Source organism: Scomber scombrus, chromosome 24 (assembly GCF_963691925.1).
Source record: "Scomber scombrus chromosome 24, fScoSco1.1, whole genome shotgun sequence".
Classification (NCBI taxonomy): Eukaryota; Metazoa; Chordata; class Actinopteri; order Scombriformes; family Scombridae; genus Scomber; species Scomber scombrus.
In genome coordinates this window covers 14722057-14794145 of record NC_084993.1, presented here as the reverse complement: position 1 = coordinate 14794145, position 72089 = coordinate 14722057, and the positions used below count along the sequence as shown (strand labels likewise).

Below are 72089 nucleotides of genomic sequence, written 5' to 3'. Positions count from 1 at the left end.
TGCAAACTCTGGCTCATTTTATCTGTTGATTAAAGAGCATTGTCCCTGTAAATTTAAATAAATAACAAAAATAGCTGCTCAAATATTCTGTCAAGAGCAGATGATAATTATGAATACACTGATGATCCACTAATTACATTACTAACTAAACTAAACATCTGCAGTTAAGTAGTTTGCAACATATTGTTTTAATTTTTGAAATGATGCTGTAGCCGATATGGATACTAATTTTGCTTCGTTATCAGGGCACCACCAGAAACTCTCCGGAAATATGTAATTGGTTATTGGTAATTAGTTTGATTAGCCAATTAAATATTAATCATAATATTGAATAAATCAATACATTTCTGAATCAGTCAAATATCTAAAATTGTGAATTCTAGGCGTCAGGGAACCAAGAATGTATTCACACCAGAAATAAAATGCACACGCACACAGTTGTCAATAATACTCACGGGTTATTTATTGACTAAGTAAAGTATAATAAGCAGTCAAAGTAATACTAGGGATTATAAAATGGAAATATTCATAAAGAAATGATAATAACAATATTTTGATTGTCCACTACGTTATGAAAGGACAGAGTTCGTTTGTGGGTGAACACAACGGAATGTGTGTTTTGCCTCAAACAAAGACAGGAAGGATTAACATGTCGTGACAATCTGCCTTGGGAATCTCGCATTGATGCTGTAAAAGTCCTTTCTCCGGGTTGAGAGTTCATATGAGGTGTAAAACCTGAGAATTTACACCTTTTCCTTGTGAAGTTGCATCTCCCAGGGAGAGAGTGTATCTGTTAGAGTGTCATGTTTAATCCCATCTCTGTGGCTCAATTTATGATGGGTCAGTCTTATCAGATCAAAAGGTATGGAAAAAGTGTTATACCAACATTCGTAGAGGCAAATATGTCCCCAATAAAACTAATGAAAACTACTTTTTTATCCCTTTGCCAAAAAATGACTCTTTCATGCATTTTGCATAGTGGGCTGTCATTTTAGAACCCTGAATTGCAGGTTGTACGGCATACATGTACATGGCCTTTACAAGCAGCTGATGATTTTTTCACATGGTTAAATTTAGTTTAGGATAGAATCAAATTGAGTTTTGCTGTGTAATAACTGAATGCTAAAATGTAATGCAGCATTAATGACATTTGATGGAATTTAATTGTACAAGTATATTTTTTAGACTATTTTTTCTATTTGTTTTGTCACTGAGAATCATAGATTACACACCAGGTTTTATATTAACAGTCATTACCAGTGCTTAGACTGCTGTAGCAATAATGGTTATGAGGCCACCACAGTATTCTCACTGTCATTACACTGCTGTCGCTCCTCAGTTTGATATGGAGAATCTAGGACAAAGTCTCCTTGGACACTGCAGCTCTGTGGAAATGGGAAGTTAAAAAAAAAAAGCTGGAGGAAGTCATTACACACATTGTAATTAACAGCTGGAGCTAAATTATGGATTCCATATCTCACAAATTCTCATTTTCATGGAGCATTTAGATACAGAGGCAGTGGAAATATTCCACTTTAAACTGCGCAAGGAACACAGGAAGTCTGTTTATTAATGAATTAGGGAACACAATGGCTCGTAGTCAAATATGGCCTCCTTAGTGTAAAATGTCAACATGAATTCAGTATTATTTTAAAAGAAATGCTTTCCCTAATTCATGATATTTTACTTACGCTCCCAATAGATATGACACTTATTACAGGAATGCAGCAGTTCTTGCTGCATGGACTACAATTTACATATATTACATAAAAGAAAGTGGATTTCTGATAAAAACACACACAGCAAGAGACGGAGGAGAAAGCAGGGCGACTGGGTTTCCTTGGAGAGCCTGCAGAAATATTTAGAAGAGCTCGTGATAAGGATTGACTGGTTTGTACAGTATATCCGGAGTTTGCAGAGGAACAGAAAGGAGAAGATTCTGCCCTCATTCCCTCATTTTCAGCATTTTAACCCTGAGCTGCCAAGTCTGTCTCATGATGAGGAATTAGACAGCCATCATCATCATCAAAGACACTGTCTAATAACAGCGAGTCACAGCGCATCACTCACCTTCATTCCCGTTATCAGAAGTAGCAGTGGGTTGAAACTGATGAGCTGCAGTAATGTTCGTCCTGTTGTTCACCGGACACATGAATCTCATTTATCACAGAGTTATGACAATCAAAATGAATGCAGTCAAACTTATGACTTTCCAAATGAAAGTGTCTCTGCAATACAAATATAGCAGGGTCAAGACTTCCAAGCGTTCTCTATAAACTATAAAACCTTAACGTGTGCAATTTTTTTTATCTTATACTGGTGGAAACTATTTCTTTTGTCGCTATGGACGATGAGAAATGTGGACCTATTGTGCTCAAGCTGAATGCAGCATTAGTGTCACATCTCTGATTCTAATATCTAATGAAGAAACTACTATTGATGTTTAGTATATTGACATATATTTAAGTATAATGAGGAACATTTGATTTAATTTGCTAAAATACTACTGTGATTGAGAATGTCTTCAACTTATCATTATTTGAAATATTAATATTTTTTCTAATTTGCAAGTATTTAACATCATTTTGAAGCTATATATATATATAACTTGTTTAGGCAAAATATTGTAATTGTATATTTTGTAATAATATATCTATCATTTGAACCCCACCTTCAAACAAATAAAAAAAGTAAACATTAACTGAGTGTACATAACAGCTGTGTGACTGATAATAGTAATAACTGGAAATAGAATACGAGGTTAGTGCAAAGAGTCCAAGTCAGAATTGCATTGGGTCATATTGCAGTATTTTCTTTTAAAAAACTTCTCCATACATAACTTACAGTGTGGTCAACACTCAGAGGTCAAGGGTCTCTAAGCTTAATGGACAAAAATACTTGGACAGGCCCCAGATCATATGTTGTATAAGCTACCGTTTTACGTGATGGAAAACAGCATGTCATGGCAGGAATACTATAGAAACTGCACTTTTCTGTTTGTCCGTTGTCATTTACCAGAGCTTGTTTTAAATGAGCATTGAAGACAACTCCTCATTTCATCTCATCGTTGGGTCTTCAGGATCATCACAGAATTAGCATTATCAAGTATATAATGAGAGAAAGCCTAGATCAATTAAAGTTGGTTTTAAGTATCTATTAAGGAAAATGAGAATGCTATTGACAAATACTGGACATGATAACTCATGGTGTATATGTGTATGTGTGTATTTGATTTATTTTGGCACATCTGTATCATGAAAAATCATGCACTTTGGCTGCCAGCAGTTCCTGTCCACACTGTACAGACAACAATCACCTGAAAAGTCTGAATCTGATAATTATGATTAAGGAGATCTGATGAAGTTTAAGGAGCTGATTTTGTGATTGTCTTATGACTGTTTCTTGTTTGATTTGATTACATCTTTTAAACACAGACTGATGCTATTGTTTTTCTGATGAACTCCAATGAACTTCCAAACTTAGACACATACAAGCAGAGCAGGTTGAATTCAAGTCACTTAAACAGTTCAGCAACTTGAAGTGAGACAAGCCAAAAGGGAAAACACATCTGTCAGGGTAAGGCAGGGGCAGGTCAGAGTCAGGCTGAACATAAGAACCGATTGCAGGAACAGTCTGTGCGGCTGAACAGGCAGATACAGAGTACAGGTTGTATAAGCTCTGATATTATATAGTATGTTGCTGACTGGTTAAAAGCTTAAACTCAAAACCCACTGAATAAATCTTGATGTGATAATTGTTTTAGATGGGTGGTTGCTGAGCCATTATAATCACACTGTGAGACGTGATGAATCGTACAAATGATGATAACAGCGCACACTCTCAGCCTCTCTTTAAAGGCATTAACGGTGTTGCACTCAGTTTGCTCACATAGTAAAAAGTGACAGAAGTAGTCGTGGGAAGAATGAAAAAAGGAGAACATTTCAATTTCTGTCTAGCCTCTCACCTCCACTAACATCGGCATTCACTGCGTAAAGTGGACCTGCTTGACAGATTGTCGGGTTTTTTTGAATACTGCCCAGTAAGAACTTTGTATGAAGCAGCCTAATATCATTTAAACAGTTTATGGCTGTGTGCTGAAATGATAGAAACAGCAACTGACAGAATTTAAAAGCATAATTTTTATATCACAGTGTAATCAATAGTGATGTAATGGTGTACTGATGTATAGGTCGATGTAATTTCGTAGCTTAAGGGGGAAGAAAAGATTAAAAAGCTACATAGATTGAATGTGAAAATATCACTCATGACCTTGTGAAGAGTAGTCTGACCTGAGGGTCCACTAATCAGCTTTTTCCTCACCTTTTATAGAATGGAGTTTGCTTAGTGAGGTGGGTTAAAAGTGATTAAGCTAAGGTGTCCATATGAATAGTGAAATAGGTTTTCCTCTTGGTAGTCATTCCTCCTGTTCATACTGACTATTAAAATATCTCCTTCAAATGTGCTTTCAATGGAAGTGATGGAAGTGATGGAAGTCTTCTGTGTTTCCGTTGAAACACAGAAGACTTTATATTCATACCGTACCAACTACCATGGATGATGATGTGATAGCAGTGCTGAGACTGTCAACATAATCCTGTAATGCATAAAACCCAAAATCCATTGAATTTAGTCTGAAATCAGTCAGTTTTCTCTTCAATTATACAGATAGAAATCTATCAGAAGGGGCAAACAGCAACAGCCTCAATTAACTAGGATACAATGAGGTTAGATTAATGCCGAAATCATTCATAAAAACAACAGCGGTAGACAGGACAAGTTGGGTAATGACATCGCGTCATCTCAAAGCAGCCTACATTGATGTTATGGAACAGAGAAAAGTATCTGAAGGCTATTTTTTTGTTCAAATCTTATGTTCCAAGGTCTTTCACTGTGTCTGACATGTTCGTGTGTGATGTGTCCCATCAGAGAATTTAAAAAGCCTTTCAGTGCTTTGTCTTTACGCTCAGTGACACAAGAGATCCCTGCCACCGCTGTAACCATGGAATCTAAAGGAGGCACCGTGTGTCAGAGCACAGCAGGATATCGTGAGATCAGGTGATACAGCTGTCTCGGAAAGTGAGGGGGTAAATTTAAAGCTGGTCGCTTCATCAAGGGGTGGATGAAGGTTGGGTACGGAGGGATTGAAGGAGGATCAACGACAGGGTGGAAATCATAGGTGAAATCAAGAATGAGAAAGAAGACGCTTATAGTAACTGGTGGTATGGGATATGGTGACATCATAAACCTGCTTAGAGAAAGTTGTAACTGTGACTGAACCTGGCGAATAAAAACCTGCTGCTCATGTCTGTGTATGATTATATTGTATTTTAATAACTGTACAGCACTTTGGTTCAACTGAGGTTGTTTTTAAATGTGCTTTATAAATAAAATAAAGCTTGACATGTCTAGTTGGAGTAGCATTATAGGTATGACCCTAACCCACCTAGATGGGGGACAAAGGGGAAGGAGAAGGGAAATTAGGAAAAAGGGAAAAAAGAGAGAGTTATGGGAGGAGGCAAAAATCCATTGGAAGTGTGGTACAATGTGTTTAGCCTGCGGTCGTTGAAGGCCTTTGAAACCTGTGGTATGAACAAGGGTAAGGGGAAAATAAAACTAAAAAGGGGGAAAAGTGTCGAGTGTGGTGACTGATTGTAACCCACCGGACGATTACATACAAGGAAATAAATGGTCTTGATGTGTGTTCGGAGCTAAAGGGAATGGAGTGGATTGGAAGGTGGAAGCTCTGGGGATTGCTGATGGCATGAACTAGTGATGGGGGAAACAAAGCACTGAATCATGTGAAAATAGTTCAGTGCTGAAGCATCTGATTTGGTCATGGGCATTTCAATGATACCACAAGATTTAAACAGAGGTTGAATGGATGAAAAAGAAGCAGACAGAGTTGAGTGAGCTATATCAGCTGCTGCTGGAGGAAGCAAAAAACAACCTGAGTGGCAACCAGCATTAAGAGTGTGAACCATATTTATCCACCCTCGCAAACAAACACAGTGCTATCTTCACCCTAAACTTTCAGTGGTCGGAAGCTCCACATGTGATGCCTGGGTTAGATCTGGGTGTGACACCAGTACTTTTGCGACCAATGAGAATTTGGTCGGACAAGATCTTATTGACCAACCAATCGACCAATCGACCGGGAGACTACAGCCCCAGTTACCATATCAATACTACCAAGCTGCACAGTCTCACTAGAAGAAAGACTGAATTTGTTGCTTGTCCAGATGCCTGACACAATATAAGTTTATATTTGGTATTTGACAATATCCTCTAGTATGTAAGAGTTCAACATAGTGTTTTCCTAAGATATGGGAGACCACTGTTTGGATGTCAAACTGTCTGGTAGAGCAATGTAAAAATATTCCATTACAAGTAGGCAAGAAAAATATATATTGTAAATTATAAATCCTATGTAAAAAAGTACAAAAGTACAAGTATTAGCAGCAAAATGCACTGTATGTAATTACTTAAAACAAGCTAAGCTATCTTTGGGCCGGGCCACTCCAAGCAGTCACCAGATACATTTGAGGGGTCGTTACTTTTTCATCACCGTGCATTAGGAATGTTGTGATGCCTGGTACTTCCGTGCACCAATCAGGATTTAGCAATATTTGATGGCAGTGGCTTTGGTCACTGTCAGTCATTAGTTTTTGACTGACTAAAAATACCTAAAGATGTTTTTAGAAATTGATCATGAAGGGAGTTTTTCCTTATTTAGATTGAAGGTCTAAATATAGAAGATGTATTGCTGTACAGATTGTAATGCCCCCTGAGGTAAATTTGGGATATACAAATAAACCAACTTTTCTTGACTTGACTGACTTTTTGAAGAAGTACTCGACAGGAAAAAGACACCACTACAGGTGTGTTTATCCTCATGTTCTTGAATCATTGTAAGCAAGTGTTTGAGGTTCACCTGAGCACAGGTGCAGTCACGATGAAGACTCTTGAGTTAGACAGAAGTGATGGAGTCAGCTTGTGTTGTACAAAATGTGCTATGCCCCGTGTCTGTGAGCTGACTTGCTGCCAGCCCAGTGGCATCTGATCCTTGTGACAAGTTAACTCTGCCTGCTCTGTTTCACCTTGTTTACTGCAGAAAAACGCACTCTATCTGCCAAGCCCAGAGACTGATGCCATCATATTTACACAAACAATCTCTGTTTTTCTATTTCAGCACAGCATGTCACATGGCAGGTCTGGCTTTCATTGTCAATAAAGCAATATGGGAGGGAACAGAGTGCGAGTGGTTACACAGTTTCCACTGAGGAGAAGACAGCAAGTGTTGCGAATGAGACAAATAAGGCCAATCCAGAGCCATTTTGTCCTTAAAAGATAATGGCTATGATTTGTGTTTTTATCTCTGTGAAATATAAAAGAACATGACACAAAGGGGCAAATGGTGCTGTTGCAGCATGCTGATGCCCCGAAAAAGAAAACCCATTGTACATAACAATGGCATTGAGGATGGGACTATAGATTGGTATGAGTCTGTCCTTCTGTTACAAATAAAATCTCAAACACTGCTGCACTTCAACTTCATGTATTGATGTGTGTATCTGACTGCTCAGTTCTGCTATTTCAAAAGTGATTTATCTCTTTTTATACTGTCTGATAAAAGTGTGACATTACTGACTTGTTCACAGAGTACAAGTTAGACAGTATTAAGGTGTAAAAATAGAAACAGTGATATTTACACATTGTTGCAGGTGTCAAACATATGCAGACATAATTATCAGTGCATATTTTCCTCTGAATGCATACATTTTTAGGCAATTTTCTTCAAGTGCTTTCCAATCCTGCGATCCACCACTGGGCCACAGGCTCCTCTAACATCTCTAGAGCCAGTCACAGTCCCTGGGCATTGACCCAATCACCAGCTCCCCCTGCAGTTTGTTCACAGTGCTGTAAAAAAGGTTTAGTTGAAGTAACTAAAGAAATCTAGATCACAATCATAACTAGCTAATAGTGCAATGCTAGAATTGTATGATTCAGCATGAAGTATAATAATTTAGTGGAATCCACTAATATTTTGTCATTTCAACCTAAAATTTCTAGTTCTTATTTCAAGACCATTTTTGACTTTGACTTAATAAGAACTGAATTGAATGAATGTACTCCTGTGAGTTGAATCAATTTGGATTTTGATGAACTCGAGTGTAAACTTAAAAAGGATATATTCTGCACATTTCCAAATCTATATTTTTTAATTTAAGGGAAGTGGCTCCGAACATGTCGAATTTCTAAATAGACGTTATTTGGATACATTTACCACACATTGGTATTCTAAATGGTAACTTATTAAAACTTTATTGACATCTTAATAGTCTCACAGTCCATCTTGGTCTGCACTTGGCTGGATGTGAACTTAGAATTAGAATAAAACTTGGGCTGCAACTGATTTTGTTTCACTAGTACAAACAAAAATGGAGAAAATTACAACAGCTTAGGCCTGGCTAAAGATCTCTGCCAATGCTGCTGGCTGGTGTGAAATGCATTCTGGGATACTTGGCTGTCCCAAGTCTACCGAAGTCACCCCCCAGTGTATGCCTGATAAATCTGGCGGAGCGAGTACACATCTGGGCATTTTGGTGTGTACTTGGCTGGATCTGGAGTTTGAATTGGAACACTACTGATGACATTTCACCAGAACACAAGAACACAAGTACAGACAAGATTAAGTAAACTATAGCAGCAGGGTTTCACTATATTTTTCTGTCAGCAAAGGTTGCAAATGAAGCTTTTGGAGCAGGTTGACGCTCTGGATTTTGACTTACGGGAGCATTTCTACATATGTTCACCTCACGTTTTTTAGTAAAGTTTGCTTATACTTCTAACATTTTGACTGCAGGACTAACTGACCATTTTTACACTGTAGTACAGCTAGAATTCTTCTTCGACCACTGAATGTCACTCAATAAAAATAGAAAAACACATAGACAAAGAGAGAGATATCAATCGGTAAAATGTAGAGAAAAGTTAAGGTTAGGTATACTTCCTTTCCTCGATAATCCTGCATGTACCATACATGAAAATCATTGGCCTTCAAGTTTTTTGTTTCATTTTATCAGTCTGTAATGTGAGTCAGCTTTTGTCAAATTGCCAGCAAAGAGAGAGAAACATAGCGGATTGTAAACCCAGGCCTCCCACAAGAAAACCTGAGGCTTTGTGCGAGGCCTGCTGAGGGCACCATCTGAATGAATCCCCCTGAGATGGAGCCCAAACATGTGAGAGCTGCTGCTCATCCCTCATTATTGATATGTAGAAGGCCCCGCAGGCCTTCTATTCACACGCCCTGTGATTCCTCACTGTCAGTTTTTCTTTATGTCTGCTATTTGCATGATACACTGGGGATACAAGCCCTGAAGGGGAAAACACGAGCGTCACACTCATTTCTGCTGCTGGAATATCACGTTCTCTCTCTCTCTCTCTCCGTACACAAGCGAGTTGGTGTAACAATGAGCAAAAAAATGATAACAAGGTGAATAGAAGTTCGCTGACTGTTGAAATTGCGGTAATTAATGGAGGCCATTGGCATAGTTTACATAAATTAGCACTTCGATCATCGCTCACCGGGATTTGTTCGTGTTCAATGGGAGTGAAGAAAAAACTTCCTCGGCAGCGTTTTTTGACAAGGCCCAAAATCAAAGCACAGCAACGATTACTAAAACATCAATAGTAGTTTAAAGTGCGCATTCCCCCCCTCACTAATTAGCATGCCGGTGTCACCTTTTCTCCAACTCAATAATGTGACTGTGTGCATACTGAGCATGTGTAGGTGTGAGCTTCTCTCTGCTAATGAGAGCGTTAGACACATCACCATTAAAAAGTCCAGAACTGTTCAGAAGTCCAGTCCATACGTAATTGTATATTATCATAGCCCAGGGCTAATTAACACTGTGATCATGTTAGTCAATTTGTCATCATGAAGGGACCAGTTGAACCATATGCTGCTCTTGTCCACTCAGGCAGCATATGAAGTTAGTGTGAAGTTACCTGAATAAGATAAATGGATAAATGTATGTTCAGGCACTTGGCCAAAGCTTTGAGAGACTTTCTGTCTGAAGACAGAAGCCAAAAGCCAAAAATCTGTCACATGGGAATTCTTTGGTTCAGGAGGTAGAGCAGTTGTCCACCAATCAGAAGATCGGAGGTTCAATTCCCAGCTGTGTCTTTTACATATATATATATAGATATTTAACCCCAAATTGTCCCCAGTGGTTGTGCCAACAGTGTGTGAATGGTTAGTCTCCCTCCTGATGAGCAGGTTGGCACCCTGTATGGTAGCTCCTGTCATCAGTGTATGAATGTGTGAAAAATACTAGGAAAGTGTTATATGAGTACAGTCCATTTACTATTTCACTGGTTATTCACAGAAAACCACTTCTGAGGGATTTCAAAAAAATCCCCCAGAATTGAATTAAACAATAAAAAAATTCAAATATGTAAATATCAGCAGCAGGACAAACAGAAGTATTTTGCAAAGAAAGAAGTGGTAAGGGGTAAGAGGTACATACGTTTAAAAGTAACTTTAAAAGGAACACAAACTTAAAAAGTACACAAAAAATTTAGTTTTTACCAGGAAATGAGGATGAGGAACTAAACCATTAGTTAGCAGTTCCTGAGTAGCTCCTAGCTAATGATTAGTTAATTGAGGAACTACTTCATGCATAGTTCTTGATTACTTCTCACTGATGTGTTAAACGGCACTTAACTAATAAATCATGTGAGGATGAGGAAAAACCAAGTGAAGCTTCTCTCCGACGACCTTTGGAGAGTAGGAATGTAATGTTGTTGTGAATTCCTTCAAGTTTCTGGAAAACACGGACTTTTTCTTCTTTTGTATCCTCTGGAAGATGTCTTGGGGAACATCATCAAGTCCCTCAAGAAGAGAAACACATTCAGTCTGCTGGATTTTCAACTTCGATTTTTTTGTGAGCTGTGCAAATGTTTTTCCTCAACTGTAGAAGATTTCCTTTTAAGTGTTCTTGGAGAGCCTGAAACAGTGTAGCAGTGATCACTCAGAGAGCATCTAGGCACCTGTGACAACATGGTGGAAACATGTTTGTTAAAGGCTGCTCCCCCAGAACAGAAGAAAAACACCATATTAAAAAGGATGGGTAATGTTTTAAATGTTTATTTCTCAAAAACATCTGTAGTAAAATTATGGAACTATTAACATTTTGAGAATAATCTGTTTTGAGCAGTGTTGTCAGGCAGGCATGGCGCAATATTAGTTACATAAAAGGAGAATTATTTTATAAATATTAATGATCTTGTTATATTTAATCGGCACGTCCCTCTCAATGCGCAACAGCAGAAGATCTGAGAGTAGATCTTGATCAGCTTCAGTTTGGAGGATTAGCACTCGACTGATGCAGTTGTCACTTGCAATGTAGCAAGGACTTTTATCAGCTTTGTCCACATCATTTTCTTTAAGGCATGTTAAGACAAAGCTTGGACATTGCTGATAGGGAGAGCAGAAAAAGAGTTCAAATTAAGTTCAGTGACAATACTGTTTTCCTCTGGGTCATACAATTGGCAAACATCCTTAAAAGATTGAGCAGCAGTCATCTGTCAATGCTTGCAGTTCCTTGGGGTGATAAGACACAGACATACAGCACTAGAAAATGCACTAGTAGACTTTTACTCCTGTTTCTTTTGTCTGTTAGAATGGTTATTCATACGGTCCCCTTCCAGATGTCATGACAGGGGGTCAGCTCTATGTTCCCACAGCTCTATGTTCCCACATTACTTAGACTTTTACTCTTTTTTTTTCAAAATTAGGCCCTATGTTCCCACAACCCAATGTTCCCACATTTCTAACTTTTTTTTCTAAATTAGGCCCTATGTTCCCACAGCCCAATGTTCCCACATTTCTAACTTTTTTTTCAAAATTAGACCCTATGCTCCCACAGGGTTAGGGTTATATTTTACAACTATTTTACAAAAAGACGGCCCAATCAGGACAGCGTTGTGCCCACCCCAATGCTTAATTTATAAATTATTGCTCATGAGGGACTTTCACTCGTAGCCTTACAGAGGTACCAGGACACCCCACATGTCTGTGGCTGTGGGACAATAGGGTCTACATTTTAATAATCTCTTAGAAATGTGGGAACATAGAGCTGTGGGAACATAGGGCCTACATTTGAATAATTTCTTAGAAACGTGGGAACATAGGGCTGTGGGAACCTAGGTGCTGTGGGAACATAGGGCTGTGGGAACATAGAGCTGTGGGAACATAGGGCTGTGGGAACATAGAGCTGTGGGAACATAGGTGCTGTGGGAACATAGGTGCTGTGGGAACATAGGGCTGTGGGAACATAGAGCTGTGGGAACATAGAGTTGTGGGAACATAGAGCTGTGGGAACATAGAGCTGTGGGAACATAGAGCTGTGGGAACATAGGTGCTGTGGGAACAGGGCTGTGGGAACATAGAGCTGTGGGAACATAGGTGCTGTGGGAACATAGGGCTGTGGGAACATAGGGCTGTGGGAACATAGGTGCTGTGGGAACATAGGGCTGTGGGAACATAGGTGCTGTGGGAACATAGGGCTGTGGGAACATAGATTAGTTTTTAAAAACTTTCAACATGCCTAGGCAGAGGTTTAAGATCCAGCCATCTTTCTAATAGCTAGTGGACAATGCAAATGTACCTTTGTCTCTCTCATCTCCTGCCTTGCTGCCTCTAGCTGCATTTTGCAGATCCATTGTAAAGTCTTCAGTTTTCTGTCTCCTCTTGGTATTCGGTAACCTGAGGTAACTCATTGCTAATCTCCCTCTCTACAAATGCAACTTAATCCAAGCTAAAGGCTGTACATTTATTTTTAGAAAATAATACTTTAATGATATCTTTTTAAGGTTGTACTACACCACATGATTGATTTCCAGTGTGTTCCATTTATCTAGGAAGTTTGAAGTCAGAGCTAGGAATGATGTCACACCCAATTTTGAAGTGTTTCAGTTCAAGAAGTCAGAAACCAGTTCGAGTCAGGTTACCCATTGATAGCAATACCAGTGGATAAAAACACATTATGCTGTATTTTTATGCTTATAAACACCATAGCAACCTGCCCACAGATAGAAGCTGGACAGTGCTGTGTGTATGACTGATTTCATGACACACAAATAAGACAAAAGTGCTAATAAACAGAATATTACTACAACTTTCACACTGTTGATTTTCTTCTTGGTTCATATGACCTTTCGAGTCAGAAATCTAACTTCAGGGGGCATTCCAGTTGAAATTTCCGACTGGGTACATGGAAATTCCGACTTCCGAGTACAAATGGAATGCACCTTTAGTCTGCACTGACTCAAAGATAAAAGAACATCTTAAAGTAGCGAGACTGAGCAAACTAGTCATAGTGCTGTACAAAAATCAACTGAAAAAAATGTTTCTAACATCCTCCCCCATATGTTACACAGTTCCTACTGCTCAGTGAGTTAGTTGGAGGTGGATTCCAAATTCTACTCTGAAGATTCAGTCAAGACAATTAATAGATTTGTAAGGTGCTCTTTGATATTTCTATTCAATGCTTAATCATGTACCACATTTATTAAATGTTTTTTTAGTTTGCCATATTTTCATTTGGCAGCCTTTCCAAACAAATCTAATTTGTATTGTTTGCAATCAATGTGATTAATTAAAGAGCATGTTATGTAATTAATTTGATTAAAATTGCAAATCAATCAAAAGCCCTAATGTTTTTATTTAATATTCCTTTCTTTTTCTGCTTTCTTACAGTTTGGTAGAGGTAGAGATTTGAAGGGACCTGGAGGAGAAGAAAATGGGTGTATGGGATGATTGGACTAAAAGGCAGAAGAAGAAGATCCATTCTCAGGCTTGAGCAAAAGCGATCATGGTGTCACATAATTGCACTTGTCAGACAACATGTTCACCAAGGGACCACTATCATCACAGACTACAGGAGGCGGAAAATGACTGCACTGACTGATAGTGGATATGTCCTTTTTTCAGTCAATCACAGGCAGTCCTTTGTAAACCTGATCACGGGAGCCCACACACAAATCATCGAGCGGGCCTGGTCAATGGACGAGTCCCAGAGTGGAGACTGCCAGGAGAGAGAAGAGAGGAGAAGAGGAAACAACATCTAGCTTTCATTGTGTGAACACAGTGTCTGGCAAAAGAACACAAGGAGGGTCTGCTTGGATGATTGCTGCATGATATACACCATCATTATAAAGTATAGAAATAGCAAAGCTGTAAGTTCTGTTGTGTGCTCTCCTAACAGTCAGCTAAAGCTTAAATCACACTTTTAAGTAACCTTATAAGACATTTGCAGTTCATATTCATATATCGGATCAGTTTGGGATCAGCTGAGTAACCACGGTGAAGTGTTCCATTCTTAAATCCTAAGATCAAGAGATTTGAATGTACAGCTCTTTTCTCTTTCCTTTAGTCCATCCAGTGTGTGTCAACCAATCCAATAACAAACACCATACTAAAGACTAAGAATCTGATGGCGGGTGATACACACAGAGAGATACACACACACACACGTACGCACACACATTCATCATTCCACATGCAGCAGATTGTACTTCCTAAAAATCTAAATATGTCAAAGAATGATTAAATTACATGCTGATTAAACAAATAGATAATTTCACCTTATAAAGATAAATTCATGAATAATTAATGAGCTGGTAAATTGGAAATAGCCAATCCTTTACAATACCTTGAATAAATGTTGATCCGTCCAGATTTCAGTCATTCAGGTTCCAGAGGGCACAAATCTAAGATAGACTGACAGGGATTCAGGTTCACTCAGAATCAATATTTGGGCAGAGCCACATAAAGTAAACGTGTGTTTATAAGGACAAAGTGGAGAACAGGCTGAATCATATTTTGTCCTGCTGTCAAGTGTTATTTGAAATCTATGCTAGATCTTAAAAGAACCCCTTCAGATATGTTTTAAGACATCAAAAGACACTCTGTTTGAATAATAATATGTGTGTGTGCTCAAAAAAGTACCCACTTAGAAATTCTTCAAATGGCATCTCCACCTTCTACCTCATTGGAAAAATACAGCTTTTATGAAGATGCAAATATTGTTCATTTCAAAAGTTGAACTGCTGGACACAAAGATGTTTTCTTCTTAACTGAGGAGTCCATTCTCAGTGTCACGTTGGTCTTTACATGCGGATGATTGAAGAGGCTCACACAAACTTCAGTTGAACCCTTAGGTGGGGCATTTCTATGACTTCTCAACACTTAGCCCAACATTCTCACATACTCTCCCACTGAGTAATTAGCAAGGGAAGTTTACCAGACACATACATATAAATACATTATTTGGCCAAGCTGGTATTTTCACAGTGCAATCCCCCTCAAAAATCCATAAACAATTACACTACACAATATCTATGTTCTGTGTAGCTTCCAGGAACACAGACAGAAGGCATGCCTGCTTGTCTTACTGGTCCAACTGTTGATTTATGTTTCGTGCTTTGTGTAGGACTCACAATCCTGACTGCCAAGAACTGTAGAACCACAAATCCTCCTATGTAGTACACGCTCAGGCATTAATACACACGATGCGTGAGATGTAGGCATATCACACTTGGTGTATTTGCACTGGAAGCTTCAGATTTCTACATCACACTAGTGTAAGTTGTATGCTGGAACCTGATTGGCTCCAAACTAGTTGTGGTATCATCAATCATACTCATATGTGCATGTGCACTCATATTTGTCCTCAAAAATGTTAAGGCCACAACCACATATGTATATAATTGATGTATGTATGTATTATTATGAATATAAGTAAACCGCTGTAAATAATGAATGGTAGAAGGCTTTTAATTTGAAACAGCGGACACAAGAAGTGGTGACACATGGCGACCAAGCAAACAGGAAGTGTGGCAGTCTTTGGCGCCATATTTTATTTTCCCACCCACATTCAGCAAAGACCTGCCCTCCTTTTCATTGGTTGGGATGGTTGGGTTTAGGCATGAGGAGTGGAATGGCTAGGATTAGAATGTCAGGGTCAGAGCCAATCAGACGCAGAGTAGGGGGCGGGTCTTTGACTAAAGCCAAATTGTAATAGGGCCTTTCTCAATATCAAGTATGCCAAGTTCAGACTCATGTACTTACTAGTTTGGACTTGGCAACTTTGACTTACTCTGAGGATGGAAGAGCACAGTACGGTCATTCTGCAGTTGGAACAGTAGTGTGCTTGTTGGCAGCACTAACTCACAACTCAAAGCTCCACCAACACTTTTTCTCTCATAAAAAAATTACCTCAGTGACAGAAAGATGCAGTAAATCACATTAATCAGTCTGTAATGTAGCTGTAATAAAAATCCAAACTGTTACGTACCTTAATAACATAAAACAAAATGTAATCTATATTGATCTTTTCTTTTTTAACGCATTTATATTGATGAAAATGTGGTGATACCTGTACATATAGAGCCCAGAGGCAGTGAACACAACATGAAGCTTCACTTTACATTCAGATAAACTAATGTGGCAGCTACAACTGTTAGATTTCATCTGTGAGACCAACATTTATCTTCCAAAAGGAATTATATCACATATCAAAATGCTGCAGAGACATTAGAGCCAGGAATTATTTGATTATTTGATATCTTTTTACAATACTCTATTGGTTTGTATATTATAGAGAGGAAGGGTATCAAAACTGGGGGGAAATATAACATAAACTGTACATGAAATAATAATAATAATAATAATAATAATAATAAGTGAATTACCAGTTAACACCCACTGTGCACCTGTGGGCTGCTACCAGAGAATGACGACTAACTCTAACCCTAACCCTAACCCTAACCCTAACCCTAACCCTAACCCTAACCCTAACCCTAACCCTAACCCTAGCTTCCCAACTGTCTATAAAGACTAGTCATTGCAGTCGTTCACCACAATGACTGTCATTCATTTGTGAAAGTTTAAGCTTGTTCGAATCAAAGATATAGCTCAATAGCAACTCACCATGCTTAAAATCTAAGGACAAAAGCATACACACAAAATTTAAAGTTAGCTGTGGGGCGGATCTGACAGGGGCCAATAGACTTTAAGATAGATCTAATTGACAACATACAATGTCAATCTACCCTAAAGACAATCTTACCCTGTTTCACTGTTAACCCTCACATACTGTTATATATTCTGACTCGTCACAGAATTTCCTCACAATTAGTCTCAACAACAAACTTCTGAACCAGAAATCCTTCATAAAGACCTCATCAGTCACAGATAAATGTGAGATTAATCTTTAATGAAGCTTTCCGAGAGCAGAAAGAGTACAATGTTTGAGTTTTTATGAGACAAATATATAAAAGCATATATATATATAATGGTCCAATGTTTAATAAAATAGGAATAATTATTTCAATAAATGATATTAAATGTGAAGAATGAACATTTTTGACATTTTGGATCCATTTGTGTGAATATATTTCCTTCTTTGAATGTTATTTGTATGTTAAGTTCATCAAGTTTCAGGCTAAAAGAAAACTGATCTCAGATGTAAAAATGGGTCAAATTTGACCGTGAAAGGTACAGTATGTAAGGGTTAAAACAGTTTGATGCTGCTGTTTTGCACATTGTCATTTATTTATTCTTTGTTATTGAGTGTGATTTCTAATTTACAACATTCAATATAAATAAATTGTGAAAAACACTTGTAATTTATACTAAACATAATGTAAAATAATGGTAATCTGAAAATGATTAAGTCTAGCATAATAACACTGAATAATTAATGTAATATATGTGCACACATACTAATCATAGATGAAAAACAAAGTTAAATTTGACTGAATTATAAAAGCCAGAAGTAGTCATTAATGAAGAGGAGTTGGGAGTTGAAAGAGCCGACTCTTCTTGCTGAACCGAACCCAATGATCTGGTTGGTAACACATGTGTGGAGTGTGAGGGGTTTCAATGGACTTTAAAAGGTGTACACATTTCAGGAGATGGGCAAGTTTGAACCAACCAATCAAATCAGACTGTGATGCACTTATATAAAAAAGACTCAGTGATTGCTAGATGAACATATCCAGTGACAGGTTGAACTTCCTCAGCTACCCAGTAGAGCTCGACAATAAATCAATATTATATTGATATCATGATATTTTGACGATATTGTCTTAGATTTTGAATTGGTAAAATGGTGATATGGGATAAGTGTCTTTCATGCTTTTAAAGGCTGCATTACAGTAAAAATTGGATTTTCTGAGCTTAATAGACTGTTCTATTATCTGCCTTTATCAACTCAGTAATCCCTACAATATCGTCAAAATATCGATATCGAGGCATTTGGTCAAAAATATTGTGATATTTAATTCTGCCAATATCACCCAGCCCCAGAAAAAACTAAATTCAAGCAGCATGTTCACATCATTATAAGACTAAGCTCCTCCCATGGTCAGCGATTAGAAGTGTGTGTCGCCCTCAAACACACACACACACATACATACACACATACACCTCCCACTTCCCAATCAGAGAGCCTGGGGCTTTATCTCGCATCTGAGATCAGCAGCTCAACACTCCTCCTGGACCTCCTCGAAGAGATAGCAATCTAAAACGCTCCTCCGTCGTCTGCTTTATCTGCAGAGGCTGTTAATGTGGCTCATTACTCCCGCAGACTGGCTTTTAGCTGGAGGTAGAAAGATGGAAGACACCTTCAGATTACTCCCTCCTCCCTCCCCTCCCAGGCTCTCCCCTTCCCACAACCCCACACCACCCAGCAGCACATTTCCACTCCCTCATCTGGAAAGCATCAGCTGAAGCGTGTTTATCGAGAGAGAGCCGCCGTTTTCCACCTCTCACACACTCGTGTCCATCAACACCTGAGCTGCCTTTAAGTGCATCACTCATGGGCTCAAGAATGGGAACTGCTGACGGAGGCAGCGGTGCAACTCATCGCCTCCTCCACCCACTCTAACGCTAATAATGTTGTTTCCCTGGTTGGCGACCAGAAGAGGATTTTCAACCACTGTGGGTTATGCAAAAGCCTACAGCCTATTTATATTATCAGTTATTCTGTTGATTATTTTTCCAATAATTTAATCGTCTGTAAAATGTTGTATCTCACCAGCAATCCAAAGCACAAAGATTTTCACTTTTACTATGAAATAAAACAGAGACAAGCAGTATTATGGATGGTGATTAGATGAAGAGTCCATGTACCATTATGGGTTGTGCCATGCTGGGCTATAAACAGGAATCTTTAAAATAACGAGGTCATGATTCTCCCCAATCCAGAGTCCTGCACGGGTTCAGTGACCAGCAGATTTTGATGAAATGGGTGAAAAATACTCCATTGAGTTTAATTTCGGGTCAAGTTGGATATGGAATGTAATCAGTGATGCTGTTGGATAACAGGTCGAGTGCGCCTTTAAGCACAGTGGGTATGGTTGGGTGCGGATTTAAAAAAATGGGACCTGTGCATGACTCTTCCCCAATCCACTCACCACTCAGAGCATTGTGACCATGCATATGCCTAAAGGAAAGTCTCCAAAATCTGCATTTTCACAGATTCTGTAATTTTCACAGATTAGATTCTGGCTTGAACATGTACAGATAGATATGAAAAGTTGACATCTTAAGTAAAGATTGCTATAGTTTGTTTCATAGCCTCTGAAGTTGTCCGAAAGTCTGCACAGAGGCTTCCAAGAGCTGCTCAATAAGAACAGAATAGGCTCCTCAGGGGGAGGGCTGAACTGAGGGTATAGTAGTAGTAATAGTAATAGTAGCAGTAAGATCAATAAAGAATTTTTTGAACTGTAAATCATGAAAAGACATTCCAGTGGTAGTATTAAAAATATAAATCTGGAAATGTGCAGAATATGTTCCCTTTTAATGAGGAAGACTGGGTTGATGTCACATTGTAATAAGATAATTGAACTTTTTTTGTGCGTAGATAAAAATGATTATTCAAAGTAAAATCTTAAAATGTCTAGAGGGAATCATTGATGATTTTATTTAATGTGCTCACATGTTAATTTTTCTGAAATAATTTGATGTTCCCAGCAAGTCAGCATTAGGGTTCTGTGTGCTTCTACAGACATGATGCCTCTTTAAAAAGGTTTTAATCTTTAACATGCTTATGTAACTAGACCATATTCAAAATGACACCATAGTTTTAACAATCAACCTATTTTAGTCCATTTTTTAAGGTTTGATTATATTATTTTATTAATTTTATGTTTCTATGTTTGGTGGATATAGTGATACAAGCCCCATATGTATTCTGTAACCCAGACCTCCAACCAAAATAATTCAAATCTAAAACCCAGAATTTCAAACACTAAAAGCCTACATGTAACTTATCCATATTCATGTACCAGTTCACGGTAACACACAACAATATATTGGTATTTCATTTCCATAAAGCTGTGGGACTCGATTTGAATGGGCAATAATTGATGCAGCAGAGAAACAGAGTCCACTATTTTAATCCTTAGTTTATGTCAAGCCCCAAAAACAGTGGATCCTACATTTCCCATGATGCAAATTCACAGCATCTTTTTATTAGACGGTGGCTACTTTGTAAACATACACATCTTTAAAACTCCACATCTCTATTTTGTAATACGGGCCTTCTGGTTTTTAATACATTTGTCTCCAAGCAACAGATGAACCTGCTGACACCACTGAGACACCAACAGGGTTATTTAGAAGCTCCTCCAGAGGCACTGATGACTTGATCCAACTGTTTTCAGAGGCTGAGAAGTACTACCATGATGGGTAAACTGATCGTGATGTGCAAAATCCGTGGATTCTAGTATTGATAATATATATTGGTCAGTAACAAATAAGGGCTGGCAAGATGAACAATTCAAAAATATTTTTAAAAAAAGTTTTAAAAGCAGCATCAGGTTTGTTAAAATGTAAATTCTGTATTTTTGTTGGTTTTATATCATTTGAAATGACATTTGCACCATTTTTTTACCAAAAGTAAGACTGAATGCTCCTGAAAATGTCAAATGGTGTAACCACAAAAGAATGATAAATATTACATATTTTATCACCTACAGTGTATTTAAGGGGATTTATACTAATAATGACTTCATTTAAAAAATTTAAATGGTTCCTGATCTCCATGAGTCCCCAGATTAAATGTAATTTTTATAACAATTGTATTCCATTACCTTTATTTAATATAAAAAGTTATAATGTAAGATCATGTCAAACTAGTTGATATGATGTTTTATTGAGAATTTACTGTTTTTAAGCAAGTTGAATTATTTGGTACAAAGTTTTTATGGTTACACCACTTAGACATTTTTGCCATAATCCTCTAATATATTCTCTCAAAATGGATTAAAAGCAGAAATTTGATGCTGGGTCCACAAAAAAAGAATGTGTGCAAGTTATTCATACGTTTATTTTCAGATTTTAACCCTTTAAATTTCAACTAAACCACATGGACACAAATAAACATCACTGACTCGTGTACAATCAAACCTGATATATCGGTCCAATCTGAATAGAGACATCTATTAAGGGTCAAATGTTCTTGACATTCCTTTTGACTTCGATAAAAACCCAAGGGGACTTTTAAAATGGAGAAGGGCATCATTCCTGAAGGTGTAAAAGCTTGTTTCACACAACAGTGCACAACAAATAGGCACTCTGGCGGTGGTGAGTTGCACGCCCAAACTGATTGCTTACCACAACGCTCACCAATTCAGCCCAGCGGCAAATAGGTGGAATTCACACTTTATCACAGCATGCAGTGCTTCCCCACCTTTACACTTTACTGTACATTATGGTTCATAACTCATAATGGAGACCTCTGGGGAATATAAACACCCTAAAAAGAGGAATCGGTTGCTCTGCCCTGGGAGGAAGTGTTATTACTTTTGCTGAGTCATGAATAATGGATCAAGTTGCTGTATAATCCCTGGGCAATTACTACCCCGATCAGCGTTGGAGGGAGGAGGCTGAAAATAGAAGGCAGAAAACAAAAAAGAGGGATGACCTCTTTTACAGGATCATAAACAGGATGCAAAAGCAGCCCCCCCTTCCCTTACTCCGATAACCCCCAACCTCTCCTCCGCCAGCTGTGACTTAACTGGCATTTTACAGCCATCATCCATTTTGTTGTTTGCAAGTCCATCCACCTTGACAAAGTGTGCTCCGGCAGCATGCAGGTGTCTTGCTAGAGATGTGGAGGATCGCTATAGCAACAGCGACTATGGGATGTTTTATGTCAGCTGCAAAATCAGCCCCCTATCCACTGCTTAGATGGATATCGGTAACATCTCTTAGGTAAGTGATTGTATTACAGCGGCTGACGGGACTAAAGCACATCTATTTCAGAGCAAGGTTCTTTGGATTGTGTTAGAGAGCTGAATAACAAGAGGAATCCAGCAGCAGCAGAACAACTGCTCCCCCACATGACAGCAGGCGGTACTGCACCTCTCTCCCACCCCCAAGCTTTCCCCCTAAAGAGCTGCTCGCTGTCTCAGAGGCCACACCTACGCATCAGATGTAATTCAGCGTGTGTGTGTGTGTGTGTGTGTGTGTGTGTGTGTGTGTGTGTGTGCTCACCTCATGCCCTCACAGACGCACACTCAGAGAAACTGCTAACCTGCACACATACACACACACACACACACACACACAAACACTCCCACACAGACAAATGTTTGCATGTTACTCATGTTCACGGCAATTCTAAAAGACATATACAGCAGATAACAAAAGCAGCTATTCTCACCTTGTTCTGTGATTTCTAATGACTATTGTTTTGCCCTCTTTCAAGGCTAAAGTACCAGCCATTGCCAGCAAACTGTGGTAGGCTGAATAGATATGGATACAATGGCCTGCAGCTGTTTTCAAAAGGCTTTTCAAGCAAAAATGTCGAGGCACCAACCATACAGCAGCCACACTGAGAGAAGCCCCAAATAAAGAAGGCACATAGTAACAATCAAATCCCTGTCTGTCATGTGCCCATTTACAATGTATGTGAAAAATGTATTTAAAAGGTTATGTGAAGCTAATATAAAAAGCACATCTTTTAGTAGTCAGTATGAACAAGAGGAATGATTACAGTTCTTTACTGTTCATATGGATACCTGACTGCTGCTTTAAGACAAGCTTGAAAAATTGTGAAGCTGTAATTTAAGTAGTAGAATAAATGAGTTTAATCCTTAAAAAAGTGAAGTCAAGCCTTAAAGCGATTGTCAGTTCAAATATATTCACGTCCTTTCCTCTGGTGGTACATAGCCAATCATATAGCTTTGGTTTTATTTGTCATCAACCTGAAACATCTGGAATCATTCTTTCATTCTGAAATGTGAACAATAAAAGGATTGATGGTTGAAGTCCAATTATCTGCCTCATTTTCTTTATGACATTAACAATAAACACACACAGAAATACACACACTTATTTGTTTTCTTATCTGTCTCTCCTTTGACAAAGACTGTTTGTGAATACCTCCTAAAATGATCCTCATGAAGATTAAAACTATATTCATTTAAGCATTTTTCTCAAGGTGTGGTGAAGTGCCGCAGGGCTGTTTCTGGACATGTTGATGTGAGACATCCACCGGCATCCTTTAGTGAATTTAACAATGCGTGTTCTGTGATGATCCTGACCCAGGGATCTTTCTTCAATGCACGTTTAATACGAGCTCAGGTCATACCAATACATCCATGAGGTAAATGACAACAAAGAAACAAGAAAGTCAAAGCTCCAGCAACACTTGAGCTTTTTATATCTGAGTCTTGGCTTGTCAGCTATTTTCCATAACATATGGGTGCATTACACAAAATACGATCAGGGACCTCTCCATGCATTTTTGTCCTGACTTGTTGGCACCTTCTCCATCAAGCTTAGAGACCTTTGACCTGAACCTCCCCTAGGCGCTGACCATACTGTACCCTATATGTGTGGATGATAGACAGGGAATCAGTCCTTTCATTTGGATATTTTTTCAATGTAACATCCAACTTCAGTTATCTTCACATGTACACTAGAGCCATTAATGTATGATACTGATATACTGACGATAACGATATTAAGATAATAATATCACCTTATGATGAACATTATCCAGGTTTCTGATCACCTGTGAAGGAGTGTCTTTGACTTTGCCACACCTCAGACAGTCTGTCATATCTGTACTGAGGTGTAGCTATCAGCAATTTAGATGGTTTACAGCTAAATACCTCTGCTTTAAGATGATCTTAATCTATGTAACTGTTTTCTATAATATTGTGTAAATTGTCCTATTGTAATTTCTATAATATCCAACAGAGAGAGGATTTAGACAGACAGTAATTCTACGTTAACAAAAAGTTTTCAACCTACAGCAGCTCTTTAGAGGTGTGACTCAGAGCCAATATGTTGTAAAACGACCCTCTGTTGCATCGTTCACTGCTTTATATCACTAACCGAAACGACTCATCGCTGTATAACTCGTATCTCGAGGCTCCACAGATCACTGATTCACCACGCTGCGCCTTCGGTGTTTTAACGACGCGCTGTGGGGCGATTTAGACAGCTGTCAAGGAGAAAACATCTGGATTTATCGTGAATGACTGTCAATCAAAAGGATTTTTTCAGGTTCAGGATGTCAGTTATTTTATTTTCATTTCAGCATGTATCATTAATTATTATTATAGATTTGTTTTTGTTAAACTCGCTGACTCCATACATACAGTAGACATATACAGCACATGTTGTAGCTTATGATTTATCCCACTGTGGATCATATTATGATGTTTGCATGCAGGAGTAATCTGGATATGTGATTCTTACGCAGCAGTGTGAGCAAGTGAACCATGGATTCACAAAATAATGTGCAGCGAGCAGATTACTGCGCGGCAGCGTGTCTTTCAGAGTGTCCTAATGTGTTACACCTGTGTCTCATTGTCTTCCTTCTCCTAGTGTATTTAGTCTGTGTTTTCCCATCCTTCTGTTCCTGATCTTCTTCACCTTCATTTGAGAGCTCCAGCATTTTTGTATTGAGTTTCTAGTTTGTGTCGACCTTTGCTTTTGCCTGTTACTTACCCTTTTGGCCTGCTGATTTAGATACTGTTGCCTGTTGGACTGATTATCTGTGTACCGACCTGTTTCTGAATAAACCCCTTGAACTCTTTCTTAGCCTGACATCTGTACTGTGTTTCCTTTATTAGTTTGTGCCTCCTCATACCTACAGTGTGTTTAGTGCAGGGTGAGCAGTGTTCAAATTCAGATATTTCACTGTTTCGCTGTGACATGCTTGCATAACTACTGCAAGGGACTGTTGTGCATTCCATGTTCATTTGCCCTCATAAAGACAATATGCTGTCAAGATGTTAGCTGTCACATCTCTACATTCTGTATGTGACTGACAGCGTTGATTTGCACTGTGGATTTCTTTTTATGATGTAGCAGTGAAGACTGATGGTTCTAATGGTTATACAATAAACCCCACACTTCCATAAAGTTCTGCTCATTTTCACTTTACATAAAATACATTTACAATATTATTGCTATGTTATATTTTCATGTCTGAGGTAAAATAGGACATGATATTGTGTGTGTATCATGCATACATACATACATACATACATACATACATACATACATACATACATACATACATACACACATACATACATACATACATACACACACACACACACACACACACACACACACACACACACACACACACACACATACATACATACATACATACATACATACATACATACATACATACATACATACATACATACATACACACACACACACACACACACACATACATACATACATACATACATACACACATACATCCAGCCAAGCCCAGATGTTGATGACATCACAGTTTTACAGATGTGCAGAGTGGGCACACTATTTTCCTGCAGGGAACACTAAATGTATCCACCTTCCATTTCCAACATGTATGACCTGTCATAATATTTTTAGTGTTGTCACAGTGTTCCCACATATCAGCTGGTGACTACAGTGTTATCATAACCCTTCACTGGTAAACTTGTTCCATGTCAACAGATTTCATTAGAAGTATTTTTTTTTTAGTGAAGACATGTCTCAGTGGGTTTTAAAGTCCTGACTAAGGTGCTGACAAAAATAAAATGCTGATTCTGTTTGGTGTGAAGCTTGTATTGGAGTATTTTACCTCTAGTAAATAAAACAAAGGTGGAATAAATTACCCCTGAATTTGTTCATTCAGTCCACATTACACAGGACTGTTTTCCACTCTGACACTCGTCTAAGAAACTAAGTTACACTGTGTTGACAGTTTTATTACTGAGTTTAAACACAGTCATCTGACAGCTAATTAGAGAGAAATCTGCCCTCCACACAATGTGTCACAAACTGTTCTGCTGTTGACAACACCTGAAGATTTTCAGGTCAGAATGGCAGAAAAAACTGTGCTTTACATTCATATCAACACACACACACACACACACACACACACACACACACACACACACACACACACACACACACACACACACACACACACACACACACACACATGCTTTTTTCTGCTGTGTAGAAATGGTAGTATACAGACTGCTAGAGTACCAAAAAAAAAAAAATGATGTCAAGCCAAATGTCATTTTTTAAAGAAAACTACAACGCTGAGCTGTGACCTGACTTTTACGGGATTGTGGCCTAACCTTTTCAGGCCAGATCCACAGGGGAGTAGAAATAAATGAAAGAAAGGGCATCTGCATTCTGCTTAGTGTGCCAGAGAGAGAGGCTGTTCTGCCCTGAGAGAGCGATGTCAAAACTCAGTCATGACTCCTGAGCTTCACCTAAAAAATATACTTATTAGTACATTATTAGTACAAAACAAGAGGTTTGTACAGTGCTAACTGACTTTGGAGACAAACATTTCCCCATATTGTTACACTAATTACTGATTTAGTTTCAAAGGAATGGTAAACTGCAACGGCTCATCTAGAGATATGAAGTTTAATAAACTGAAGGTATTAAGTTAAATCAACAGTTGTTCAGTAATACTGGCAAACATTACACTCAAAGTAGATCTCAATTTACTTCTTTTTTTTTAGTTAGAACTTGCTGCAATGGGAGCAAAAGGACTGTTTTTACTATTATTATTAAAAGAGACGTCATGTCCTAGCATTAAAATGTATAACCATTAGATGGTTGAAACCAGATCCCCCCACATATGGATCCAAAAAGTATTAGACCTTTATTCAATGGAGCAAATGACCTACTCATTAAGGCTCCAAAAGTCCATCTATACTAAATGATGGAGTCCTGTCATGACTTTATTTATACAGTAAGCTACATAGCTCTCCTGCTTCAGTTTTACCTACTTACATTTCCTGTGCATGCACCAAACATCACATACAGTCTCTCCCAAGAGAAATATTGCACCTGTATTTTTATCTAAGCTATTATACCTCAGAGTGGATAGATTTCTGTTTCTTTTTCTCATTCATGGGTTGTTTTATATGTATGAGTGACTGTGTATGCCTGTATGTATGTACGCATGTATATATATATATATATATATATATATATATATATATATAATCTAAGAGTGGACACTTATGCCTGTTTGTATGCTCTGTCTTTCCCCTTTTTTTTGTTCTTTTTTCTTTTTTGTATAATTGTGTCTTCTTTAGGTTGTTTTCTTGCTTAATACTTGAATATAATATGTATAAAGACTATGTACAGCTGTAAAAGGAACAATAATGTAATTGTATGAACATGTGGTTATGGTACCTTTGTTGATAAAGCTAAATAAAAATTAAGTTAAAAAATGTACAAGTTTCCATCATGTGTATTGACATGAGACTCAGATAATGATTTGATTCCATTTCAATTCCTGTACTGACTAGATGTGGATTTTCCAGCCTAAAGTACAAAAGTTCACCTCCTGTCACAATCCAACAGATGATGTTCCTATTTTAAATGGAACTTCTCAAACCTAACCAAGTGTTCTTCCTAACTTTGCCATAAATACGGTATGCTTGATATAAAAGCCCTTCTAAAAGTAAAGTGTTTAGAGCTGTTCCAAACAGCCACAGCGGAAGGCTGGGTGCTATCAAAGAGGAGGGTGACACATAATAACTTCACATGAGGAGAATGTTTCCTTGAAAGCATTCATGGTGTTACAAATGGGAATGGGAGTACTGAAGGTTAACTCATTTAACCTGGTAGATAAAAAGCCTGATATGTGTTGGTGGACTGCATAGATTGGGAATTCATTTTGACTTTCCTTTCTTATCTTTTTTTTCTATTTTAACTAAGACAAAAAAAAAGAAAACCTCCAGATGTTAAATAGTTTTACTACAAACTTTAAATACAACGCATCTGGTGCTCGTGCATAATGTATGATTCGGGCCCAATGCTACTGTGATGTCCTTGTCAAATGAACTCAATATCCAATATCCTATGTTTTATTAAAGGCAGTAACCTGATATAGTGTAACCACCACTTATTTCCCAGCAGAGCTACTGATGCAAGACTAAAGTTAAATACAGGCCACTTTGGGAATCTACCAAATAAGATTCCCATTTAGATGGACTACAGTGTTCATTCTACAGTCTGCCCTTTGCAGCCACCGTAACCTTAAAAAATATTCACTTTACATTTAGCTTCTGGTGTCACAATCTAAAAGCAGCTCTGCGTATTGACAAAGGAACACACACCCAAAATCAGATGATATTGCAGATTGCTTCTAAAACTTATTCAGCAGTGAAAATGAAATATATATATAGGTTGTAAACTTGAACAACTCAATATGAACTTTTGTAAGTTACTAAATAATAGCAGAGTGAGGGAGTGTTTGAAAGCAGGCAGTGCCAGGGGAAGGTTGCCAGCTGCCTTCATATATCACAACTACAGGGTCACTTTAGTAGCAGCTGCTGTATTAGTGCAATTTAAAAATGGAAACAGAGCTCACACTGTATTTAATAACGGTTTTATTGTAAAATCAAAGTGTTGTTAGAGTGAAATGCAAATATAGAACCTTTTCAAACATGGAATCTGTAACGTTTTACTAGGTTTTCATCTAAATAAAAATCCAAATAGTCCAAAGTTTATCCAGAAAGTCACCTCAAATGGTGAAAAACAACAAAGAAAACATGATGGAAATATGACGTATTCATTTGAGGAAGGTTACCACCTCCTTGTGACTCCACACATATCTAATGTTTATATCTGCCGCTATTTTTACTCTCTTAACTGGAGTCACATGATTCATGTATGTCATGATTTATTCACTCTTTAAACATGTATGAACATATGTAGAAATGTTCCCTGCAAATCAAAATCCTAATCACTTCCACATCAAACTGACATATCTGGGATTTGGTAGTTTGTGTATTACTTTCATCATTAGAGATTATTGCTGTTTATATTTACCGAGCATAGACAGTCTTTACACATGAGCAGACATTACCATTAGGCAAAGCAGGTAACAACCTCCCTCCCCCAACTGCTTGACAATGATTGTGTAAGTTTATCTGTTTAACCAAGCACTGAATGAGACACTGAACCATGAGTCGTGTCCCTGAGATATGACTGCACAAAGGTCAAAGTCGAGGACCAGGAGGCATCCAGATGTCCTCCCCTGAGACACCCCTGAACAGTGCCATCGAAATGTGTAATGTCTTGGTGGAGCGTGCCTTCAGGCCCTCAGGAGGAGGGTGATCTGATGCCATAACTCCTGCAGATAGCGTCACCGATCCAGTAAGCAAGCTGCTGCACAGACAAAGCACATGTTGTATGATGCAAAAATTAGGGTGGGACATGGTGATGAAGTTGGTAAGTAGAAGAGTGAAAAATGGTGAGAAAAAATGCCTCACCAGAGGGTGACAAACACTCATGGATGATCCAAACTCAAGGTGGTTGAGTGAAAACACTAGGCTTATATTGGGGGAGGGGGGGTGGGATGCTACCACCTGACTGGTAACATCCCATATTTTCTCAGCGTGCCAAGGCAGTGCTGCGAAGCGTAGACCAATAACAAAGTGTGTTAGAGGGCAGAACACATGCGACATAGGACTTAACAGTTTATGCATTTCAACAAGCTCCACAAGCTATAAGATCTGTAATATCCTCTTTGTGTTTAAGGCCACTTCTAATGACTGTTAGAGCTAATTATGCAGATTTCCCAGCTCAGCATTTCCCAACCGGCTGTGATCAATGTAATTATCAGGAGGACATCCCACTTTGACCAGGGGCCTAAACAAAACAGTGGATTGGCTAATGTCAGTCTGTGGCTGTGTCTCGTGGTATTGATCATTCTTTACACACTGTGCTCTAAAGGGACTCGCTCCGTGCTCTCTCACTGTGATCTAGCATTGAAATTGAAAACAGAGAATGCCTCGCGGCCTACTGTTTATAATCAGTTTGTATGTTGTTCAAATTAATCAGGACATGGCATCTGTCTCCTTAGAGACTTCCCTGCCCTGCAGCATACAAGCATGTAATGTTGTTATGTGTGTTATGTGTAATGCAGGGGGAAAAGGATCACCAGTGAAAATTATACACACCCAAGAAATGTGACAGCAGCAGACTGGCGACAAAAACATGTCTGCCTCCCCTGGTTTAGTTTAAATAAGATTCAACCCAGTCAGACAGCAGCTACATGCTGACAGAAAACAAATTACACCACTGTGCAATTGTTAAAAATCTCACCTGCAGCGAGGCAATCTTCAGAATGACTAGGCTGGAGATTTTCCGAAGATAAACCTCTCATTGTAAAAATGACTATTGGATTTCAGGGTTCAAGATGTTTGTTTGAATCAGCGTAGCAGCAGATGTATGAGGCATTTTATATTGTGTAAACATAATATGAATACAAAAACTATATTACAGACTCTCATATGATGGTTTTAACCCCTTACATACTGTTCATATTCTGACCCATTCCTTGTATGTGTATGTTTTCTTTCCATTTGAAGCTATTTGTAGTGAAAATACATTCACAATCACACTATATTATGTTATCTAAAATGAAAACAAAAAGCCATACTTGTTTCTGTTCATTTATTTAAAGTGAATATTAAGCTTCGTGATAACCTTTAATACCCTCTATGTGCAAAAAACTGAGAATTTTTAAAATATTTCCATTTTTTAATTTATGTGGCTATCAAATGTCAAATTTGACCCAAACAGAATGTAAGGGTTAATGGATCCTGGAAGACTGTGCAGTCAAAAGGAGCAGCTCACCACTTACAACATTTGGCAATATCAACAGACATCATGTTCATGTTAGCAATTTTCTGTTAACAAATGGTTGTTTATCAGTACTAAGTTGACTGCATTTTCAGTTAACACAGTTGTGGTAGTGGTTAAAGCAGTGGTCTCCAACCCTGCTCCTGGAGAGCTACTGCCCTGCATGTTTTAGGTATCTCCTCACTCTAACACACCTGATTCTAATAATCAACTCGTTATCAAGCCCTTTGACGAGCCTCAGCTGCTTGATAACGAGTTAGAGTGAGGAGATACCTAAAACATGCAGGGCAGTAGCTCTCCAGGAGCAGGGTTGGAGACCACTGGGTTAAAGTCTTCCTCCACTGAAAACATTTTTTTTTTTTTTTCAAAAAGTTTGTTTTCACATTCATCTGCTGAAAGTGGAAAGTTTCTCTGTGCTCATTCAAAATTCAAAATTTAAGGGGTGGGTGTACGAGCAGGATTTGTGACATCACAGCTAGCCAGTAGTGGTCCAGTATGCCATTTACACAAGTATGATGTAGAAACCTGAAGCCTCCAGTGCACAAACACAGAGAATGGACTTTACAGTGAAGTAGGAGACATCTTGTATCCAGGTCAACTTCTGAAATAAAATATATATATAAAAGAAATATCAGATACAATTTTAAGATTATACTAATCAGACACACATTATTGTTCTAAGCAGAATATGAATGTCTTAATATGTTTGGAAGGAATCTTTCACATTTAACCAGTCAAGTTAATTTGGTTCCGATCCTGATGTAATACATGAGTCTGATCTGATAATCACAGTATATATTGTAACATGCAAAGTAGATTTTCGTATGCATCAGTTGCATTAAAATAACAGCTGTGGTCTTCTGACTTTGGTTCTCATTTATCTCGAGCTACTGCTGAAGGTCCTTGTTCAAAACTATTAAGTTGATGATTGATCTAATATGAATGAAAGTTTAACTGGAGAGATGTACACCTAAAATTGAGCTGATGTGATCCAGGGTGATGAAAAGAAGACATCTCACTAATGAACTCAATTATGCATCGATTCCTCAACTATTTTGACAATGGACTGATCGTTGGAGTCTTTTTTTTTCCTTAACATTCACTAGATTAACTGGTTCTCAATTGTGAGTATTTTCTGCTTCTCTCTGTTTAATATCAAAGTGAACTTAAATATCGTTGGATTGTTGGTTGCTGGTCAGACAAATCAAGACTTAAGGATTGTGCTTATACCATATAATATATATAATAATAATAATAATAATAGTGTGCTTTGGTGTTGCATTCTGTTCATCACACACTTTGACATACTTTAACATACATTATTTCAATTATTTATCATTCTTAAAAACTGATTTTGTTAAAGTGACCAGCAGTGCTTCCAAATCACAAGATATATTTCACAAAAAAAATCCAAAAATATTATCCTCCATATCATTGTATCTCTGTGTGGTCATTCTATGTCTGTGAGCACATCTGTCCAGTTGTTTCAGTTGTTACCTCTTCCATTAAGGATTCACATTGTTGTCCCATGCAAAAGTGACAAACAGGAAACAGTATATAGTGGGAGTAACGTGGAAGACGAAAGCTGATTTATGCACACACGTCATGTGATGTGGGAGTAATGTGTCGCTGACAGTATGGTTGATTGTTCTCTTTAGTTGACTTTTATTAAACCGGCGTGAGCTGATGAATCTGTGCAGTTTATTTGACTTTAAAAAAGATGAATGCTTTGATCTTTTTCTGTCTTATTTCCACATTTCATTTCATTTCATTTTCTAAAGAACTGTGGGACATATATTATAAGAGCACACCTGTCATCACCATCACTGACCACATCACATCAACCACAACTCAAAATCTGAAGGATTATCTTTTTTCTTTTGATTCCATTAAATTAGCGCTTAGTTACCATGACAGTGTCTTTCATACATTTGTGTATCATTTGCCAACAAGGCTGATATATTGGAGCACATGAAGTACATGATTCCCATTTGAATTAACAATTGGCAGTAGTACTAATTACTGCAAATGATGTAATTGCAGTAATTTAGAAAAATGATACTTCTAAATCATATGATCACAGTACTGGACACACTAATCCAAAACAAAATGTTTGAATCTTTTCTTGAATCCATGCAACAAACAGCATGTTGCAGCTTCCTAAATGTGAAAGGTTCCTGACAGAAGTCTTCAGCTGAACATTCAGTGAGGTACTAACAGTGTCTCAATCCTAAATGAGTATTGTAAACAAGGCAGAGGAGTATATTAAATTGCTTTGATTCATTCTTTATGGTTTGTTTGTTTTTGCATGATGAAAACGGATGCATTAATATTAGTATTAGTAGTGTTGTTATCAATAGTATTAGTATAGTATGAGTAGTAGTAGTAGTATTAGTATTGGTATTAGTTGTATTAGTATTATTATTAGTAAATAGTATTATTAGTAGTAATATTCTACATTTTGCAAGCTTGAAAAAATAATAATTGAACTTTTTGTCAATATCGCCCCGCTCTCACTATAACCTGAATGCACCTAGCCATGAGAAACAAGAAGAAGGATGGACATAACTAAATATGAATTATTATCAGATTAACAGATGGAAACACCTGCAGACCACCAGAGGAAAATGTGCCTAAATATGCCTAAACACAATTCAGTCCATCTGTATTTTCAATGAGAACATGAGACTCTGCACATTCATCATTCTGCACAGTGAAGCTCAAACATCCAACTGTAGGAACAAGAAGAAAAAACATTAGAATAATTATATTTACTGGAAATGAAGCACAATGAAGAGCAGATTTTTAGTCTTTTTTTCCATCTTTGCTGTTCCACCAATGCTTTTACAGATGCCAAACAGTGAGTGTAGTTCTTAAAGACAAAGTGTGAAGTGAAGAACAAGAGAGCTCTTATCTAGCTTTAGTTTACTTATTGATTCCATTTGTAAGGAGATGCCTCTGAGCTCTTCTGTAGTGGAATAGAACGTCATATGGACATACTGTAGGAACAAAGGCAAGATGAGAATGTGTTTCGGGGATAATAATGATACAAAAGTCCTGCTGTCTCTTCCTCCCCAATTCAGAGATGGATTTTCAGCTTTATTTTTGGAACAAAAGATAAATATTTAATCAGTCTGAAAAAACCCACAGTGTGAGGACACAGCCTTGTAACTAGCTTCAAGGTTCAGCGAGTAGCAATAATTCATGACCATTTCTGTTTGATGTTTGTAATTTTATCAGTGAAAAAGTGACAGTGTGCCGGTTATGTGAGGGGAAATTAGAACGAAGCTACAGTATATCCCACATGATTAGACAGTCTACGAGTCAGGCCTCTTAAAGAATGAATCTTTCACTATGTATGTTCCTCAAACTGTTCAACTCAAGCTTCCAGAGATGTTTAATGCCATGTTCATTTACATGGATCCTACTTCCAGCTGTTAGTAACATCTGCATATCTTACCTGGATCATGGAAACCATACATTGTGATCCTGTTAACAGATGGAGATTACACATATATATACATGAGCCCTTCCTTTGTCATGCTTGTAAGGCAAGGCAGCTTTATTTATATATAAATATGACACTACAGAATAGACAGGTCCAGTGGTACTGTATGTCTCAGTGGTACAAAAAAAAAAAAAAAAACACAACATTAAAACATACAATTTTGTATTATTATGTAATAATAAAAAATAAAATAAAAGTACAGAAGTACAGAAAAATCGAAAGAGATAGAAATAAAATACTAAAATAGAGCATTAAATATAAGGTTGCAGCATAAAATAATGATTTGGACATAGAGTGCAAATGAAAGATTGAAATTTAAAGTGCTTTGAAAGAGCTTGATCATAATAAGCACAGGAGAGAAGAAAAGTGTTTTTAACCTGGATTTAAAAATATTCACAGTTAGGGGCTGATTTCAGTAAAATAAAACCCTTCACTCTGGATATGTTCTTAAGGTAGACAGGTAAGTAGTGCTAGGAAGCTTTGCTTTGCTCAGATTTGCTTCTTAGAGGCTGATAAACTCTGTAACAATCGTGGGTGCAGACAGCATAAGCACAGCCTGTCTATACAACACCAGCTACCTACTAGCCTCATTAGTGATTCACTGATTCAGTCACATAGCATTTCATTTCATTTTCATGCAATCTGTAGTGAGGAATTGTATTTATTTATTTTTTTTTACCAGCAGCAGTCTGGTTAAATGTATGGATGGATGGATACTACATCACTCATAATACTGCAGTACTTTTACTGTAATACTGCATACTACATCACTCATAATACTGCAGTACTTTTACTGTAATACTGCATACTACATCACTCATAATACTTATGTACTTTTACTGTAATACTGCATACTACATCACTCATAATACTGCAGTACTTTTACTGTAATACTGCATACTACATCACTCATAATACTGCAGTACTTTTACTGTAATACTGCATACTACATTAAGCTCATAATACTTAGTTACTTTTGCTCAAATAGGGTTTTTCATGCAGGACTTGTAATGGTACTTTTACTTCTTCCACCACTGCAGGACACTAAAGGTTAAAACAAAGATTTTGTTGACCTTAATGATTGCGATGCTTGTCGTCATAGTAACATCACATACTTTTGGCTTTTTATTAAAGATATTCACTAATGTAGCTGTTCATCTTTTGAAATGACAATCATGTTACAGTGATGAAATAAGCCAATATGAGCCAGTGTTAACAGGCCACTCGTCTTTCATGCAGTTATCAGTTAGATAATGATGATCATACAAAGACACAGTCAGACTGACAATCTACAGAAGATGTTTTAGTAATTTGTTGTGACAAGTCCAAATGGAAGTCAGGATTTGGGGATGCTGCAGTCTTCTTGTTGGATGTGAAGTTGTCCAATTACACCAAGACCCTGAAACTTTTAGCCCTTTACTTTCAAGTAAACTTGTCCTTTTGCAGAAAGCGATTGAGTTTCGACTGGACCTAAATGTGATACAGAGCACTGTTTCTTTTTTTTTTTCTTCCTCCCCTCCCTGAGCATCCGTTCTAAGAATCACAACTACTGTTTTTCCTCCTTCCTCCTCCTGAAGGATATCCAATTCTCATCTGTCACATCCAGTCTTTTTCTGTTTATTTGTCCTCAACACCCACATGCTATCCTTCCATCGCACCCTCTGCCTCTCTCTCCTTTCAATTTCACTTTGATTTCTCTCCTCTCCTGCCTCGGCTCCGCATTTCGTTTTTCTTTTTTTTTTTTTTTTTTTTTCGATCTACAGGAACTATTTGATCTTTTAACAGATTTACTTTATCTGTATGACCTTGCAATGTCTTTCCAGCAGTATTTGTGGTGGTGGGGGGGGGGGGGGGGGGGGGGGGGGGGGTTGAAGGAGAATGGGACAGGGAGGAGGGAGAGGGATGGCATTAAAAAGCCTTAAGGCCTTTATCTGCTGGCCCGAGCCCTGAGAAGTGTAATTGCCCCCCCCCCCCCGTCTCTCTCTGTTTCCATACAAACACAGAAACACACAGCCCACTCCTCAGCACTGAATGTGACTCAGATAATGTTCCCCACATCATTTTTCTGAAAGTGTCTCTTAATTATAACTTTTGCTTTGGATAATGAGTCTGATATCTGAAATTGGACTTCTTCATTTCTTTTATCCCTGAATTTCATGGACTCTGAGAGGAGAGCGTGTCCCACACATGTGCCGTGTCTCTCTGCTAAGCTTCAGCGCCACAGGCTTTTCACTGAATAACTAGCAGCTCCTTTATCTAGGGGAATAATTAAATCACAGCTCACTGCTAAAGCATCATGAGTTTGACCTCTGCTGGCACTTAAACAATGTTGAAGGAGTCAGGTTAACATCCCTCTGGTGTAAGCATCACTATAGAATTTAAATGAACCCCCATCAGGGCAGATTCAGCATATGTTCCAGGTGTGTTTGTGAACACCTGTTCTATAATTGTATTTGTTTCAGCCCAGCCAGCATGTCCATGTGGGCCCCACATGGGTTAAAAGTGGGCTATGTGGGTACTGAGTGGGCATGGGCTTGAACTGGGAAAATGTTGTGGGTCCCACATGGTTTCAGTAACATCGGCCCCACATGTAAAGCCCACGTGGGCTGACTCTATGAGCCCCATAAGGGATGTAAGTGGGCTAAGCGGGCACGGGCATAAACAGGGCACATTGTATGGGCCCCATTTTTTTTCAGAAACATGGACCCCATGTGTGAAGCCCATGTGGGCTGCCTAAATGGGCCCCATTTAATGTCATTTAAGGTCATCATTCTGATCCCACTTATATGGCCAAACATATGGGGCCTACATGGGTCTCACCCGGTTCGGCCCCACCTGATACCCAGTCAGAACCCACTTGAAGCCCATTTGGGCAAACACAGGGGACCACCATGGAAACTGCAGACAAACCCACTTGGGACCCATATTTTTGTTATAGACTCTGTGTGAGTGTTATTAGTATAAAAATGACAACATCGGTGCTTCACACTTGAAATTAAAGTATACGTGTGGTAATATTACTACATGTTTCTTGTTGTAAACAAACACACTGGGAGACATGATCCATCATCCTGCTTCCAGAAATACTCACCTGAAGACTGTTATTACACAATAAAAGCCACAGGTGTATTTCTATTGTGATCCTCTGGGGGTGAGAAGGGGGCGGTGATGGGCGGGGTGGGAAATTAATCCGCCACTGAAAATAGTCCCCAACAGATGCACTTTTTTTTATTATACCTTTAATATTGTTTGTCTGGCATTTGTTAAAAACTAGAGTGACCAGCTGATTTAGTAAATAACTGAACTATTTTAAAAAATATATAAATTAAACAAGCTATTTGTAAGCTGTTTTTAAATATGTGTGTCAGAAGCAACCAATGGTGTTAGAGCTGAGTGTCACAGAGCTACAGACCTTTATGGGTTCTGGTGGGCTTTATAGTCAATAAAAATATGTGGAATGACACGAGACTGACCCATGAATTTAAACATTGTGCTACTGTCTGCAGATTGAAGAAGGATACTGTTTGGATGGACTTCTTTCACTGTAATAAAATATATAAGAATCAACAGACACAGTACCTGCTGCTATTCTTCTGTTTCATATCACAAATATAAAAAAAAAAAAAGGTGATCAGCTGATTGAAATCAGTGCTTTCACTCATTGTTTAAATTATGGTTCATTTGTTACATAAATAGGTCTAAGCTTCTTGATCAGGGGTGTCAAACATATGGCCCGTGGGCCAGAACCGGCCAACCAAGGGGTCCAATCGAGCCCGCTAGATAACTTATATGAGTAATTCCAATTTTTCTGCTGCTTCAGACGTTTTTTTTTCAATTCTCTGAAAAAACAATGAATACATATTGTGATCATTTAAAAAACATTCATACATTGAACATCAGTCAGCAGCTTCTGTGTAAAATAATAATACTAAAAAACTGAGACTCATTTCTCACAAATAGATGGTTTATAAATTATAATATATATACTATATACAGTATTATTAGTTTTACTGGTCCAACCCACTTGACATCAAAATGAACTGTATGTGGCCCTTGAACTAAAATGAGTTTGACACTGCTGCTCTTGATAAAGATGATGTAGCTGCCCATAACTGGTATGAATATTCAACATCTTTTGGAATGTAGATATCATCACGTCTAAAGATAAAGCATGTAGTGTCGTCTCTTTCTTGGAGAATGATGCTGTGAAGGGAGGTGAAGCCTTTGAAACAGCATTTAGATATCACCGGATGCTTCTCCGGCTCAGACTAATGAAACATTTTTAGGTGAGTCAGCAGCCTCTGGAGGCAGAGTGACACAGCTTTTTTTTTTACAAACTGTTAAATAATCTCCTCTCACAGCATACTGTAGGGCTGCTCTGCTCATATGGCTCAATCAAGGGCGGAGGTTTGGTAGGGGGCATTCTTTTGCAGTACGGCCAAAATATTAATGGCAACAGGGGGACTCACAAAGAGTCTGAACTGCAAGGATGATTTTGTCAGAAAGAGTTCATCCTAACAATCAAAATAAATCACAGATGAATCAACAGTGTGAACCACATCAGGAGGAGGTCAGAGGTCAGAGGTCAGAGGTCAGGGTGGGTGCGACAAACTGCAACAGCACACAACAATGTGAGTGTGAATATGTGAGTAAACAGTAATATGTCAGGTTAGAATGTGTGCCCTTTCCACCTGCAGTGATATGATTGGACGCCACACAAGCATATTGAAAATCAGCCAATCAAGTGTGACTTCAGATAGATAGATTTATTATTATTATTATTATTATTATTATTAATCACCGATGGGGAAATTTAAAATGTCGAAGCAACAATACATGGTACAAAGACAAAAAACGTAAAAATCACACAAATTATCTAAGAATACATAAAAACACACCCTCCCACCCTCAGCATTGCTAGAACCCAGTATAAAAGCACAATAAGTATATGGGTAAAAGTGCATGTAGAATAGTTAGGTTCAGGGTGCATTCTGTGAGTGAGGCATTGTACAGTTGTACTGCAGTGGGTAGGAATGATCTTTTGTAGCGTTCTCTCGAGCAGCGGGGGGAGTCTGAATCTGTTGCTGAATGAGCCCCTGCAGAGCTCTGTTTGAAGAAAAGTTGTGTTGCATTTGTGGACAGTTTGAATTTGTGCATTTGTTAAGCATCATACATGTGTGTGTTTTGCTATTTGTATGTTTATTGTATGCTGATAAAAGAGAAATCACAGTCACTGTTCGAGAAAAGTCTTGATTTTTTAAACTAAGTTGTAATATCTCGAGAAGAAAGTTTTTTCTTATCTTAAATGAATAATTGTATTCATTTAAGATAAGAAAAGGGATTCTCCTTTCACAGGTGTCCTGGGTGGTGTTCTGGACCCTGCGGATGTCCTGAGCCCATGACTGCAGCTATTATTATTTTCAATGTTAATTGATTGATTGTCATTGTGACTCTCTCTCCTCTCCTCTTCTCCCTCTCATCTTTACTTATCCTTTCCCCCTCTTCTCCTTATCTCCCTTTCCCTTTCTCTCTCTCTCTCCTTCAACCTCAACCTGACAGATGGTCGCTCACTTAGAGTCTGGTTCTGCCTGAGGTTCCTTCCTGTTAAAAGGGAGTTCTTCCTTGCTGCTCATGAGGGAATGTTTGGTCTCTTTAAATCAAATTAAAGAGTACGATCCTGCTCTGTGTGTAAACCGTCTTGAGATAACTTTTACTGTGATTTGCCGCTGTATAAATAATGATCGATTCATTGATAAAGTTGTAATATTCTATTCCATCAAAGTTCTGACGTTATTCTCATAATATAATGACCATTTTTCTTAGAATATAATTTTTTCCTCATAATATCCTCATCCTCATAAAATCCTTTTAAAATTACATTTCATAGTTTTTTTCATATATACACATTTTTTGGGATAATGTATATTATATGTAAACATAGCTATAACTGTGCACGGACACGCAGTAAGTTGCAGCTGATCTTTCATTAAATTTACTGATCAATAGGAATAACGAATAACCGATTTGAATCGGAAAATCGGTTTTGATTTAAACGATTCGAGTGCATCGGTACGCGGACCCCTGAACCGGTTTGTTGCTGATGTGCTGCTGAAATCTCTGTTTGCTCCCTGTCTGAAGTCTCTCTCTTTCTCCCATAAAAGTCTCGCGATACTCGTCACAGTCACGTCAGGTAGAACTGTATTTGCGAGGGAAAGATAAAAATGTCCGACACCGACACTATTCACAATGCACCAGTGTGAAATGCAAGAAAGGTAAGAGTAGCTTTAAAGATAGAACGAGTGTCAGTTACCACTGATGCCTGGACGTAATGTGCAACTGACTCCTATGTGACAATCTCAGCGCACCACACCTCTCCTGGCTGGGAGTTAAAGAGTCATGTTTTACAAACCAGGGTATTCAATGAGTCACACACTGGCAAAAATATAGGTGCTTTATTAAAAGAAGCATGTATTGACTAGAACATTGCTCATAAAGAACCAGCCCTGGTAACTGATGATGCCCGAAATATGATTGTAGCTGAAGTGGAGGCAGAGATGACGCCACACCTCAGTTGCTTTGGTCACACATTAAACTGATGAAGACAAAGCACTCATCACTGAGATGAAGAAGGCATTTAATATAGACTTTGAGAATCGGTACACACATCTCCAGGTCCTCCTCTACACTGCATCTGCTTTAGACCCTCGCTTTAAAACTCTGGGTGATGATGATGATGCTGAGAGGATATTCATAAGTATTTCAGCCTCCATGTTCAGAGGGATCCAGTGCAGAGAGACCCTGCTCATAGACATCCAGACGACAGGATACTTGCTCATCAGATCCAGGATAAGCCAAAAGGTGTGTTTTTTTAATACACAGTGAGGTATATATTAAGATAAGGTGAAAGAAAAGCTCTCAAGACTTATGGCAAACTACCAGTAAAATACAGTAATTGCTTTGTATTTCAGATGATGATCCTGAAAGACTGATATTTTGTACATGAGTGCTTACAGTTTGCCGCTTTATGTTCTGTTTTCAGAAGAATTTGCACAAGGATCTCTTGAAATGTTATGTTCTACCTCAGTAGCTCATTCTTCCTTGATCTGAGGCTACACAGATCTCTCCAAAAGTTGTATTTCCTGAAAGATTACCTGATCTTTTTTTGTAATGAACAGCAAATACTGTTTATCCCACTGTCTCATTCTTTTGTAAAGTCTAGACCTGTATTTTATTCAGCATGTACTTGGTTGGCTCTAATTGGTTTCGCAAACTAAAAAAAAAGATTTTTCTGGAGTATTTCTTTTCTTTTCTAGAATGTCTTGTCAGTCTTCTACACAGCATTAATGGAACGGATCAGGATGTGACTCATGCCAGACAGTGAAACACTTCTTCTGCCTTAAAGCTATCACCAACATCTCTGTCAGTCACTCACCAAACAAAATGCATTATCCTCCCTCCATTATTCCAGCAGCATCACTAACACCCTTCCCTCTGCTAAATGAGTCCAGCTCTGCTTTTTTTTTTTTTTTCCCCCTCCCCTCTCCACAGTGTGTATCTCACCTAATCCACTTTAGGCTATACATAATCATAAGCAACACTAAAGGAGCAGGAAATTTGTGCTGACGTGCCAGGAAAGGAGGGCGAGAGCAAAAAAAAATTCAAAAAGAATTGGGATGGCAGAGGGTCCGTGGTGAAATAAGTGCTGACTGAAGTGGTAGCAGAGGAAGAATTACACTCTGGGGACACTGCTTAAGGCTGGGAAACAACAAAGTATGGCTAATAATAAAAGTGCACACTGTTTTATCATTTGGTTTATTATATGACAGGACTATCAGACATTTTGTGCTGTGGGAGGGGTTTTATTACAAAGTTGGCTGCTTTGTTCACTCTATTGTGAGTATTTAAGATGATCTTTATCCTATAGAGGAGAGGTTGTGTAACTCACTCCACACTTCTATGATTTTTTCTTATGTTGCAGAAGCAGCTTTGGATGTGAGATCTCTATTTTGTTTCAGAGAGACCTCGGAGCTCACCGTGTACTACAGCTGACACAGCATCAGACAGTTAATTGGGCTTCTGTGTGTGTGTGTGTTTGTGTGTGTGTGTGTGTGTGTGTGTGTGTGTGTGTGTCAGATAGCTGGAGTTCCTGGACTGAACACGCTGTAATGTATTGTCAAGAGGACACAACAATTAAACCTCATGGGCGCGATGTGTCGGAGGAGAGGGGGAGCCGTAGCTCACATTTACAAAACGATATGTCAACATGTCTCCACGGTGACGGAATGAGGCAATAAAATCTAGTTTGTGATGAAACAATGAAATCTGACTTTCCTCATCCTGGAAAAAAGGATCAGAAGTGAAGAACTGTATCAAAAAGTACCACAGACACACTGTACAGTAGTGAAAAAGACTCACAAGATCAGTATGCAGGATGCTAAAAAAGATACATCAAACAAAGTCTCTTTCACAATTTGTCTCTGTAATTGCTCAATTTATAGAGAATTTCCAAACATTTACTTATTAAGTACTGCAGTATTATGAGCGATGTAGTATGCAGTATTACAGTAAAAGTATTGCAGTATTATGAGCGATGTAGTATGCAGTATTACAGTAAAAGTACTGCAGTATTATGAGTGATGTAGTATGCAGTATTACAGTAAAAGTACTGCAGTATTATGAGCGATGTAGTATGCAGTATTACAGTAAAAGTACTGCGGTATTATGAGCGATGTAGTATGCAGTATTACAGTTAAAGTACTGCGGTATTATGAGCGATGTAGTATGCAGTATTACAGTAAAAGTACTGCAGTATTATGAGTGATGTAGTATGCAGTATTACAGTAAAAGTACTGCAGTATTATGAGTGATGTAGTATGCAGTATTACAGTAAAAGTACTGCAGTATTATGAGTGATGTAGTATGCAGTATTACAGTAAAAGTAGATAAGTATTATGATAATAATATCATATAATCTTTCCCTCAGGGTTCATTAACTATCTCAGGGTCATCTCTGTAGAAATCTGTGATTGTTTATTCTGAACCATTATTAATATACATTATAGTAGATCACTCTACTATGTATTAATATTTCTTGTTGGAATTTGCGTTATCGAGTGAAATGAGTAATATAGCAGGGGGTTTGAACACTTGCAAATTCTCATTAGGACCTGAGCCCCCCCCCCCCCCCCCCCCCCCCAAAGGTCTGATCCTAGAATCGCCCCTGGTACAAGTTAAATAAATACACTGAGTTACTTCCCAGCACTGCTCATGCCTATGAACGTAACCTGTTGGTTAAACGTGAACTGAAGCACGTTATGACGATTGAGGTCTTATTTTGAAAATCGGGAGCGGAAGAAGAATTGTTAACCTCGTCTAGCTTGACTGCTGTGCTAAATGAATGGCGCTACAGTGTGTAGAGTGATATTAAAGGACAGTCGGGACGTGTAGTTGTAACTTGTAGCTATCAGTTCCACATTAAAGGCAGTGAGATGAGTTCATGTTAAAGGTTTCCTGTTAGCTGGAGCTTGAACAGGTAACAACATGTCTCTGTTTCACCTCATTAAAGCTAAACTTAGCACTTCAATCGTTAGCTAGCTATGATAGACTTTACTTTAACACGGTATACATCTGCTTCTAACAACATATAACTTGTTTTACACACTTTAAAAAGGCTTATATTAATCATTATATACTCAGCAGGCTCTGTATACAAACTGTTATATATTTTTTATTGTGTAATTGTTGGTTAAACACAAAATAAAAAGTTAAAAACATATATATATATTAACATTAAACTTGGTGAAGCTAGCTGTATTAAAGTGACTTCTGTGACTGACTTCCTGCAGCTGTGGAGGATGACAGTAGTGAACCTGTCCTTTGCTGCATGTGGTTTCGTGGGGATCTACCACCTGGGTGCTGTGGGGGCTTTTCTCCGCCATGGGGATAAGCTGCTGTGCTCCCTCAGGGCCTGTGCGGGGGCCTCAGCAGGGGCCCTGGTGGCAGCAGTCATGATCACGGCCCCTCACAAACTAGAGGTACAGTGCTGGCTTCCTCATTCAGGAGCAATGATACTGCTCAGTTGAGATGTAGATGTTAAAGTGGGGTCAGACAACCCCTCAGGGGTCCTTAAGGGGTTTTTCCAGAGGCTCCTTTACTAAAAACAGATTATAGTCATTCTAATGTAAATCAGAAAAATACTTTAGAGTGGCATTATTATATCTGCTTCTGTAGTGCTGACAGATTTACAAATTGTGTGCTTTGAATTGAAGACTTAAAAGGGGGCGTGCTGCTCTCCATATCAAAGATTTGACACCCCAGCATCCCCGTCCTGTTAATATTTAACACCTAACAGCTCTTAATATCTAGACAGTGACAGTAAAAGATCACAGAGTTTGGAGAATACATGGATCACTTCACTGAGATTTGAAATAAAGCTCATACAAGCTCATAAAGCAAAGCTTGTGGGTTCAAGGCCCAGATAGACAAGACATTCTACAAATGCTGGTTTTCCCTCAATGTGCCTGACACAGTTCAAATTATAGCAAAATATTTGTTTTCTAATTTGTGTAGTCTTTACTGTAGTCCCAAGCTTAGAAGAAAAACATCAGAAACGAGGATCTCAGCTTATGAAATGAATATTATGATCATCACGACTGCATGCAAATGATTCATTCTTGTGTGTTTGGTAAACGTGCTGCAACAAGCTACTGTAGCACCCACCCTCACAGATATTGCACCAATCAAATGACAGCACTTGCATCATCAGTCAATATCAAAAGTTCACACCCACATGGGAACACCCAAATATAAACCACAAATAACATATTGGTAATTATAGTCATGATGAGAGTAAAAAAAACAAGCAGCAAATGAATGTAAATGTCAGATGGATTAAAAATACAGTCAGGTGGATGTCAGGTAGTGTATGTTGGTGCTGGATATGGAGCGCATGTGACTGTGTTTGTTCTCTTCTCTTCCAGCACTGTAAAGAATTCACATACAGCTTTGCAGACAGTGTGAGACGACAGAAGTTCGGAGCCGTCACACCTGGATACGACTTCATGCTCGCGCTGCGGTACTCGCATGTCTGCTCGCTCCCGTGTGTGTGTGTGTGTGTGTGTGTGTCTCAATGATGTCTGCTGGGTTAGATCGCAGCTGTAGCAATCAGGGGTGTGAGAAAAACATGATGCGGAGTGTTATGGTTATCGTGGTAACACTGCTTCTGTTGCAGTGTTTATTTATGCCACTTTTAGATATTGTTGTTAGTCTAAAATTCAGCCAGACTGATATATCGGTTGGCCGATATTGACCTATCACAGATGTTTCAGTATCGGCTTATATTTTGTCAGATGTGCACCAATATTTTTTTTAAAGCTTAATAGGCAGCATTTTATGTATATGTATGTGTAACTAGTTAAAGCTCAGTCTGCAGAAATTGTGTGTGTGTGTGTGTATGTGTATGTGTATGTGTATGTGTATGTGTGTGTGTGTGTGTGTGTGTGTGTGTTGAATGTAGACAGAACACTTGCAGTGAGTGTATGTGTACCATGAACTGAGTCACCTGATGCATTGTTCCATTCCTAATTAGAATGCATGGATGTATGTGTGTGTGTGTGTGTGTGTATTGAACAGATTGAGTAATAATTAGACCCTGCTGTAAATGCACAGTGTTTATGAGGCCCTGTGGGTATATTATTATTATTATTATTATTAAGAAGCTGACAAATGAGCATCTGTGTGTGTGCTCTGCAGGGAGGGGATAGAGGAGATTCTACCCAGAGATGCTCACAGTCTGGCCACTGACCGCGTCTACATCTCTATAACACACTCCAAGAGCGGCAAGAACCACCTCGTATCCAGGTTTACCTCCAGGGAGGATCTCATAAAGGTGCCACCATCCCACTCTTTCAATCTACCGTGAAAGTCAATACTTTTATGTTTATGATGCATTATTTCTCCTTTATGTGACACGTTAGAGGTTTGTGTTTGAGGTATTGTTCGGTTTAGTTGTCGAATATAAATCTAAAATCTCATTTTAGCTGTTAAATCCAGCTGGTTCCTGCCCATGAAGCACTGATATATGCGTGTGTGTGTGTGTGTGTGTGTGTGTAACTAACATCACTAATTATCCATCACTTCTTCACTCAGGCTCTCCTGGCCAGCAGTTTTGTGCCGGTCTACGCCGGACTCAAGCCTGTGGAGTTCAGAGGAGAGGTAACCTCACACTGAACCATGTGATATTCATTTTCATTCGTTTTCTATCAGCTGGATCTATTTATAGACTTTCTCCTTCTCTTTTCTTTAGAAATGGATCGACGGAGGTTTCACAGACAGTCTGCCGGTCCTTCCCGTGGGTCGAACCGTCACCGTGTCCCCCTTTGCCGGGCTGCAGGATGTGTGTCCGGTCCACACGGGACGCTTCAGGACCCAACTCAAGCTGGCCAACATGAACGTAATGGTAGGTTTCGGAGAGTTGAACGTATCTATTGCGAGGAACATTTTGACATGGCGTGATTTGTTACCAGACTCTCCACATGTCCTCCCAGCTAATAGCTCATGATCATATAAAAGAGTTGCACCATTCAGACAATCCATTACCAAAGCGCCATGCTGTGATTCCACACTACAATAAATAATGACATTCAGTGTGTGATTCTTCAGTGGAGAACATGCTGCATTATGTCGCTGGTTGAACAGTGTGTGTGTGTGACAGCGGTGCACCTTTCAGATGTGCTCGCTCACATTGGCTGGGTGTGATGTGGTGAAAACCAGCAGCAGCTCCACTTAATTCTTTTTCTCATTTCTTTTATTTGTGTTTAAATAAATATGTGCTGAGTGTTAACCTGAGGAAAGATTAAAAAAAAATACCCTAAAAACAAGCTCATTTCAAACTGTTCACAAGCAGGTGATTTTAAATGTTAACAACAGCATAAAAGTCAGTTGATTGCTTTGGAAAGGAAGAAAGAAAAGAATATTGAAACGATGGAGTTCTTTGTTAAACTCTTTAAAAAATTCTGAAAAAATCACTTTACTGCTTTAAAGGATAAAATTGTCTTTCTTTTTTATGCTTGAAATGTTCTCTTTTCCTCAATTCTAGTGTATATTTTAATTTCATCCCACAGTTAGTCAGAATATTCATAACAACTTCTTCATGAATATGAATGAAACTTTATTCAAGACAGTTTAAATGTATACAGAGTTAAAACAATGCTTCCAAAAAACAAGAGGAGGATTTAGTGTCACTGTGTGTATGCTGGGCTAATGACATCATGACTCATTCATTGATTCATTTCACCGAACCATGAATCTGTACATTAACTTCCTCAACACAGCATGAAAGGATTGTTAAAAACAAACATGTGACTGGCACTCGTCCATCTTGCTTTATAAAGAGCTGTCTTTACATCATCTGGAGACATTAGAAACTTGCAACATTGACGCTGCACATCATCATCATCATCATCATCATCATCACATAGATCATCCCTGATGTGACCTAAATATTTTATTCTGCTCCCTACATTTAACACTTGATCTGCCAAAATAAAGAAGGAAAGTTTTGCTTCTGATCCTCTTTGGTTCTAGCAATCATGACATCACTCTTTTTAGGATTAAATGTGATGTCATACTGCATACCATCATTTGAGCAGATTGTGAGCAGCTGATGTAATCCAGCACTATAAGGAGATATGATAACTAAATCATCAGCATACACTTTATGATTAATAAGACCACTCCCCACTATACAGCCAGTCTTACACTCTTAGCTTTATAGAAAGATCAAGTATAATATACACACACCCACACCAACCCTACAATGACTTCACTTAGTTATTTCCACGTCTTTACCCCATAAAGAGTGATATGTTTGTGTAAATGAAAGCTTCTGATGACAGTTAACTCCGTCATCGTCTCTCCAGGATGTGATATGATGTAAATGCGGTGTTCTCTTTGGTTCCCTCAGTTCTCCATGGAGAACATCAAACGTCTGAACCAGGCTTTGTTCCCTCCATCCGCCGCTTACATGCATTCATTATATCAGGAGGGCTTCGATGACGCCGTGAGGTTCCTGAAGAGAGAGTCCTGGATGAGCTGAGTCACATCCACACATGAAGGAAACATCATGTTATTTATGAACTGCCTCTTTAGCTTTTCTAAATAAAATACCAATAATGCCAAGTGTTTGCATGCAGTGATGTTGTAGAGGAACTTCAAACACATTGATCCATCGCTCTGTGTGAACTCTGTTTGCTAAAATCCTTAAGATCCTTTTTGTGGGATCAAGCACTGTGTATATTTCTAAAGCCGAGCATGAAAGAGTATCATTGAGAGCTTCAACTAGATAAGTACTATCTCTCACACACACACACACACACACACACACACACTCACCTCTGCTGTATGTGACAGCAGCTGTATATGATGAAAAGCCCCTGTGTGAACATGGACTCTTCATCAATTTTCCAAGGAGGCATTTCATTTCTTTCAGCTTGAAGCAGCTGGGGGGGGAGGGGGAGGGAGGGAGAAATGATTGGATATTGGAGCACTTCACAGGAAGTCAACGCCGCCATCATGGATGTCGGAGGCTCCCTTAGGACGCACGGATGGAGCGCTTTGAAGTGTCGGACGTTACTGCCGGGTTTCTCCCACTGTTGGGTTTCTCCCGCTGCTGGGTTACCGTTTGATTTCCTCCAGCATCAGGAGACGTGAGCGGGTTCTCCATCAGCATCCAACCTGGTGAACCGGTGTGTGAGAGCTGCTCCACCCTCAGGACAGACGTGGAGGTTCCGACGCTTCACCGAGAAGAGTTTTACCTAGAAGGAGACACTTTACACTTTGAAATGACCAATCAGTGACAATCAGGATCCCGTGTCCTACACAACCCAAAACCTCGATTAAACCTCCTGTGTGTAATGATTTTTCTTTTGTTAATATCTTCTTGTAAACATTTAAAACAACTTTGAATTTGAAATACAGTTTTTTGAAGTGATCTCCTGACTAAATATATATTAACTGTGATGCAGCCTGTACGATCTCTATTAGATTTTATTATTCATGGTGTTGATGTGTGAACATGTGAAGGACTTTTGGAAATGTGCTCTTAAAACAAAAAGGGTGTTAGTTATGTACAAATAAGCATTACATTATCTCCTATATCTAACCCTAACTGTACCCCCAGAGCCCTACTGGAGGCCTCCATGCACCCTCTGTCAGGGTCTCTTACCTTGTTACTGCCCTCATGCCATGCTCTGACCCTCTGACCCTAGTCTCTCTAAGGTGGTCCAGGCCCAAGTAGTCAGGCCTCCAGGAATCTTCCAGTCCAACCAGTGGACCCAGTCATAAGTAATTATCTCCATTTAAGAAATGTGTGATCATGTTGCAAGAAATCTGAATATAGCATTTCAAATGTTACCAACTCCCAAAAGATATATTTATTATTTATTATTTATTATTTTAAGTGATAAAACACTAACATTTTTTCCCCATGATGGTAGAATAATGTATGCAGCAGAGGGTTGAGAAGTTGGTCTTTAAGTGGTTTAACATTTTAAAAAAGTTCGAGAAAAAACAAATTATATTTATATTCACCATATAAAAATAACCTTTAAAATAGTTTTTGGTGTGGAACACAAGCACACACACACACACACACAAACAGATGTACTCACCAGTAATTCCCCACTGGTATTATGTAAGCCCACCTGCTGGTTCTAGTAATGAGGCTCAATTAAGGATTCCCTTAAATTACCGTTTCTACCCGGGGCGAGAAATTCCCCAGCTTGTGTTTTTTTTTTTTCTACATTATGTCTCAGCTTCACTTGTTGGAAAAAAAAATCTTCTCTCAGTAATGAAACAGTGAACGGGGCTGCTGTCTGGAAACAGGCCAAAGCTAAAAGAGCCCATTTGTTAGTGCAATTATTCCACCGCTGACTTCACCGTACAGTAACCGCAGACGTACACACACCTGCAATGTGTTAGCATTCTGATAAGCATGTTTCAAATCCACTGGAAAAAAAAAAAAAGCAAATAGAGGTTGGAAGTGAACATTTGTGAAGTGCAGCGACCGTGTGAAGTGCACTTGACACAGTCGCTGCATCTCGACAGTGTGAAGAGTGTCGCCGTGTAAAAAAAAAAAAAACGCTGCTGTGCTTTTGTAGAGGATGAACAGAAGAGGAAAAATCCCCCCCCCCCCCAGGTTGTGTCTGTATGCGAGTCACAAACATTCCCATGTTGTGCTTCTGCCCACGTCTAAACTCGTTTTGGGAGAATGTGATTGCAGGCCTCTAACCACATTACTGCAGTGTAGATATTCCTGCTGAGCCACGGTGCTGAGAGAGATGTATCCATGGAGGTATGAGAGCTGCCTTTACTGATGCTGGAAACAAATAGCTCCACATAACAGCAAACCTCTGCTTCCTCTAAATGATGTAGACTAAAAGCTGCAGAACACATTACATCTGTATTATGTTGTGCATTGTGTTATGTACAGGATGCAATGAATGGAGGGATGTTTTTTTTTTTTTTTTTTTTACAGCAGTGTGTTTATGTACTTACAAATAATTACATACATTTTTCATTCAATGATCTTTTTCACTTAAGATATTTTGTTATAATTACATATTTTTCGGGTTATACCATATATTCCCTTTTCTTACACAACATATCACTTCATCACAAAACTGTGTCGAGTTTGAATTTTATTTACCTGTGCAGTGAGAGAAAAGCCCAAATTATATATATATACACACATACACACATACACACACACACACACACATATGGGTCAATGAGGATTTCTTGTGTCCATGTGGTTTAGTTAAATTTAAAGGGTTAAAATGTGAAAATAAATGTATGAATAACTTGCACACATTCAGCAAGTTCACACTCAGCATCAAATTTCTGCTTTTAATCCATTTTGAGAGAATATATTAGAGGATTATGGCAAACATGTCTAAGTGGTGTAACCATAAAAACGTTGTATCAAATAATTCAACTTGTTTAAAAACAGTAAATTCTCAATAAAACACCATATCAACTAGTTTGGCATGATCTTACATTATAACTTTTTATATTAAATAAAGGTAATGGAATACAATTGTTCTAAATATTACATTTCATCTGGGGAATCATGGATTTCAGGAAACATTTACATTTTTTTTTAATGAAGTCATTATTAGTATAAATCCACTTAAATACACTGTAGGTGATAAAATATGTAATATTTATCATTCTTTTGTGGTTACACCATTTGACATTTTCAGGAGCATTCAGTCTTACTTTTGGTAAAAAAAGATTTCATCCGTGCTCTGCTTGACTTTGAGGAGGAAATAAGAGACTTCTGTATCTGATTGAAAATTCAGCTCTGGCTCTAAAGAGGAGAGACTGTGGGGAAGGTGGAAGGAGTACTTTGAGGGCCAGATGAATACAGAAAGTAAGAAAGAGACAGAGAGAGAGAGAAGGTTGGATGAGGTGAGGAGAGTGAATCAGGAAGGGCGTGAGGGCAGCTATGAAGAGGATGAAGAGGTCCAGATGACATACCCGTAGAGGCATGGAGATGTTTAGGAGCAGAGTTCTTAACTAGATTGTTTAACACAATATTGAAAAGTGAGAGGATGCCTGAGGAGTGGAGAAGAAGTGTACTGGTACAGATTTTCGAGAATAAGGTGATGTGCAGAGCTGTAGTAACTCCAGAGGTATAAAGCTGATCAGACATAGAATGAAAATGAGTCGAGGAAGCTCGGTTAAGAGAAAAGGTGCAGATGTGATATTTGCTTTTAGACTGTTGATAAAGTATAAAGACAATCCTGGTTTAGTACAGACTTTAAAAAACTGTGAAGCTTTCCTTTAATGTCTTTGAGGGTTCAATGCAATGCAATTCAATGGATAACATATTTTGGCTTTCCTGAATTCAAATTGATGTAAACTGTTTCAGTTTTATTGAATATTCTGTATTTTTTAATAATGTACTGGTCCTGTTTATTTTCTTTTCTTTTTCAATTTTTATCTCTCAAAAGGCTTCCATCAAGTTTTGTTTTGAAACCCCAGACCGGAAACGACGCTCTATTATTCTGCAATATGAACAAGCTCTGAATTGACGTATCGCGAGATTCGCGATTGACAGTACAGCACTGTTCCGGAAAGTTTGAATACTGTCAGGGCTGAAGATAGACATGAAGCACCTGAACTACTTCACACAGCGGAATACAGGACAGGTCAGTCACTGCACCTGCTGCCATTTCACGCCAAACACGACTATGAATTATTCCTGAAATATTACACACCCGCAGCAAAGTGTCAGGTTGAACATTTGTCCGGAACAGCAACGAAAGTGTCTACAACTCACAACTCAAAGTCCAGCTGGAGCTCTTGCTGTTTGACCCTACCCGGTGTTATGTCCAAGTTTGTTCCCCCCTCCAATAATGTTCCCCTGCTGTTAAAAATGTGTTTGTCATATCACCACATCCGCGGTAGTAGTTAGGTCATGGTTACGGTTAGCTGGCTAGGGTTAAGGTAAGCTTGGGGTACTATTAAACATCTCAGAAGACGATAAGTTAGGGTTATGAAGAAGGGTGAACACATATCGACAGGGGAACAGACTTCCACATAACACACACACACACACACACATGTAAAATAAAAATACAAAACAGTTTTAAAAATGGTTGCTAGTGTCACTGTTATATCAGTCAGCAGATATTATTGGCTGATATTGACCTATCACAGATATATCGGTATCGGCCAATATGTTGTTTGTTATATGCCGATATTTGACTTTTTAAATAGTTTTTATATTTGATTCTTTTTCTTTATTCATGTTTAATATGTGCATGTTTTTTATTCTTTGTTTTTGTTATTTATTTATTTTTATTATTATTTATATTTATTATAATTATTATATTCCCAGTGGTGTTTACTGTTTCAGTCCACTGATAATAAACGTTATTGTTAAACTGTAACATATTATTTTTATGTATGTACAAATATATTATATACATATAACATTATCAGCCTATATATTAATATGGGTATTTTTGGGTATTGGCCCCTAAAATCCAGTATCAGTCAGGCCCTAGTTCTAACCCTTTACACAATTACATCTGCTGTTTTCCCTTGTCTAAATATCTTATAACAACCATCACCTTCAGTCCTACTTTATGTATACTTTCAGTTATTTTTAAAGTATAAATGTCAAACATTCCCTGCTTCCAGCCAGTCATTTGTGAAGATTCGCTGCTTTTCTTTGTCTTTTGAGATGTTTTTCACTTGAATCTCTTTATTCATCTCTGGGCAGCATTCAATATCTGTATAACACACTCATATATTCACTCACATAAACCACATAGACTACGCATCCTTAAAAATATGCCTGGATCGACTCTGATACAGATCTTTAGAACTGGCTCTGGATGTCTCATCTTTACCTTTTAATGCATCAGAATGAGCTCGCTGCAGCAAAATGAACAAAGCAGTGTTTAATGGATCGGTAACGTCTGGCTGATACCTTATCTGCTTATTACATTTTTCACAATTCATAGACCATGTAGAAAAAAAACAGTCAGTCAGCTGTAGAATTGAATGAAAGTTTGATGTCATCCAGCTGCTGTTGATTTAAGAACACCTACAGTCAGCTGGGAGGATTCCAGGATGATTGGATATGATTGGCTGCCGTTTGATCTACAGTATAAACCACAAATGTACATATTTGGTGTCTCTGTTCATTCAGTGTTCCTGCTCTGACAACATGAAGTCCTGGTGGCTGCTGTCCTCTCTGCTGCTCTTTGGGGTGAGCGGTGTCTCTCTACAGGAGAACAACAAGCCTAATTTTGTCCTGATGATGGTGGATGACATGGGAATTGGAGACCTGGGCTGCTATGGCAATAAAACACTGAGGTAAAGACACATTGAGCTACGTTCTGTGGCCCTGTGCTGCTTGATGGCTTAAGTATAATTTTACTACTGTATTCATTAATGCAAAAATTCAATCATTTTTCAATAATCTTTTATCTAATCCTGTTGCTTTCAAAAACTCTTTATCTTTTGCTGATTTCCTTAATATTCCTTCGACACTAAACACTTCTCCTGCCCTCTTTTTATTCCTTTTTAATTTCCCTCTTTCCTTTTTTATAAGTAGCTGACAAATAAAGGAAAATATGCCAAAAAAAAGTTTAAAAAACCCAAACAAAATAAATCTGCTTTATAATGTGACAGTACTACTAAACACACAGACATGATAAACATTTTTTTTTTAAATTCAGTTTGACTCACATTATTTGAAGATAGTGGAAATATTCATAAATCTGCTTAGAAATCATCACAAATAAAACTAGCAACCCTTAAAACTCTTCTTTTCTTTAAAGTAACAAAACATGAGAGCAAGACCACTGATGATGAGACCGAAATAACAATAACTCAAGATATATCAGGTTTTTAATAAAAGCATTAACGGCTGGCTGTATGCATGTTTAATATGGCAGGACTTGAAATGTTTAATTTATTTTTTAAATTGAATGTAACTTTTTTCTTTCTTTCTGTTACTAAAAGCCAAACAAGGGACTGGAGTAGGAAACCAACAGAACATCAGTATTACAACTTGTGTGTAACAAGTGGAAGTGATACTATTTTAACTTGCATTATCCCTTATCTTTTTTTTTTTTTTTTTTTTTTTTAAACCATAATTTATTAAGGTTTTTAAACATATTATAAAACAAAACAGGCATGTGGGCATTGAGATGTTTAAGTATATCAGCCTATACATAACAGTTCTACAACTTGCATTATCATTTCAAAAAAACTGAAGAACATAAAATCAAAATAAAACAAAGTAACATCTGTGTAGGTGTGTGTGTATACTGCTTCACACTTGCTTGTTGGATGGTAGAGAAGCTCTTTGAATCAGTTCTGAGTGATCATGAATTGAGAGTTACTCATATCTATCATTAAGTACAGCAGACCTTTTCTCACTCACATTCAGTGCTGTCAGACGCTGTGTTTAGTTAGCATCAGGCTGTGTGTGTGTGAATGTGATCTTTGACCTGTGATGCATTGTGTTTTTTTCAGGACTCCTAATATTGACCAGTTAGCGCAGGAAGGAGTGAAGCTGACACATCACATCGCTGCAGCCAGCCTCTGCACTCCCAGCAGGGCAGCATTCCTCACCGGACGATACCCGATACGATCAGGCCAGTTTAACACCAGCACAACAAAGTGTTTAATGTTGGTCTGCAGGCAACAGTGAGCTGTTAAACATGTGTCACATTAAACTAATCTTTTACTCCTCTGCCTGAGGAGAGACATTCATTTAGATACTGAATTATTAAACAGGAGGTATTTCCATGAGTCCAGTCATGGCCTTTTGAAGAAGAATGTTGCAATCATTCGTTTTCTTCCCTTTCTTGTGTAACAGGTGTAGCTGGGACTAACAGACCCGGCGTCTTTATATTTAACGCAGCATCCGGAGGTCTTCCGAGCACAGAGGTGACCTTCGCAAAGATCGCGAAACAACAAGGCTATGAGACTGCTCTGATAGGTGCGCTGCTGTCATCCTTTATTTCAGATGTTTGTCATGTGTTGAAGAGTTATAACGATATTTAAGCCTGTCACAATAATGATCAACTTATCATACAATAACATAATTATCAACATCATCATGTCTATATATCGTTATATTGACTTATCATATGATAGCCCCCCCCCCCCCCCCCCCGCCTTATTATACTGAATGATTTTCAAATGACAATAATATCGTTAATCGTGATTATTTCATAGACGATATATCGTCTAACAAAAGCAGTTATCATGACAGTCCTAATGATATTTATATGTAAAGAACCTGAGTTACAGTGTCTTTCCATGACATACTGTAGGCTTAATGACTACAGGAAGTCCAGATTAACTGACATTATGTGCTGTCCTTTAATCAAACAAATCCTACTTTTCTAGTTTGTTTCTTGTTTTGGTGACGTTAACTCTGGAGCAGCTCGTGGAAGCTGATTGGTCAGACAAACTGGGCTCATCAGGAGGGAAACGTTAAAGAGGCAGGAGCTAAAACAGCCTCTTTCAGACGGAGCAAGTGTGAGATAAATAAGAAGTTTTTAACTGTAAATCATGCAAAGATATTCCAGTAGAGCAGATTAAAAAAAGAGTAGATTAAAAATATCAACCTGGAAATGCACACAATATGCTCCCTTTTTTAAAATCACAGCTTATGTAAAAAATCTTCTGGAAACTCAACTGAGAAACCATTTATGGATAAAATAACCAGATGTATTTTAATCCAGACAGATACCTGATTTAAACATAAGTCATGCCTGCACTGATTTGCAGTATTACCCACAACAGTCTACCATCCAGAGACAGCAGCCAATCAGAGAGATGCTCTGCAGTGCGCTTGGATTTTTATTACAGAACTAATAGCACACTTTTTATTTCTCTGACTGTAGAAATCTGATGTTTTTTTTCACATCGTAGCATTAAAGCACGAGTCTTACAGGTAAAACCACGTAACTATTACAAGTTGAGTGTATGTTGGCTCTTCTGGAGGTGTGCTGTATTGTACTGTCAGCGTGGAGACTTTGAAGGTACAACACTGTGTTCAGCAGTAATGTAGGAGGCAGGTTTTGACAAGGAAGAAGAACGTTTTTGAGTTTGAGCTCAATAAAACGATACTTCTTTAGATTTCTTTTTCATTCTTTTGTAAATGTTTTCTATCTTCCAGGAAAATGGCACCTGGGGCTTAACTGTGAGAGCAGCGATGATCACTGCCACCACCCCAGCATCCACGGCTTCAACTATTTCTTCGGCATCCCTTTGACCAACCTGCGGGACTGCCAGCCGGGCCACGGCACCGTGTTCATGGTGTATAAATACTTACCGTACAGGACGCTGGCTATCATCCTGCTCACTGCAGCTTTACTCCACTACAGCGGCCTCATCACCATCAGCAGACGGCTGATCCTGAGCCTCGTGTGTCTGCTGGTCACGGTCACATGTCTGATAGCAGGATTCATTCAAGTCATCCCGTATCTCAACTGCGTGCTGATGAGGGATCACAGAGTTGTGGAGCAGCCGTTCACATCTGAAAACCTGACTCGGAGGATGACTCACGAGGCCGTGGGCTTCATAGAAAGGTACATGTCAAAAAATTGAAGCTACATACAGCACTTTAGAAAGAATGTATTGTAAAGAAAGCACATTCAGCAACAGCAGCTTCTCTAAACGATAGGATAAAGCTGCAGTCTTTGATCTGTGATGTCACTTTGAAGAAAAGTGTTTATGCACTGTATTTATTCTCATGCTGGTAGAATAATAAGTATTTTCTGTATCTGCAGGAACTCAGCGAGGCCTTTCCTGCTGTTTTTCTCCTTCCTGCAGGTGCACACAGCCATGTTTGCCTCAGCGCCGTTCAGAGGAACAAGCCGACACGGTATCTATGGAGACGCTGTCCATGAGGTGGATTGGAGTGTAGGTAAGACATAGTACGTGTATGTTGTGTCATTTAAAAATAAGTCAAAATCTGGGACCCTGACTGCAAAAGCTCTGTTATTATTATTATTATCATCATCATAATCAGTAGAATGTAGTTTTCTCCAGGAAACATTTTCCCCTTTATTTTGGATAATCCACAGACCTCATGCTCAATATTGTTCAGTGGAGCTATTTCCTACCCAATAAGTAGTCCCTATGAAAACTGACTCCAGTGTGCTCTGTGGATTACCCTGAGTAACTGAAAAGGAAAGTTATAGAATAAGTTCAAAGCTTAAAGACGGTGGGTTTTACCCCCTATCTCTTCCATTGTAATTGTGTAATTAAGGGATTATTTTACCTCCCATATGAAATGGAAGAATGATTCCAGTGATCAATAACTCCTTCAGTGTATATACTGTACTGTATTATTATCATTCTTTAAGACAGAGAGTTGAAATAAATGTGAACCCACCCTTTAAAGTCACACTTCATGTGCTGTATATTGTGTCTGTTCTCAGGTCAGATCATGCAGACTCTGGACAGGCTCCAACTTGCAGAGAACACTCTGGTTTACCTGACTTCAGACCAGGGGGCTCACCTGGAGGAGATCTCTGCCAGAGGGGAAGTCCACAGAGGATGGAATGGAATATATAAAGGTAAAGGTGCTTTTCCATCTCTAACTGTACACCAGTGACAGACAGCAGATATACAGTATGTCATGTGATCTGAGATAATGAATTATACACCTGTCATTTTTGTATGGTTAAAATGACTGACTGGGCCTTGAAATACACTCAACTATATACATTCTTTATTTAGTCTCATGAAACCTCATCCCATAAACTTCGGATTAGACCTGTCACAATAATTATTGACTTATTGTACAATAGCTTAATTATCAGCAGCTAAGAGGCTATTCATGTCACATTGGCTAAGCAAGTAGTGTCCTCCATTCCTCACTGTGCACGTCCTGAGTGGAGACTTCAAATGACAATAATATTCTTTATTATGATTATTTCTGAGACAATATATCGTCCAACTAAAGTAGTGACAGGTCTACTTCTGATCCCTTAAAATGTTTAGAATTGATTAAAAAATGACTTACTTTTAAAGCACGTTTGGGGTTATTACTGATTATCACGAACCCCTTATGAGCCTGAATGCAGCTGGAAACCCTCCAGCAGTCTTCTGTTAGTCATTTCTAGGTCAAAGCTAAGAAACAGAGAAGACTGAGCCTTTGGAGTCAACGCCCTGTGATTCTTGAACAACCTGCTGGAGGAGATTAGGCAGCAATTTCTTTCTCTTGAATGTGCTATTTTTATTTTATTTGTTTAACTCAGCGTTTTAGTAATTCATGATTTAACATCACTTGTTATTATTACTATATTAATTCCACTTTATTTAATATTCTGCAATTTAATATTTGAAAAAGTGTGTTTGAAAAATGTGATATAAATGAAAAAGAGAAACATACTTTATGAAGAGTCAGTTGCAATACTTTCAATTCATTGATTCCAATTAAAACCTATAGAATCTTTTACACACAGCAGGTCAGCTGCACATGCCTAAAGTCAAGCATCAACTCAACAGATATGAATGCATGGATAGAAATGCTTTCAAGGAAATTCCTCTGCAAACTGAACTAAGTCACTGTTGCAGAACTTTCCAGGAAATAACACCAACCAGCAGGACTGGTTTGCAGCAGTAGACTCTTGTCAGTGTTTTAAGGCTGACTTGTAGACAAAGGTTTCACAGTGTGGACTCAGATTTGATGTAATCCTGCAGTCTGGACTCCACAGACCTTATTCAGAGAGCAGTTAGAGTCGTGCAAGGCAGCCACCGTCTGCTATGCTCTGTTATCTCTGCGTGTGGCCGCTCTTAAGTAGCAACTTGTTCCTTCACTTCCAGCATTTGCTGTGTCTAGACTAGAACACAGCTGAGTTATGGTGTCCTTGTGTTTTCTTTCTTTTTTTTGTTCCTTTGAGCAGCAGGGAAGTCCACAAATTGGGAGGGAGGAATCCGGGTCCCGGGAATTCTGCGTTGGCCTGGTAAAATCCCCGGTGGCAGGCAGGTGGACGAGCCCACCAGCAACATGGACCTGTTTCCTACGGTGGTGCGGCTGAGCGGAGCCACGGTCCCACAGGACAGGTGAGGCTGCTTCCACACGTCAGTCAAAAAAGCAGCGCGGCCGGAAATCTAGGTCACATTTTAAAGAAGAGAGAGTCAGAATGTGTGAGTGAGCTGGCAGTGTTGCTGCAGGATCTGAGCACAGGAAACATGTTTGCTAATGAACAGAGGGGTATTAAGGTAATCCACAGTCTTTGATCAGCAGCCATTGTGATTCACAGTAATGAGAAGCTGAATGTGTTAGATGATTAACTGTTGAATTGCTGTCCTCTGGGTCTGCAGGGAGATAGACGGTCATGACATCATGGATTTGCTTCAGGGGACAGTTGAAAGGTCCAAGCACGAGTTTCTGTTCCATTACTGCAACGCCTACTTAAACGCAGTCAGGTGGCATCCCCAAAACAGTAAGTCAGTATTATATCTGTAGATATCTCTCACATCATCTAGATACACACATATATCAAGTATAACAGCTACCACTTTTGAGTAGACCTGTTACAATAATTATATATTATATTATCATTATATCAGTGATATAAAATTATCTTCAAATGACAATAATTATTTCTGAGACAATATATCGTCCAACTAAAGCAGTTATGATAATATAAAAGTGTAATTTAGTGTACATTTTTTAGTACATTTGCACAAAGGACAAAAATAACTAAGGCAGATGCTGCATTATGAACTAATCTGGTCTCTCGTAGAGGGACACTGTGTCAAAATCTAGTTAAAGCAGTGTTTATTTCAGTCTATAAAATGACCACAAACAAACTAGTATACTACATATATATTGTGAGACAGCAGAGATCTGCCATATTCCTTTATATATCTCTGGATGTGTTAGACTGTTGTGGGTAATACTGCAAATCAGTGCAGGCATGACTTATGTTTAAATCAGGTATCTGTCTGGATTAAAATACATCTGGTTATTTTATCCATAAATGGTTTCTCAGTTGAGTTTCCACAAGATTTTATTTTTTTACATAAGCTGTGATTTTAAAAATGGAGGATACTCTGCACATATCCAGGTTGATATTTTAATAAAAATCATTTATCGCGATTATTTCTGAGACAATATATCGTCCAACAAAAGTAGTTATGATGACAGGCCTACTTTTGGGTTCCTTTTATTTTAAACAAGCTGATAATATTTTTCAAAAAAAGTTTATGTTTAGGAATGTGCTGTCACACATATAACATTATGTATATTTCCACATTATATACTACAGTACTATTAATATAATAGAGTAGGTATCATTCCATCAATACAACAACATAGTCATGTTAAAGGCAAAATGTTGCATTCTGATGAAATGGCTTCAAGGCCAGTATGCAGATTATTTCCACTGTTACATATACTCGTCAGTCTTACATCGAGACTTTAATAAATCAGAACCTTCACTGTGCAGATTGATCGACACATGTTCAGTTTGTTATCACCTGCTGAAGTTTCTCTGTGCTCTCATACAAGCTTATTTTGTGACATCATAACTAGATTGGAGCCAATCATGGTCCTAAAATGCTAATCCCATACAGTAGGTTTGTACACATAGGAATGAACAGTATTTACAGATTCATAGATTCTGGAGGACTGGATGCAGTTATAAGAATGTGATTGAACAAGATGATTGAACATTTTTAGTGGGAAAACTACAGCATGTCACACAGATGATGTATTTTTGTTGAAGTTGTTGGAATTCATTCATATTTTTGTTTCTAAATGCCTCCTTTTTTGCACTTACTCGTACCTACATACCTGCTTCTTTAAAATTCCCTTTTAAGTTTTCCAAACAGCTTGTGCCCTTGATATGATGATATGAGGTGACAGCAATACAATAACTGAGATTGTGTGTCTCTTTGTGCAGGCAACGCAGTGTGGAAAGCTTTTTACTTCACACCAAACTTCTACCCAGAGAACGAGACATCCTGCCTCCACACACACGTCTGCTTCTGCACGTCGGACCATGTGACTTACCACAATCCTCCGCTGCTCTTTGACCTGTCGAGGGATCCCACAGAGAGCACGCCGCTGACTCCTGACACTGAGCCTGACTTTGACTCTATCCTGGCGGTGATGGAGGAGGCTGCACAGAGGCATCAGAGCTCAGTGAAGCCTGTAGAGAGCCAGATCACTTCATGGAACCTGATGTGGAAGCCGTGGCTGCAGCCCTGCTGCTCCACACTCAGCCAGCTCTGTCAGTGCCAGCAGGACCTGCTCACTGCTTAATACTGACTGAAGCTGAGCTGCATCTGGGACTCCAGCACTTCAAACCTGACTCCACCAGACAGTCCATTTGCAGCTTCAGTGGTACTTTCCCAACTCTATAAAAGAGGGGGAGACACTGGTCGTTATGGTGACGAGTCATTTGCACATGAAACAATGAAATGGGCAGAAAAACAGTGGAGGTGAAGGAAGAGTCTGTCAAATTCAAATAAGCTTAATTGACAATGAAAGATGATATAACTGTTTCTTATGAATGGCACTTTGCATCCCTTCTGTCCAAACAGCACATAAAAACAGATTGTTTTAAAGAAGCCAAATGAAGTTCAACATTTTAGGAAATATAATTATTGGTGCTTTCCAAGAATGAGATGAAAAGATAAATATCAGTCTCAATCTCATATCATTGTGTCCCACTGAAATTAAATAGCATTTTTATCTGCTACTGCAAACACCTCTGCTCCTGTGTTCTCCTTTGAGAAAAAAGCTAATTAGAAACCAATATAATAATATAATTTAATATGTTTTGGTTTGATGATGAAGCACCTTAGTTTTGCAATAATTGAACTGAATGTCAGGTTAGGTGTGTATTTGTCCAATTACTCATGAACCCCTAAACTTTTGGGCATGTATTAAAAGCTCTTTATCTCCCACACAGTTCTTTCTACATCGATGTGAACTCATCAAATTAAAGCTGAGACGTTAATGTGTGAAGGTCTGAGCCTGAGGAACAAAAATGTGAAGCTGTGCAAACACTGACTGTCTGGACTGAAGATAGAATTCAAGCACGGAAACATTCCAGATCATTTCAGGTCTTGTTTTGTAACTCAGATCCTCACTGATTCAACCAATTACTCTTCATCTTCAGAAACAAACACATCTGTCAGCACATTTACATCTCTATCTTTCATCACCCTAACCTGCTGCACATCCTTCCCAGCAGTCTTTTTCTCCTTCCTTAGTGACCAAAACAACTCACCATACACCTTTTTCCATAGCCTTCGCCACCCCTCTCTTCACTGTATGCTGCATCTCCTTGTACTCCTGTCTACTTTCATCTCTAAAACTATATTGATAAATATAACTGTATTATAGATTATAGCATGTAAAAAAATGATGATGTTACTGTTTCTGTATAGATACAGAAACAGTATACAACTGTAACTGTATGTTGCAGTTCTGCATCTGTGCATCCGCCATATTGGAGAGGTCAAGATAAGTGTTTTTTATAATGATATCTTTGATGAACATCTCTAATGAACATTTCTCATCCAATCAACTTCACACACGCACACATACAGATAATATTTATATTGTGTTATATGTGTGTATTCTAGTTCTTGTATATTCTTTAATGTGTGTTGGGTTTCTTCCTTCCTAAACCTTAACTTTATTTTTTAATTACTGCAACTGATTCAGTACAACCTTCAGCTACTTCATAATGCTGCAGCACCCCTCCCTCACAACATCCAATAGAAAAATACAACTCATAAAATCACATTATTGTGTTATTTTATTGCCTCTAAATTGGTCCCAGTGTGTTTTAGAGTAGATTTTAAGATTTAATGATCACAATTAAGGCATGTATGGATGGGGTGGCTCCCTCTGGCCTGCTAACCCTGTATAAACCCCTATTCTCTGGCAGGTATTTGTCTCTCAGGTTGAGTCTATAAACCAGTCAGTTCAGCTCTGAATGAAGCTGCTGGAGGAGATCAGGCATGAGAGTTCTGCATGTTTATCTAAATCTTCTTTTTAGCATATGTATCATTACATCATACATTTATTGGTTTATGTCTTTTGTAAAGTATTTTTTGAGAAGCACTATATAAATTAAGTATAGCAGGTTATATAATAGCAAAATAGTTTCTTTAATGATAACTCTTTAAATGGTATAACTAACTTTACATGTGTTTTTTTCCCCACTGCACTTCATGTTACAGAACAATCAGCAACCTGTGAGCTTTTGTACATATTCAAACTAACTGACTCATTCATGGCCAATGTCATACACAACCTCAGCAGGATTTCTATACACATATATTCCAGGTGTCCTCGCTATACACTTCCCTTTCTAAATACTTTGTGTGCTGCACCTGATGTATTCTGATGAATTGATAGAGCAGCTGTGTGTGGAGAAATACTGGCATCTGTTGTTTGAGTCCAACATTGCAGAATTTTTACCTGAAGATCAGTGATTCTTAAAAAAAAAAAAAAAAAAGGTTTCAGGGTGGTCCCTAAGGGGTTCTGAGGAATGAGGAATTTAATTTCAACAAAGACTTGAATTCAGCAGAGATGATCCCAACTACAGAACATGTATGAGAAAAAAGAGTCAACTCTCAGAACTATCTTTAGAAAAGAGTGAGAACTTGTCCAAGATTCAGTCTGAGGGAATTTCATTCTGAACAGACTTTAACCAGAGATGCCAACTCGATTCAGCTGACTCAGACTGCTGAATCATCAGCTGAAATTCCGAATGCATTCTGCAGAGAGAGTATCTTCAGGGTGAGTATGGAGAGTAGGAATTATTACAGTGACCAAGAACTGTGAGTATTGTATTAAGACCACAAACTGAAAACCAAACTACAGTATCCTTTAACAAGGGTCTGTGAGGGTCTTCTGCTTGATTTATCAAGAACCATTACATATGTCTCCACAATATATTGTGAGTAAATATATCTAAAGAACAAAGCAGATTCTTTAAAGTCCAACTAAATTTAAAATTCATTTTTGCCAAGAAATCAATATAATAGGAACACTTAAACAACACAATGTAACTCCAAGTTAATCACACTTCTGTGAAATCAAACTGTCCACTTAGGAAGCAACACTGATTGACAATCAATTTCACATGCTGTTGTGCAACTGGAATAGACAACAGGTGGAAATTATAGGCAATTAGCAAGACACCCCCAATAAAGGAGTTGTTCTGCAGGTGGTGACCACAGACCACTTCTCAGTTCCTATGCTTTCTGGCTGATGTTTTGGTCACTTTTGAATGCTGGCGGTGCTTTCACTCTAGTGGTAGCATGAGACGGAGTCTACACAACCCACACAAGTGGCTCAGATAGTGCAGCTCATCCAGGATGGCACATCAATACGAGCTGTGGCAAGAAGGTTTGCTGTGTCTGTCAGCGTAGTGTCCAGAGCATGAAGGCGCTACCAGGAGACAGGCCAGTACATCAGGAGACGTGGAGGAAGCCGTAGGAGGGCAACAACCCAGCAGCAGGACCGCTACCTCCACCTTTGTGCAAGGAGGAACAGGAGGAGCACTGCCAGAGCCCTGCAAAATGACCTCCAGCAGGCCACAAATGTGCATGTGTCTGCTCAAACGGTCAGAAACAGACTCCATGAGGGTGGTATGAGGGCCCGACGTCCACAGGTGGGGGTTGTGCTTACAGCCCAACACCGTGCAGAACGTTTGGCATCTGCCAGAGAACACCAAGATTGGCAAATTCGCCACTGGCGCCCTGTGCTCTTCACAGATGAAAGCACATCTGGGACATCATGTCTCGCTCCATCCACCAACGCCACGTTGCACCACAGACTGTCCATGAGTTGGCGGATGCTTTAGTCCAGGTCTGGGAGGAGATCCCTCAGGAGACCATCCGCCACCTCATCAGGAGCATGCCCAGGCGTTGTAGGGAGGTCATACGGGCATGTGGAGGCCACACACATTACCGGGCCTCATTTTGACTTGTTTTAAGGACATTACATCAAAGTTGGATCAGCCTGTAGTGTGTTTTTCCACTTTAATTTTGAGTGTGACTCCAAATCCAGACCTCCATGGGTTAATGAATTTAATTTCCATTGATATTTTTAGGGTGATTTTGTTGTCAGCACATTCAACTATGTAAAGAACAAAGTATTTAATAAAAATATTTCATTCATTCAGATCTAGGATGTGTTATTTTTGCGTTCCCTTTTATTTTTTTGAGCAGTGTATTTAAGATTACAATTACCAAATGGAAGATATTTAAATTGTATTTATTTTTCTGCAGAGACTGTGGTCTCTTTTGATTGGGTCAATCTTTGTATGGCAGGCACAACCCGTCACAGCAGGAGTTGAGGCTTGTTTCAGCAAATTCCTCTGTCTATATTAAAACACTAAAATAATTCTCCTCCTGGGCATGTGTGGAGGACAGAGCCAGCCATAGAAAACCAGCGAAGAAGAAACAATATACTGTTTCCAATTCTGTGGCTGTTTCCTGACATTTAGTTTACTGCGAGCACATAACAACAGTCTGAGCAGAGAAAGGTGGCAGATATAGCTACATTTAACTCTAAACAAGCTGTCAAAGTAGACAATAAAAAGAGCAACACTTGCATAGAGCCGTCCACCATTGTTGTAAATGTTGTGTTTCTTCTTCTTTCTCATACTGCCACCATCTGTTTTGTCAACAGGATGACAGTGAACACACTACAACGCCAATACAGCGTTTTAACATTTACACACTCTGGAGGTCCATTTCTATGGGAGAAAAATGTATCTTCTTTATCTTATCTTTATATGTCATCACATCATGGACCATCTAAATATTCTAGGAAACATCCCAGCCAGCATGTCCATGTGGGCCCATATGGGTTAAATACGGGCTACATGGAATTGGGCACTGAGTGGGCATGAGCTTGAACTGGGAAAATGTATGTTCCACATGATTTCAGTAGCATGGGCCCCACATGTGAAGCCTTTGTGGACTGGCTAAATGGGCCCCATTTGAGGTCCATTCTGATCCCACTTAAAATAGGCCCAATATGGGTAAACATATAGGGCCTACATGGGTCTTGTGTAACTCACCTAGTTGAGCCCCACCTGAAACCCAGTCAGAACCCACCTAAAGCCCATATGGGCAAACAGGTGGAGCCACCATGGAACCCAAACCCACTTGGGACCCATATTTGCATATCCATATTGGCCCATATGGACATGCTGGCTGGGATTGAACTGTTCTGAACCTCATGATATATGTCTCCTGCCAATGTTCAGTGCCAAAATGTGATGACATGAAAAGTAAGGGTGTGTAGGGAGTTTATGGATTCAATTACAGACCGGCAATTATCATTTACCTTTTCATTAACCTTACCCACAGTGTCTCCCTGACCTTAATCAAGTGTTTTATTTGTTCAAAGCATGAAATTACCATAACCTTCACCAAACAGTAGTCACTAAGCTCAACATACTGCACACTGCTGAAAGCATCCATACTCCATCCAATACAATGCTGCTACAGGAAAGGAAGAACCTTTCTAATACAACATGGATGATGTGTGAGTGTGTATCCAGGTAACACTATTCACTGCCCCTCATGTGTGTATGCATCTATTTCTTGAATGAGTGCACTACAGCGAGGCTGACCACTTGATGGCTTGCAGTGCACATAATAGACCGTACGCACTTGACTACACTGCGATCCATCTGCTGCCATTCCAACCATTAGGCATCGCCCCTGAGCAGTCGAGGCACATCCCCGCAGGTTCCCGCTGCTCCCGCTGGGCATGGCTTTTAAAAAATACTGCTCTCTTGTACTATCTGATGCATTAAAGCCTTTTTCTTCTTCCAATGCCTCTTCAAAGTCTGTGTCATTGTTAGTCTGCTCTAACACGAAGGCCTCCTGCAGGTTAAGTTACTTTAACACCTGAGGACCTGAGAGAAAGGTCTGGCATCAGACACTTGCCAATAAGAGGCATTTGCCATGAAGCATTTTCAGTTAAAGCTACACTACTATACGGGTAATGGTATTGGTATGTTGGTGGACTCAAATATCAACAAAATGTTAGAACAAATATAGAAGATGATGTCAGGAAACTGCACTCACAGAGATGACACTACACACTACTACACTTCACTATAAGTCTGAAGGGTTAGGCATAGCGAGCAGTATACAGTAAGATATAAACTTACCATTTAAGTTATTGAGAACACTTATTAACATGCACAGCAATAATAAAAAAGACAAAGCAATAAAATATTCCTAGAAAATATAGAGGTGAGATAAAGTAAAATCAGATTGGGAAAAATAATCATCATGGAAACACTGAATAATAAACAACAGCTCACATGTTGGTTAAGAGTCAGCGGCTGGTCTGTAGTGACACCTCAATGTCTGAGATTAGGTTCATACAAAAGGAACAGAGACTAACCATTATCTGCTACAAGACAACAAAGGGCAGACAAAATGTTTGGTTTTATTCACATATCAAGAACATATGACAGGTCTATATTTTTAATCTGGAGCTCTACTGGACTGTCTCCTTATGTAACTTCTACTGACCCTTTTTGCAGCCCCTGAGTTCAGCCGCTGTCTGAAGTAGGCCCTTGTGTAGCTTGTGTATCTCTAAAGGTCCCCTTCCTGATGAGCCCACTCTGTTCTGATTGCTTCTCTCATTCTTTACTCAAAATGTTAACTTACAACTCAACCACTCAAATACATCCCATATATACATGTTTGAGCAGGAATCCAATCTGAAATATGAGTGGACAAGGCAAACAACACATGGAAAAAAAACTTAACAACAACCTTAGCAACCAAGTAGGAATGGATGGCTGTTAATGGCCATAAGTGCCAAGCTGACGTCAACTCCTCAGCAAGATGACTTTTGATTTGCAGGGAATATTTCTACATAGGTTAACTTGAGGTTTTGGAACATCATAACAACATAAATAAGAGAATACCACAAAAAGCATGGCATGTCCCCTTTAAGCTGTTGGAAATGATCCACCAGCCAATTTTTATTAAGTGCATTTGGCAGTTATGGAAAAATGACATTAAGTGATATTTTGAAGCTTAGAACAACACGTATGATTGAATATCAATGGTGGAACACCACTGGACGCACCTTATTGAGGTTGGTGTATTTGGAGGTTGAAGGTAGGTTGAAGTGTGCAGTGTGATACATACCTAGTGGACACTGGCTGTTCAGAGGAGCACAGCTGTAGTAGTAGGTCAAGCAGAGCAGACCATACATCCTTTATCTACTCCTATGTGTGATGCAGCTTTTCTTGTCTTATATTCACCCTGAGGTCTCCTCAGAGTCCCTTACTCATTGTACGCCATCAAACCGAATCACCCGAAGGAGCATAGGGTCGCCATTTTTTAACACATGTCCAACTCCCATCGAATCCTTTCAGTGCAGAGGACCTGCAACTAAACACTGAGTTCCTTGGGGATTGCTGAGCTCCACACATTTTCTCCTGGTTGCTGCTCAGTGACTGTGACCACCTCAAGGCCACAGGTGAGGCTCCAAACAAAAATGAAGCAGTAAATAGAGAGCTTTGCCTTGTTCCTCCAAGCTCTCTTTTCACCAGCACACAGCAAAGATATAAAGGAGATTAAAGATTTGGTTCAACGGATGGAGAGATCTTTGTCTCTAGTAGGGCTATAATATGTTTCTATGGCGTTGCTCAAGTGAGTATAAAGGTGGGTACACTTTAATTGTATTCTCTCATTTATTTCTCAAGAAGGTAGAGCAGGTCGTCCACTATTCAGAAGATTGTTGGTTCATGTTGATGTCTCCTTGGGCAAGATACTTAACCCAGAGTTGCTTCCGATGGTTGTACTAATGGTGTATGAATGTGTGTGTGTGAATGGGTGAATGTGACTTGTAGTGTAAAAGCGCTTTGTGTGGTTAAAGCCGTAGATAAGTGCTATAAGTACAGTCCATTTACCATTGGGTTTCATGAAGAAGCAGACCAAAGCAGAGAATGTCATGATTCGAATTGTGTCATTGTGTGAGTGGAGACAGATGTGCAGAGTCAGAGTGGAGCACCAACAGTTGCTACCTTTACCATAATCAAGACAACAACAAGACTTTACTTATACATCCTGTCAGATCGTAGACTCTCCATCAGTTTACACTTAAAGCCATTTTTGCCTGCTTCTATACTGTCATCCTATTCCCTGGTCCATGTCTCCTGTCCCTTATCTCATCACCCTGGTTTCACTTCTTCCAGTGCTAGTTTCTAGTTTCTTGCTTGCTTTAATATAAATATCAGGTTTATTTAATTTGTGCAAATCAATTTATGGACACTCATGCGTACTTAGTCTCCCACAGGCAAAACACATGCAATAATAATTTAATGAATAATAGAATTATGCAGCATGATGAAAAACATAGCAGTGATGAACCCATTGCTCGCTATGCTAATTGATCATTATATAAGTAAGTAAAATCATCACTGTTCTTAAATAAGTCCCACTTAGATGTGAGTCTAATATACCTACAGCAGATGTACTTAGCCAGCATGGTGGACATAAATAGTGGTCTGAACACACAAATGGAAGCAGATCGGAAAATAAGGAGGCTTCGTACTAAAATATGAGCCTCTCTCTAATAAATCCATAAAGGCTCTGTACCCTCTGCAGCTGGGAAGGCCTCAGCCACTATTAGAAGAAATACAGTATCTCAGAAATCTTGGGTTTCCTTTAAGATTCATATATTTTAAGCTTCAAATAACCCATGACATTTATGTTTTCATGGCTGGCACTCCCCAGGGGCCTGAGACTCTTAGGGGTCTCAAAAGCTCCAGGTTCCCCATGTGATGATTTAATTAATGGGAAATTGTTCATGCACATCCAAAAAATCACTCCAAATCAATATTGACATGGCTTTCAAAAAGGTTCTGCTTAATGAAGAATTGAGATATTTGTGGTTCAGGGTGAAGTATCAGGACAACTATTGTTGGATGGATTACCAGGCAATTCAAAAAAATGTATTTCTTTCATCACAATAAACCTATTAATATAAGGACTTGGAAGGTATCAGTTCAAAAATTACAAAACACCACATTGTTTCCCAACATGTTTTCATAAGAAGCAGTCCTGATCATTTTGTTACTTAAATGTCAACCATTAACATTAATACACACATACCTACACGTACTGGAATCTCAAATGGCCATGCATTCTCTGTCCATTCCCTTGTAAGTGAAGTAAAAGGAAAGACTTACTTATTCTTGTCTACCTACAATTCCTGCAGGCGTGTGTTGAGAAAACATTGTGACTCTGATTGTCTCTCTGTTGTTCGTGCAGTTATCATCTTGTTTTTTCTTGTTCTTGTTTCACATCTGTATTTTTATCATTTGTTTCCAATGAATTAACCACAGATTCATTTCTAGCCTCTGCTTACTTGACATGAGTATTGCCCATTTTTAAAGCATTGAACATTTCACAAAAACACTACATCAGCACATAATCCCAGCAGGCACAGTGAAACATTAAACACATGCATCTCAATAGAAGCAGCATCACAAGTCTCCATATTTTTTTTTGGTCTTTTTTTCTTTGCAGTGTTGTTGATTTGAGACCAATAAAAGTGACAAATCAGAAAGTATTTCGCCTTCTGTAGACAATTTTAAAATGTGGGGCCTGAAGCTAGAGGCATAACAGAACCTCCTTTCCCAATGGACACAGAGTCACCATTGGTCTTGATTAACTGAGATAAGCCTCTTTCAGCTTACCATAGAATGTCTTCCCAAAGGGTAAACCTCACTGTGGGTGTCGTCTGTGTCGAGCACTGCCCCAGAAAAAAAAACACTCTATTTTTGTGCTTGGGGGTTTTCTTTTTTC

The 72089-nt window shown here is 38.7% G+C and overlaps 2 protein-coding genes across 2 annotated transcripts; both read left to right on the top strand.

The window, feature by feature from the left end:
• Positions 1 to 44107: 44107 nt before the first annotated feature.
• pnpla4 (patatin-like phospholipase domain containing 4) lies at positions 44108 to 49139 on the top strand. The gene is made up of 7 exons (XM_062445562.1): positions 44108 to 44244; positions 44558 to 44746; positions 45692 to 45786; positions 46464 to 46599; positions 46860 to 46925; positions 47017 to 47169; positions 48676 to 49139. Exons 2-7 carry the CDS (start codon positions 44567 to 44569, stop codon positions 48805 to 48807), a joined length of 762 nt encoding a protein of 253 aa, XP_062301546.1. The 5' UTR covers positions 44108 to 44244; positions 44558 to 44566; the 3' UTR covers positions 48808 to 49139.
• Positions 49140 to 52824: 3685 nt separating this feature from the next.
• sts (steroid sulfatase (microsomal), isozyme S) lies at positions 52825 to 63229 on the top strand. The gene is made up of 10 exons (XM_062445560.1): positions 52825 to 52924; positions 54436 to 54602; positions 55770 to 55891; positions 56116 to 56238; positions 57427 to 57838; positions 58040 to 58176; positions 58694 to 58831; positions 60164 to 60323; positions 60585 to 60706; positions 62171 to 63229. Exons 1-10 carry the CDS (start codon positions 52883 to 52885, stop codon positions 62530 to 62532), a joined length of 1785 nt encoding a protein of 594 aa, XP_062301544.1. The 5' UTR covers positions 52825 to 52882; the 3' UTR covers positions 62533 to 63229.
• Positions 63230 to 72089: the final 8860 nt, after the last annotated feature.

What these genes read in the sequence shown, in the direction of transcription:
- pnpla4 (XM_062445562.1), top strand. Translation starts at nt 44,567, where the DNA reads ATGACAGTAGTGAACCTGTCCTTTGCTGCATGTGGTTTCGTGGGGATC. An exon ending in GACTTCATGCTCGCGCTGCG is followed by an intron (nt 45,787 to 46,463) that starts GTACTCGCATGT and finishes TGTGCTCTGCAG; the next exon opens with GGAGGGGATAGAGGAGATTC. An exon ending in TGGCCAACATGAACGTAATG is followed by an intron (nt 47,170 to 48,675) that starts GTAGGTTTCGGA and finishes TGGTTCCCTCAG; the next exon opens with TTCTCCATGGAGAACATCAA.
- sts (XM_062445560.1), top strand. Translation starts at nt 52,883, where the DNA reads ATGAAGCACCTGAACTACTTCACACAGCGGAATACAGGACAG. An exon ending in TATGGCAATAAAACACTGAG is followed by an intron (nt 54,603 to 55,769) that starts GTAAAGACACAT and finishes TGTTTTTTTCAG; the next exon opens with GACTCCTAATATTGACCAGT. An exon ending in ACGATACCCGATACGATCAG is followed by an intron (nt 55,892 to 56,115) that starts GCCAGTTTAACA and finishes CTTGTGTAACAG; the next exon opens with GTGTAGCTGGGACTAACAGA.